This window comes from Aegilops tauschii, chromosome 7 (assembly GCF_002575655.3).
Source record: "Aegilops tauschii subsp. strangulata cultivar AL8/78 chromosome 7, Aet v6.0, whole genome shotgun sequence".
NCBI lineage: Eukaryota > Viridiplantae > Streptophyta > Magnoliopsida > Poales > Poaceae > Aegilops > Aegilops tauschii.
In genome coordinates, this window is record NC_053041.3 from 137,644,675 (window position 1) to 137,716,763 (window position 72,089).

At 46.8% G+C, this 72,089-nt stretch overlaps 1 protein-coding gene across 1 annotated transcript; it reads left to right on the forward strand.

Moving 5' to 3' along the window:
• Positions 1-36,491: 36,491 nt before the first annotated feature.
• Positions 36,492-43,824, forward strand: LOC109755000 (MADS-box transcription factor 55). Its single transcript, XM_020313885.4, has 8 exons — positions 36,492-37,040; positions 40,739-40,820; positions 41,388-41,449; positions 41,551-41,650; positions 41,737-41,778; positions 42,839-42,880; positions 43,014-43,168; positions 43,540-43,824. The coding sequence occupies exons 1-8, from the start codon at positions 36,859-36,861 to the stop codon at positions 43,553-43,555; spliced, it is 681 nt and encodes a 226-aa protein (XP_020169474.1). The 5' UTR covers positions 36,492-36,858; the 3' UTR covers positions 43,556-43,824.
• Positions 43,825-72,089: the final 28,265 nt, after the last annotated feature.

Consider the following 72,089-nt stretch of genomic DNA (forward strand, 5'->3'; position numbering starts at 1 on the left):
CACCCACACAGTAGCCTTCTCTTTATAATTGTACCACTAACTTTCTCTCGTGCATGCATGCACACACACTACCAGTCAGCATTATCCATCGCACGCATACAATCTTTTTCTTCAGGTCGGTCTCCCGTGAAGGCACACACCCACACACATCCCCCTCTCCATCATATCGGGCATTCTTTATCTCTCACGCGTGCATGCGCAACAATTGATGTTCCTCTATGTATGTGTGTATATAGCTAGGTCTTTCATAGTTTTCCACACAAACCGATCAATCGATATATCCAGTGAGGTCTCACCCTCTTTCCCACGTCCACATCGATCAATCTATACCTCTCTATATAGGATTAACATATATAGCTAATACACCCACATTAATTATATATCCAACGTCCCCCTCTCATCATCCATGCCTTCCGCTTCATCTCTCAGACGCGTGCACAATGGCGAAGACAGGGGCAGTAAGGGCCCTGCCCCCCTCCCCCCTAACATCACTATATATCGAGGCTAATATGAATGTGATCATTAGACAATTGCTGCTAAAAATGGTTTAAGTTCATGAATTGACCCTCCTCGTAAAGGATTAGCAATGCTTGGCCCCCTAGCTCATTTATTTTTCATGGCTCCGCCACTGCGCGCAACAGCGCACGTGTTCGCCCCCTCTCTCTAAATATCAATCTCACACTTGTGCATTCCTTCATAGTCTCCCTCCACTCGGCCCCTCACACCATCTTCTAGCCCCCCACCGGATTTTGCCACATGTACAATCTAGCAGACTCCATGGTTGAACTTAAGCATAATGCACAAACCTCAAAACAACAGTGGTTCTCTTTTGTTCTAGAATCTTCCGTATCATAACTGCCCAAACATTTTTTCTAGTTGAATTGCCATTATTTGTTTTTACTTTATGCTTTACAACGCACAATTCCATGAATCATAAAATAGATTAAGGGCTTCTTTGATTCAAAGGATTCTCAAAGGAATTTTGGAGATTCTAATCATTAGGAATTTTTCCTATCTTGGTTGTTTGATTTGTAGGATTGTAAACCATAGGAATTTTTCCATATGATTCATTTGCACTAGATTTAATAGGAAACATCACATCCACTCCAACCTCTTTGAAAGAATTCTGCATTTTTTCTATGCACAATCAAACACTCGTACAATCCTGTAGGATTCAAGACGACATTCCACTATAATCCCATGTTTTTCCTATTCCCGCGTTCTTAGCTTTTTTATAAAAACTAATTGATTTTGAATGATATGAACTATAAGAATTAAACGAAGGGCTACATCAGGCATATATGACTCAGAGCTTACATGCTATAGTGTGGTATTTATTCATAACTTGGTTGCAAAATTTGATGCGTGCAATGCACGTGTACCTTACTAGTACTTCGAGTATGTGCAAAACACGTAAATTAGAATACCAATGGCACGCTACACAGTGTCTCTCTTACAGTTCATGAAGCCACGTGGCACTGGAGGCGTTGTCGCGACCTCCTTGCGTGGATTGATCACAGTGACGTGCTGCTGGTTACAGAAGAATGTACTCGTCCTCCCTGAGCCATACTGGCGGTACATGCACGAAGCGAAGATGTGCATGCACGCCACGCACGCACTCATTCCCTCGCACGCACACGCGGGAACACGGGCGGACGCAATTTTGTACCAAGATCCACCCCATGTGATAATTTGACGCGTGTAAAGTCGTTCACTTCATTGATGGTCAATTAATACAACGCATGCAAATTGAGTGGACGTGAGGGCGGAAGAAAGACATTATTACTCCACTGCGCGCATGCGAGTAGTTAAATCGTGGGTTGCTAGTAGTACTTCCATTGGTCTCCTTCGTATTTTGTGCCAATTTTTGACAGTAACATAATATTTACGCATTTGAGCAGTGTAGTACTTGAAATTTATGTTCCGCTAAACTCATCGGGAGCCGTTTCGGGCCTCGAAACCAAAACCATCAATTAATCTTTACCTTGTTCCCATCACATTCGAAAGCCTTCTCACACCTACTAGTACGTACCAAACCTGAACGTGTTCCCACTATGCAGGTATTAGTACTAGTGCTATTACTTAGGTTATAAAAAGGGGAACTACCTAACTGTCGTGGAATAGTCACGGCAGATGTCCTCGAGCTAGGACTTAGTCGTGGAGCCATCGCAGCTAGGAAGCTTGAAGGGGTTAAACGGGACATGGAACACGAGGGTTATACTGGTTCAGCCCCTTACGGTGAAGGTAAAATCCTACGTCCAGTTGAGGTGGTATTGATTAGGGTTTCGATGACCAGGGAGCTTAACTGCTATGCTGGCTCTCGACGAGATCCTTCTCTTCTACTAAACCGCCGCCGGGTCGTCTCTTTATATAGAGAGGTTGACGCCCAGCGGCTATCAGAGTCCCGGCCGGCTCATAAGAGTGTCCGGCTCGGACTCTCAACTATTCTTGCCTTACACTACAAGTTCTACCATAATGGCGGTTGTAACTACGGGCCTTAAGCCATCTCCGGGTCTTAAGCCCATCCTTGGCCCGCCGACTTCAAGCTTGGCGCCGGGCTTCAGGCGATGACCATTATGAGTAACCCGGCCCCTCCGGGCGGGTGACTCTAAGGTTTATATCCTCAACATTAGGCCCCAGATTGATTTGAGCCGGCTCATGTCAATCTTCAATCCTTTCGATAGAAAATCTCCGGCTTACAATTGTGTGAAGGCCATAACCCGTCGTGACGTCATCTTCTGGATTCCGGGTAATCCGCCGTGACGTCATCTTCCATTAAGTCCATTTTTTACTCCACCATATCCGCAACGGATCTTATCTTTAACTGCCGTCCCGAAAATCAAGGCATTTTTATGGCGAGATAACCACGCCGTGGCCTCCTCGTTTCTCGCGCCCACTTATGAGCCTCGCCTTATAAATAGCCCGGCCCACCAGCCTCTGGTCACTCATCGCCTCCGTCTTCTTCCTCCTGTCGCCACTGCGTTGCCGCTCGAGCTCCACTGCCACCGCCGCCGCGGGTCTCCGAGTCTTCCCCGCCTCCGGCTGCTGCATCAACCTGACGTGACCAGAGAAACTGCGGCGACCTCCGCAACTTTCCAGCACCCGTAAGTCTTTGCTACCCCGTAGAACAGATCTGCATTAGGGTTCCTTCATGTTCTTCCCGTGTTCATCGCCGTTCATCACGAGCTCTCGGTAGATTTCATTTTTACCACCTTTCTTGATCTTTAGATTGTATAGAACTGTCGCGGTAGTTGTTTCACGCCCGTTTCCAATGTACATAGATCCCTTCTCATTGCACAAAGGCTCTGTTCGAACTTATGAACTTCTTCTGCGTCTGTTTTAGGTCTAGAAACTTTTCCTTTTTGTCGACCATTTCGATCGAAAATATTCACTGCGATCTGTGAAACTTGTTGTCACCACACTTAGTAAAAAACTGCATCTGCTGGACTATGGCGGCTTACATTTCCGGCTCAAAGAAGCCACGCGCCGTAAAATTTGCCGGCTCATTTATGATAAAGCTGTAGACAATTTGAATTACTCTTGCTACCCTAAGCGGTTTAGATAACCCAATGTACTTAACCATATGTCATTAGGCCCCTTCATAAGCCGCCATTTTAAACACTGAACTGTAAACTTCCTCTGGCTTATAATTGAACCGGACATTTCCTATTATCATAGGCTTCCGACTTTCACCATGCCTCCCAAAGCTCCCAAAGCACCCATCACATGCAACTGGCTGAGGTCCAACGTCACTGACGAAACCTTAGCGGACTTTGTGAAGACGGGTTACCTTCCCAAGAAGGATGTCATGTCTTACCGTGCCCCTGACCCGTCAGAGGAGAGACCGCAACCAAGGGAGGGTGAGGTAGTGATTTTTGCTGATCACATGAGCCGGGGCTTCGCACCGCCCGGCTCAAAGTTCTTTAGAGATGTGTTTAATTTCTTTGATCTGCGGCCACAAGACATAGGACACAATTCCGTGTCAAACATATGCAACTTCCAAGTATTCTGCGAAGTCTACCTTGGAGAGGAGCCCAGCCTTCTGCTCTTTAGAGAGCTATTCTATTTGAACCGCCCGAATGAGTGTGCCAACGGACCGAGCCTGGAACTTGGCGGAATCTCCATTCAACGCCAGAGAGATTGCCTTTTTCCTTACGCCGAGCCGCCAAGCCACCCAAAGGACTGGAATCAGACGTGGTTCTATTGCCAGGACACTTCGTCGGCTGACGAGAGCCCGCTGCCCGGCTTTCGTCCCTCGCGTCTGGAACCAACTCACCCTCTGTCAGACAAGTTATCTCAGGCGGAGTGCCAACCTCTGATCCCCACCATCAACAAAATCAAGGCTCTCCTGGGAAATGGCCTCAATGGCATTGATCTGGTCCGGGTCTGGATCTCGTGGCGGGTTATCCCCTTAAGCCGCCGCCCCGGCTTAATGTGTGATTACACAGGCCGGAAAGATGATCCCCTGCGACACAGCCGCAACGATCTTCCTGAAGACCTTGTTGAAGACGTGACCAAGGCCCTCTTGAACGAGAGCTTGGCAGACTGCGGGAGGACCGGCTTAAGCCCCTTCTGCAAGACCAACCCGGCCCCAGCGGTAAGCCGCTGATCTGAACATCTTATTTTCTCCTTTAGATATTTTTCATCTGAACTTTAAGAAATCTTCACTGTATTTTTTCAGGCTGATGATAAATTCTGGAAGGTCAAGTATGACCATGAGGCGGCCAAGAAGGCCAGGAAGGCTAAGAAAGCCGCCAGGAGAGCCACTCCCCGCAAGAAGGGAAGCAGGCCTACTGCTTCAGAGCTGCTGCAACTAAGCGACAGCTCCGAGTCAGAGGTAACCCCTGAACCTGTAAGCTCTTGTTGTATTTCTTATTTATTTCTGTCCACCTTATCAATACTGTTCATCAACAGGATGACACCGGAGCAAGTAACCCGGTGATTGAAGAGGTAATGACACTTTCCTCCGACTCGGAGCCCTTGCCAAGGCTGAAAGTCCGAAGAGTAACCCGGAAAGTAAGATTTTCACATCCTTTAGCTTATCAAGATCCTCAATTTCTTTTGAAGCAACAGATTCATGAGATCCGGCGGCACACCCGGACCAACAAGGATGCTGACCTCTCCTCTGGTTTACCTGAGGCGTCATGGAAGCGCCGGACCGAGGTTATCTCCAAGTTATATCCCTTTCATCCTTTGGCGGGTGTTATACGTCAGCCGCTCAATTCTTCTGATTCGAATTATCAGGAAACTTCACCCTCCTCTGGCGACTCTATGCAATCGAACCTGCCGGCTTTCAAGACCATACCCGGGTAATGATGATCATCTCTTGTTGTACTTATCTTTACTCATACCTTCGTACTAACTTTTTGTCCTTTCAGTGCTCAAGCAAAGCTCAGCAAAAGAGCAAAGAAGAATAAACCGGGCGAAGAGCCGGTTGTGACTGAGCCGGAGGTTTCAGCTCAAGAGCCGCCAGTTGCCTCTGCTCCTAAAGCCACTGCTCCAACCGATGAGCCAATCATAGAAACTTCTGCTAATCCGGAGACCTCCAGCCCGGCTCAGCCGGCCAATGACCCGGACGTGGTAATCACCCAGACGGAGTTTGTTGAGCCGGGGAGACCCACTGCGCTGGCCAAGTGCTCCGCCAAGGAAGAGTTGCTAGAGCGCCGCCGGGCCAAGCTGGACCTCACCAACTATGCTAACTTGAGCATCGGAGAGATCGTCTCCGGCTATGTCAGTCAGGTGCACAACAGCCGGGACTTGGAGATCGACATGGTGAATCAGATACAGCAGAAGTCTGAGGTACCACTCTATTGCTTACTGCATAGTTATCTTTACCATACTCTAGCCCCCAAGTCTACTACTTATGAGAGAATATGTTGTAGACTTATCTTCCGGCTTACTCTCATGAACCGGTAATTTTGTAGACAGAAACTTTCAACATGCATTAGCCCCCAAGTGCCAAGTGTCTTTGCTTGGAAAGTGCTTGGGACTTTAAAATTGTATGATAATTATTCATACTATAACCCGGAAATTGTACAGGCTGCTTGCAAGAAGTTCGAGGCTGATATCTCTGATCTGAAGAACCGCCTGAAGACTCAGGAAACTGAGACCCGGAAGGCCAACGCCAAATTTGAGTCCAGTATTGCTGCTCAAGAGAAGCTGAAGAAGAACTTTGAAGCTGAAAGGAAGACTTGGGCTGAAGAGAAGGCTACTCTGGTGAGCCGGGCTGAACAGGCGGAGAAGGCTCTGACGGAGAGAACCGCCGAACTCTCCGGCTTAAAGCGCCACGTGTCATAGATGGTCGCCGCAATCTTCGGTAAGTCATTCCACCGGCTTTCGTCAAGTTTATAATCTTTATGTCTCATAACTCCCATCATTGCCAGCGGCTTATCTTACTCTGTTAAACAGGCCCCAGAAGCGCCAACCTCAATCAGAACGTGCTGACCAAGCTGAAGGCCGTGTACACCCTGGTGGAGCAACTCTACACCGGGTCACTGCGCGCTTTGGCCGTGGTGGCCCTATCCAATGAGGTTCCGACTCACCTGGCGGAAGTTCTTTGCCGGCTTACCGTTCTTCCTCAGCGTGTCCAAGAGCTATGACGGGCCTCTGCAAGAGCCGGAGCCATAGCTGCTCTGAGCCGGGCCAAGGCTTTCCTTCCAGAGCTAGACCCGGCGGACATTGCACTTGGCTACCCCAGCTTGAAGGAAGACGACACTCCTTTCGACCAAAAGGACTTTGCTGCCTGTGTGAAGATCGTGCGCCCGGTGGCCACCCTGATTGGGAATGACACTGATCTGACAAAGTATCAGCCGGGCTACGATGCAGAGAATCAGAGGATCCCCACTCCGCGTTATGAAGCCATCAGCTTGGTCCCGCCGACTCGTAAGCACACCTTCGCCTCGAAAATTAACCCAGCCGGGTTAATTGACGAGGAAGCTCAGTTTGAAGCTTTGAGCGGCATTGACTGGAAATCGTCAACCTTCCAGGTCTTGGGAACAGCCGGAGAAGCGGAGAGGGATGAACTGGAAGCGTCGACCCGACAAGCATCTTGAATCTTTTACGCGGCTTGTTAAACAATGCTTCACCCTTTTGGACTCTGAGAGTCTTGTAATAGAGTAGGACCAACATTTTAACTTTGTCGTGCCATCGTGCACGTGTTGAATGCTTAACTCCATTGAAGTTGCTTCCCTATATTCTTCCAAGTCATAATTGATCTTTCATTTTCCTTAAGCTCAAATAGTTGTCCTTAACTATCCTGCATAGAAAAACAAATCACAAGTCTCTAGGCGGATTACCGCACTGAGAATCATAGTCTCATACATATAACCCGGAATGTGAATCTAAGTCATGAAAGACTGGTCCTCAATTATGTCCTTGATATAACCATAATAACACACTTACAGGCCTTCAAGTACACTTCCGGTTTATATAACCCGGATAATAAGGTTGATACCTCAACTCCGGTTGACCAGTCTTGATAATGCTGATTGCGTGCGACTAGCACTGTGAATCAAAGTAAGCCGGCGGAACAAGAACCGCCGTGTACACTGTTGATACAACCAGAAGAATTTGTTGTAAATCAGAGAATCAAAACTCAGGGGCTTCCGGTTCGAATACGACCAGAGACCCATCCCAAAGGGGTTAAGCTAAGATTCGGATGCGATCATATAGCCCCCAGTGGGTTTGGCGATGCCTGATCAAGAGGGTACCGACATCTATGTTCTCTTTGGTTCGAATACGACCCATGTTTGAACAGGAAGCCCCCAAATGACCTTAAGACTTGTTTAACGACGCTGATTCGAATACGATCCACGTCGGTTCCCAAAGGGGGTTGAGCTATGATTCAAATATGATCAAAGAAAACTCCCCAATGAGCTCGGCACTTTGCCAATCAAATGGGTATCGACAGCTATGTTCTCTTTGGTTCGAATACGACCTATGTTTGAACAGGAAGCCCCCAAGTGACTATATTGCGTACGGCTAGATTCGAATACGATCATAAGCCGGATCCACCTCCAAGTTACCATGTGATCTTGTAATGGAAACAACACCTTTACCTTTGGAGGAGAAAAAAGGACAGAGGTCCTGCTTTATTGCTTATCATAATATATACATGGCTTATAGAAATATGTACGTTATGAGAGCCGGTGGCTCAAGTGTAATAAGGCCGAAGCTGAGCTATGTTCCACGGCCGACGGGTCTCCTCCTCCGACTTGCGTGAATCTTTGTGCTCCCGAATGTCAATGAGGTAATATGACCCGTTGTGCAAGTTCTTGCTGACCACAAAGGGTCCTTCCCAAGGCGGGGATAACTTGTGCGCATCTGTTTGATCTTGGATGAGCCGGAGCACCAGATCACCTTCCTGGAAGACCCGGGACTTAACCCGGCGACTGTGATAACGGTGCAGGTCTTGTTGGTAAATTGCTGAGCGAGCTGCTGCCACGTCACGCTGTTCGTCCAACAAGTCAAGAGCATCTTGGCGCGCCCGTTCATTATCCGCCTCAACATAAGCCGCCACTCGAGGCGAGTCATGACGGATGTCACTGGGGAGGACTGCTTCCGCTCCATAGACCATGAAGAAAGGCGTGTAACCCGTAGACCTGTTAGGGGTAGTATTGATGCTCCATAACACGGAGGGTAACTCCTCCACCCAACAACCCGGCGTCCGTTGCAAAGGGACTAAAAGCCGGGCCTTGATGCCCTTCAGAATCTCCTGATTAGCTCTCTCAGCTTGACCATTGGATTGAGGATGAGCCACCGATGAAACATCAAGTCGAATATGCTCTCGTTGACAAAACTCCTCCATAGCACCATTAGATAGATTGGTGCCGTTGTCAGTTATAATGCTGTGTGGAAAACCAAAGCGAAATATCAACTTTTTCATGAACTGAACCGCCGTGGCTGCGTCACACTTACTAACTGGCTCTGCTTCAACCCACTTTGTGAACTTGTCAACTGCCACCAAAAGGTGAGTCTTCTTATCCTTGGACCTTTTAAAAGGCCCAACCATATCAAGCCCCCAGACCGCAAATGGCCAAGTGATTGGTATCATCCTCAGCTCCTGAGCCGGCACATGAGCCCGTCGTGAGAACCTTTGGCAACCATCACATTCACTGACCAAGTCCTCCGCATCAGCATGAGCCGTCAGCCAGTAAAAACCATGACGAAGAGCCTTGGCCACAAGGGATTTTGAGCCGGCATGATGGCCACAATCCCCTTCATGAATCTCACGCAAGATCTCTTGACCTTCCTCAGGGGAGACACAACGCTGGAACGCTCCCGTAACACTGCGGCGATGCAGCTCACCATTGATAACAACCATTGACTTAGACCGCCGGGTTATTTGTCTGGCCAAAGTTTCATCCTCAGGCAAATCTCCCCGGGTCATGTAAGCCAGATAGGGCACTGTCCAGTCCGGGATGATGTGGAGAGCCGCCACCAATTGTGCCTCCGGGTCAGGGACAGCCAAGTCTTCCTCTGTAGGCAACTTAACAGAAGGGTTATGCAAGACGTCCAGGAAAGTATTAGGCGGCACCGGTTTTCACTGAGAGCCCAGCCGGCTTAAAGCATCAGCCGCCTCGTTCTTCCTGCGATCGATGTGCTCTACTTGGTAACCCTGAAAGTGCCCAGCAATGGCATCAACTTCACGGCGATAAGCCGCCATGAGAGGGTCCTTGGAGTCCCACTTGCCTGATACTTGTTGAGCCACCAAGTCTGAGTCGCCGAAGCACCTTACCCGGCTCAAGCTCATCTCCTTAGCCATCCGAAGACCATGGAGCAAGGCCTCATACTCAGCCGCATTGTTAGTGCAAGGAAACATCAACCGTAGCACATAATGAAACTTGTCACCTTTAGGGGAAGCCAATACAACTCCAGCCCCCGAGCCCTCCAACTGCCTGGACCCATCGAAGTGAATAGTCCAATATGTATTATCCGTCTTTTCCTCGGGCACTTGTAGCTCTGTCCAATCGTTGATGAAATCCACTAAAGCTTGAGATTTAACAGCTGTGCGTGGTACGTATTTTAGACCATGAGGCCCGAGCTCTATAGCCCACTTAGCCACTCTTCCTGTAGCTTCTCTGTTTTGGATGATATCTCCAAGGGGAGCAGAACTAACCACAGTGATAGGGTGACCCTGGAAGTAATGCTTAAGCTTCCAGCTCGCCATGAACACACCATAAACAAGCTTCTGCCAATGTGGATACCGCAGTTTGGACTAGATGAGCACTTCACTGACGTAATAAACCGGCCGCTGAACCGGATGCTCCTTGCCCTCTTCCTTGCGCTCCACCACCACAGCCACACTGACGGCCCGTGTGTTAGCAGCTACATACAGCAATAAAGGCTCCTTGTCAACCGGAGCAGGAAGGACTGGGGGCTCTGCCAGCTATCTCTTCAAATCCTCAAAAGCAGTATTAGCAGCATCATTCCAGACAAAGTCATCAGTTTTCTTCATTAACTGGTACAATGGCATGGCCTTCTCACCCAAACGGCTTATAAACCGGCTTAAAGCAGCAATACGACCTGCCAGGCGCTGGACGTCGTTTATACAGGCCGGCTTAGCCAGAGAGGTGATTGCCTTGATCTTCTCCGGGTTAGCTTCAATGCCTCTGTTAGAAACCAAGAAACCCAAGAGCTTGCCTGCAGGAACGCCAAAAACACACTTGGCCGGGTTAAGCATCATCTTGTAGACCCGGAGATTATCAAAGGTTTCCCTCAGATCATCTATCAAAGTTTCCTTCTCCCTGGACTTAACCACAATATCATCTACATAGGCATGAACATTGCGCCCAATCTGGTTATGAAGACAGTTCTGTACGCAACGCTGATAAGTCGCCTGTGCACTCTTGAGTCCAAAAGGCATAGACACATAGCAGAAGGCTCCAAAGGGAGTGATGAACACCGTCTTCTCCTGGTCCTTAACTGCCATTTTAATCTGATGGTATCCAGAATAAGCATCCAGGAAACTTAAGCGCTCGCAACCCGCCGTAGCATCAATGATTTGATCAATATGGGGAAGGGCAAAAGGATCAGCCGGACATGCCTTGTTTAAGTCTGTGTAGTCCACACACATCCGCCAGGTGCCATTCTTCTTGAGCACGAGCACCGGGTTAGCTAACCACTCTGGGTGAAAGACTTCAACAATAAACCCGGCCGCCAAGAGCCGGGCCACCTCTTCACCAATGGCCTTCCCACTATGCAGGTATTAGTACTAGTGCTAGTACTTAGGTTATAAAAAGGGGAACTACCTAACCAAAAATTACTCTACCTTTCCTCCTCATAAGTGCTTCTTCTTCGTCCGTCGTTGCCATGGCCGGTGAGCAGAGCTCTAGGCCGAGAACTACTCGTAACAAGGGAGCGGCAACCAAGGCTGCGGAAAAAAAGAGGGCTCGCCGCCACGCAGAGACCTCGAAAGATCTCTCACGGGCAGGTGATGGCTCCCAGGAGCGCCCTAGCCGCGGAGGCGAACATGCCGAGCCGGCGGAGCTGGAGTCGTTATCCCTCGACGGCATGCCCGATCAGCTCAATAAGCAGAAGGAGTTCATCCAAGGCTTGATGGAGTTGTTGAAGGAGAGCCTCGGCGACATGCCCGCTGAGCTCAATCAGCAGGGGGAGTTGACCGCCGGCTTGGTGATGCTGCTGAAGAAGAGCATTGCCTCGGAGAAGAAGGCGACCGGCGAAATCCTACGACTTCAGGAGGACAAGGCAAAGCTCTGCCACGAGATCGACCTGTTGAAGGAGAAGAACGCCGGCTGAAAGAAGCTGCATGAGAATAGTAGTTCCTCGATGAAGATGCTGCAGGCCCTCGTCATGGAATAGAAGGAGGAGTTGGCGAAGCTCCGCATCGAGCACCCGGCTGCTGTCAAGGTACGTAATGCGGCCGTGGAACAGATGATGAAGGCTCACGTCGAGAAATCCCGTGTCATGGACAGAATGAAGAAGATGGCGGAGGAGACGCGCAAGGAGATGGAGGTCGTGGAGGCGATGAAGAAGCAGTTACGACTCCGCGGCGAATTAGATCATTTGGGGTGATAATCTTCCTTCTTCTTTTGCTCCTGTGTTTCATCTTTTGCTTCGGGTGTTTCGCCGCACGTGTCACGTTCTCTGCGAGGCATGAATAGAACAATGTTTTTTTAGGGAATGAATAGAACAATGCTAACAATGAGATGACTAGCAAATTAGATCATTTTTTATCGCCATATGGCACTGGGCTGCCGTGTTTCGTGCTCCTCCGTCGCAGTACTACTCCAGTGGAAAACTTGAGTATACCGCACGGTTCTTTGGTCCTCCTCGATCAGGTCGTCGGAGCATTTATACGAGCAGTCAAATCACAAGGCCCCGCCTTCTAGCAGTAATGAGCCGTCAAATCACAAAGGCCCTCGCCTCTTGTGAAACCGACCAAGCTAGACTGCCCCGCCCTCTAGCCTTTTAAAAAATGTATACTTTTGTACAGCAGTAGTATCGATGGATTGCGCCATGGAGCAAAACTTGAAATTAAAAAAAAGGTGGTACATATAGAGAGCGCTCGTCGCCAAATTATGCATATAGTACTATTAAAAAGGCTAGTCAAAATAATGGTGTCCAGCACAACCCACCCCTCAAATAAAACTAAGAGGGTGCTTGGATACGTTTTAGTCCCATGACTAAAAGTAGTGGGACTAAAACATGCTAGCCTCACCCATGCTTGGATCCAAATACTAAAAAGGCTAAAATCAAGTTAATGAGCATTTATTATCCTCCAAACCCTCCAATCCAGAACTCGCCTATGTTAAAGGAGAGGGGTTAAATGAGTAGAGAGAGAACTAATCCACATTTTAGTAGGGGTACCCCTGACTAAAAAAATTTAGTCTCAAGACTAGTTTTAGCCCCTCTTTAGTCAGGGGTGCTTGGAACTTTAGCCTCTTAAAGAGACTATTTTTAGTCAGACTAAAATAAGTCCCTTGGATCCAAGCACCCTCTAAGCATCCTGGAATTCTTTGACAAAACTAAGCACCCTGAAATTCTTTGACAACTAAACTGCTGGCTATATGATGTTGGCTATATATATTGTACGTATATAATGTGAAGAAACGAGTGGTAGTACTATACCAACTAAAAGATGAAATGTAAGAAATACTAGTATGTACGTACTGAAGAGTTAAAGTAACGAGAAGAAACATAACATAGTTCTGCTGGGGGCTCAGCACAACACACCCCTCAAATTAAATTAAGCACACCTGGAATTAAACTTTGCAACTATTCCGGTAGACACTGCATTATAACCACCATGAGCAACGACACTGCCACCTTACTCAGAGTCCTCGTCCACGTCCTCGACTTCGTCCTTGTCCCTCTTCCTCTTGGCCGATACTTCTTTGCTTGAACCGCACACTTGGCTTGAACCGCCATGGATTTGGGAGGAGGGTTAGGATTAGTGGAACTGCCATAATGTGAATGGACGGGACGACTAAGAGTGAACTGCCATAGTATTGAAGGACGTGCGGGGACGAGTAGGAGCGAACTGCCAGCGTGCGAACGGCAGGGTAGTGGCTTTCCATTCTCCCATGATACGGGCTTCCGAGAGCCCTTGGATCTGAGATCGAACGGTTGCATAGCGTGATTCTAGACCTATGGGTGAATATCCTATCCTGGAGGGTTATTCTGCAAATTTTCAGCAACTTAGCATGCGACCGTTTGATCTCAGGTCCAAGGGCTGCCAGCAGCCCGTATCATGGTCGCGCCTACCACGACCGTCGCGTCGCTCGCGCGGTCGCGCCCTTGGAGATTTAACATGGTGCGTTAGGCTATCTGATGTTGGCATGTCATACATAGTCATCACTTAGTCACTCATACTACAACAAGGTTGGCTATAAGGTTGGCTATAAGTGTAATTTTTTACTCCTCTCTATCTCTTTCTTCGTACTCCCTCCGTCCCATAATATAAGAACATTTTTTACACTAGTGTAGTGCCAAAACGTTCTTATATTATGGGACACAGGGATTACTAGTATTTATTGCATTTGCCAAGGAGTGACCTCTTCCAATGAAATGGTGTTGCTAAGTTTGCTTCATTTAATTAGCTATAGACTCAAAATTGTCTTTTCACCTAGGTACACGCGCTTAGCACCGTTTCTTCCTTGGGTCACCAAACTAGTCTCTCTCTCTTCTTGATTAACTTGCCACATCAGACTTTATGCCTATGTGGCAAGCTTCAGCACCTGTAGGAGCAAGTAAAAGTAAGTACAATAGTGCGCTTTACATGGCATTTTTGCATATGTGGAGGAAAGAGAGGCAAGTAAAAAGTGGAGAAGTGCGCTCTCATGCAAGAGCCAGCCTCTACTACATGGTGGAGCATTGGGAGAGGCACCTGTATGGAGGTGGTCAGGAATCGGGAGACTCACGCCGGTCATAGCGTCGCAGTTAAAATGATAATGGCAAGTCAAATCACGGGGCCCCACCTATCCAGCAGTAACTCGCTGTCAAATCACACATCCCTTCGTTTGCAGCAGCCTACTCCCTCGTCTTCTCGCATCTCTGTCGAACCGACTAGGCGGAACTGCCCCGCCTACCGCGCAGGAAAAGCCCCGCCCTCGACTTTTAAATAGTATACAGTATACTAATTTTGTATCCATGGATTGCGCCCGCGCCATGGAGCAAAGCGTCTAGAAAATGGCGGTATACATGTACGGAGTATACAGCACGCCCGCCGCGTTCGCGTCGCACCCTAGACGATCGGTCGGTCTGGCACGCTGCTCTCCGAATGGAACGCGCGTCATATTGCGTTTGCACACACATGTGGGACGGCAATTGAGAACCGACCATAGGCACACTCCCCGGCCCTGCAAGTCGGGTGACTTAATAGAAGAGGGAGACGAGCGATAGTACTAGAGAAGTGTTGTACTACGTTGGTGTCTGGACGATCCCTGCAAGACACGGAAGATCAGTTCGTCCATGCATGTGACCAGACTCCAGCAGACACGCCTGGATTGGCTATCGTCTACATATCATGCAGGCTGTGTGTACATGGCTGTAGTTGTTGTGAGAAATCTAAAAAAAGGTTTCTTGTCATCTCGCAAAATTAGGTGTCATGTGCTTCGGATCACTGCGAGGGTTAAACAGCGACAATTGAGTTGGGCTAGTCATTGGGGGCAAATGCACGAACAGTGACTACTCGGCTGCCATCTAGGTCAAGCCGGCTATGTTAATTAGGACATCTATCGACGGACCCCTTTTCTACGAGTTTATCTTTAATTTGAGCTTTGTTCCTCGTCTAGTTTGTCCGTCGGGATTCATGTTGTCTCCTTTGGGCGGTGAGGTTATGATTTCTTGTCATGTGGCATTTTTTCGTGTTATATGTTATAATCCGGCGCTTCAGATCAAAATGACGACAACTGCGCCTCCGGGCCACGTGCATGAAGACTTCTCGACAGTCATTGACGAGGTCAAGCCGGCTCCGGTAGACAAAAGAAAACTAGTACTACTCCACTATATAGGCAGGAGCCTCCGCGCTTGCTTGCTAGTGTTGCTCTCTTCACACTGTCTCGGCCTCTCCAGATCTAAACACGACAGCGGTGGCCACACACTCTCTTTCTCTGCTCTGCTCACCGCTGGTCACAGATCCAGTCGGATCCTCTCCGCCGGGGAAGGTGAGAATACAGTACGTGATCAAACTTTGACCCAAAATACGCAAAACAACAAAAAATACTTCCAAGACCAGCGCCGCTCTTCCGCTCTTCTCCTCTTAAACCACCGCCGCTCCTCTCCTGTTCCAATCTAAATGCAGCATCGCTCCTCTCCTCTTCCATTTCAAAACCACTGCCCCTCCTCTCCTGTTCCAGTCCAAAACCAGCGTCGCTCCTCTCCCGTTCTAATCCAAAACCAGCGCTGCTCCTCTCCTCTTCCATTCAAAAACCACCGCCGGCCAGTGAAGGTGCTGTGGAGAAGTAGATCGATGGAGGAGTACAACCGATACGTGAGGATCGCAGACGGCGACCCTGTGAAGCTAGCTAGGATGTTGGAGATACAGTCTTGGTTTGACAACAAGGACCAACTAGCGGCGACGGCGACATCCATGGCCAAATATCTGCAACAGAGCGAAAAGGCGGCGATACTCCCGGAGGGAGTCGCGCCGGAGTACATAAAGCTGCTCCTCTGGGCCATGGAGCAAACAGATTCACCGAATCCGATTGTGAGGGAGCGGTGGTGGGAGTATCGATCCCAGATGGAGCATCCACCAGAGATTCAAGGATCGAGCATCTACAGGGTACCGTTTGTGAGGGAGTCCTGCCAGAGCGAGCCGGTTGAGTCTTCGTCGACCGAACCCAACTGCAAGAGGAGAAAAGCAGTTGGCCCGACGACGCTTCCCCGCCATCGTCTCCCTCGCCGTTCACATCGTCTCACGGGGCGGCTGTCTGCCGCCGAGGAATAGGAGGGGGCTGCCCCCCCAGCCCAATAGTCGGGCAGGTTGTGAATTGTCAGGAGGCGCTTAGGGTTGTCAGTATTTGCAGGTTGTGAATTGTGTTTTGTGTTGTGTATTTTGAGAGTACTTTCAGATATTAATGTCTTTTGAATTTCAGATTTGCAGTATTGAGCATATGAAGTATTTTATGAATTCTAGAGATCTATTTTTAGCACTTAAAAAAATGTAGTTTCATAGGAGTATAAAAGTGCAAACAATGTGATTCTTAGAGAAGAAACTACAAGTTTCAGTTTCAGATAAGAAACTGCAAGTTCGGTTTCAGATAAGAAACTGCAACTTTCAGAGGCAGAGCATTTATATTAACACGGCCTTTTCAAACAGGGTTAACATCATGTTGGAAGTTTTATTCATGGTCAAAATGGAACTACCAGCCAGTTAACATCATGCTGATCAACATTCATGCATAGCACATCTTCATATGATGCACAGTCAAAATGCCCACACAATGTCGAGTGTGCGAAACACAGAGAAAACGAGGGACAAAGTTTTGGCAAGTGTTGGACGTGGTTTTGGGCTGCCCCGTCTAGGCCTGCTCCCTCCTCCCCGCGGCCGGCTCTGCTGCCGTGCAGGCCTCACCGCCCCACCGTACTCCCATCGCTGGCCTAGCCATCCCTCTACTCACCCACACCTGCTGTTATTCTCCAGCGACGGCAGACAAACCAGTAAACCCTTGTACAGTCGTACTCCCCTCCGCGTGGGAAGCAACTGCCGAGTCTTCCCTGCCTCCGTGTCGTTCCCTTCCTAGGCCTCGCCGTCGTCCACCGCCCTGGTGCTCTCGGCGCGGCCTGGTCAACATGGTCAACGACCGACATGCATCTGAAGTGGACTGTATGTGGAGAGGCCGACAGCTGGGTCCACGGCCGCACGCAAGGAAATGCCTCCTTATTACGCGCAAAATAATGATTCCTCCACCTGACAGCAGGGACCCACCGAAAGGGCCTCTGTATTTCGCGAAAAAACGTTACCACCACTGACAGCTCGGACCCGCCAGCTATATCTTCGCACGCAAGGAAGTGCCTCCTTATTACGCACACAAAAAATGAATACTCCCCCTGCTAGCTGGGACCCACCATGGTGGGAGGCTGACTTGTGGGCCTACAAAGTTGACTGGGACGGGGGCCTTTGTCAACTTTAGTCAATATGAACGATTCTAGCTCCAGTGACCGTACGATGTCCATCCAACGGCCGTAGTGCTTCTTCAACCTCTGGTCTTCTTGCTCCAGCCGCCCAAAGCAGCGCCGGTCGTGCTGCATGCTCCCGCCTCCCGTGGCCGGCTGTGTTGCCGCGGAGGCCTCACCGCCCCCTACTATTCCCACCGCTGGCCAGGCCCTGCGGCGACGGCAGCCTCACACCGCAGCCGAACCAGTGAACCCTCGTACTCCTCTCCGCACGGGCTTCCACTGCCGCGTCTTCCCCGGCTCCCCGCCGTCCCCTTCCTAGGCCTCGCCGTCGTCCACCGCCCTAGTGCTCTCGGCGCGGCGTGGTCAACGTGGTCAAGGAACGACTTCCATCGGACGTGGACTGTACGTGGAGAGGCTGACAGCTGGGTCCACGGCCGCAGCAAGGAAGTGCCTCCTTATTACGCGGAAAATAATGATTCCTCCACCTGACAGCTGGGACCCACCGGACGGGCCACTGTATTTCGCAAAAAAAATGTTTCCCCCTGACTGCGGGGACCCACCAGCTACATCTTCGCACGCAAGGAAGTGCGTCCGGGCAAAAAAACGATTCGCCCCCTGACTGCTGGGACCCACCAGCTACATCTTCGCAGGCAAGGAAGTGCCTGACAGTCGGGACCCACCTGGTCGAAGCGTATGTAGCGTTGTCATTCTAGTCGCGAACGTGTACGTACATATATACTGTGGATGTAGAGGCGTGCACGTGTCGTAGTAGAGGCACGTACGTTTCGTAGTAGAGGCGTGCACGTAGCATGTACACGTACGTACAGCGGCCAGGGTGCAAGAAAGAAAATACGGCCACGTATGTGTACATACGGGCGGGGTCTCGAACGCCTACTCGCGCATACGTACGGCCAGGGCTCGTGTACATGGCTGGGTCGGAACGGAGAAACAGCGTCATCGTCGTGTTCATGGGGAGGCAACGGAATGCGTCATGTTCATGGGGAGGCAACGGAATGCGTCATGTTCAACCGGAGGCAACGGAACGCGTGGGGGCCAACCGGCTGGGTCGGAACGGAATGCGTGGTCGTGTTCATCGGGAGGGCTTGGACGGAACAGGCGATGGAAATGAGGCCTGGCGTATTGCACAACGGAGGAAACGGACCTCCTACGTTCGAAACGGGGTCCTGTTGATCGGGAGGGGTGTGGCGTACCGCAAAATGGAGGAAACGGACCTCCTACAGTCGAAACGGGGGTCCTGTTGATCGGGAGGGGTGTGGCGTACCGCAAAACGGACGAAACGGACCTCCTACGGTCGAAACGGGGGTCCTGTTGATCGGGAGGGGTGTGGCATACCGCAAAACGGACGAAACGGACCTCCTACGGTCGAAACGGGGGTCCTGTTCATCGGGAGGGGTGTGGCGTACCGCAAAACGGGACTCCACGGGATACTGTTCATCTCCACCGTCGACCTCCTCCAGCCTCCACGGGCTACCGTCGACCTCCTCCAGCCTCCACGGGCTCCTGTTCATCCAGCCTCCACCGCGTGCTACTCCACCGGCTACTGTTCAACCACCCCTCCACGGGCACCCCTCCACCATCTACTGTTCATCCAGCCATCCACACCACGGGGTCCTGTTCAACCACCCCTCCACGGGCACCCCTCCACCGTCTACTGTTCATCCAGCCCTCCACCACACCACGGGGTCCTGTTCATCCCGAGGCAACGCCACCGCTCACTGTTCATCCAACCCCCCCCCCCCCCCCCGCAACGCTCACTGTTCATCCCAGAGGCAGCATCGATCGGCTTCAGTTAGCAGCAGTAGCGAAGGAATCGCTCGATCGGGTTCAGTTAACAGCCATCGATCGATCGCTCGGGTTCAGTAACACGTAGCCTGCAGTGCAATCGCTCGGGTTCAGTTAGAGCCCAACGCCTCGCTCGGGTTCAGTTAGAGCCAACGCCTCGCACACACGCGCGTACATGTACGAGCGAAACGCGCATCGCTCGGCCCCCGACCTCCCACCGTAACCGGGAACTCCCCGAAATTTTCCTCGCCCTCGCTTCTACCACGGTTTTTTCCGTCATGGACGGCCCAAAGAATGTCATGCAGCTGCGTCTCCGGCCCGCCCAGGACGAAAAGCCCATTTTTTGTCATGATTTTTTGTCATAGAATTAGGAGCCCACCACATCTATGATGATACCGGGTTTTGTCACAATTATCATCATAGAAGTGTCATATGTATGACAGAAAAAAATTCGTTCGGCCCAAAATGTCACAGATGTGTCTTTTTTCGTAGTGTTTGTCATTTGATTAACGGGATCACATCATTAGGAGAATGATGTGATTGACTTGACCCATTCCATTAGCTTAGCACTTGATCGTTTAGTATTCTGCTATTGCTTTCTTCATGACTTATACATGTTCCTATGACTATGAGATTATGCAACTCCCGTTTACCGGAGGAACACTTTGTGTGCTACCAAACGTCACAACGTAACTGGGTGATTATAAAGGAGCTCTACAGGTGTCTCCGAAGGTACTTGTTGGGTTGGCGTATTTCGAGATTAGGATTTGTCACTCCGATTGTCGGAGAGGTATCTCTGGGCCCACTCGGTAATACACATCACTATAAGCCTTAGAAGCATTGCAACTAATGAGTTAGTTGCGGGATGATGTATTACGGAACGAGTGAAGAGACTTGCCGGTAACGAGATTGAACTAGGTATTGAGATACCGACGATCGAATCTCGGGCAAGTAACATACCGATGACAAAGGGAACAACGTATGTTGTTATGCGGTTTGACCGATAAAGATCTTCATAGAATATGTAGGAGCCAATATGAGCATCCAGGTTCCGCTATTGGTTATTGACCGGAGACGTGTCTCGGTCATGTCTACATAGTTCTCGAACCCATAGGGTCCGCACGCTTAACGTTCGGTGACGATTTGTATTATGAGTTTATGTGTTTTGATGTACCGAAGGTAGTTCGAGTCCCGGATGAGATCGGGGACATGACGAGGAGTCTCGAAATAGTCAACACGTAAAGATCGATATATTGGACGACTATATTCGGACATCGGAAAGGTTCCGAGTGATTCGGGTATTTTTCGGAGTACCGGAGAGTTACGGGAATTCGCCGGGGAGTATATGGGCCTTATTGGGATTTAGGGGAAAGAGAGAGGGGAGGCTGCGCGCCCCCCCAATGCTTAGTCCGAATTCGACTAGGGGGAGGGGCGGCGCCCCCTCCTTCCTTCTCTTCTCTTTTCCCTTTCCTTCTCTCCTACTCCTACTACTTGGAAGGGCTCCTAGTTCTACTAGGAAAGGGGGAATCCTACTCCCAGTGGGAGTAGGACTCCCTTAGGGCACGCCATAGAGAGGGCCGGCCCTCCCCCTCCTCCACTCCTTTATATACGGGGAGGGGGGTACCCCTTGGAGACACAACAATTGATCATTGATCTCTTAGCCGTGTGCGGTGCCCCCCTCCACCATAATACACCTCAATCATATCGTAGCGGTGCTTAGGCGAAGCCCTGCGTCGGTAGCATCATCATTACCGTCATCACGCCGTCGTGCTGACGGAACTCTCCCTCGAAGCTCTGCTGGATCGGAGTTCGTGGGACGTCATCGAGCTGAACGTGTGCTGAACTCGGAGGTGCCGTGCGTTCGGTACTTGGATCGGTCGGATCGTGAAGACGTACGACTACATCATCCGCGTTGTTCTAACGCTTCCCCTTTCGGTCTATGATGGTACGTGGACAACAGTCTCCCCTCTCGTTGCTATGCATCACCATGATCTTGCGTGTGCGTAGGAAATTTTTGAAATTACTACGCTCCCCAACAGTGGCATCCGAGCCAGGTTTTATGCGTATATGTTATATGCGCGAGTTGAACACAAGTGAGTTGTGGGCGATACAAGTCATACTGCTTACCAGCATGTAATACTTTGGTTCGGCGGTACTGTTGAATGAAGCGGCCCGGACCGACATTACGCGTACGCTTACATGAAACTGGTTCTACCGACGTGCTTTGCACATAGGTGGTTGGCGGGTGTTAGTTTCTCCAACTTTAGTTGAACCGAGTGTGGCTACGCCCGATCCTTGAGAAGGTTAAAACAGCACTAACTTGACGAACTATCGTTGTGGTTTTGATGCGTAGGTAAGAACGGTTTTTGCTCAGCCCGTAGCAGCCACGTAAAACTTGCAACAACAAAGTAGAGGACATCTAACTTGTTTTTGCAGGGCATGTTGTGATGTGATATGGTCAAGGCATGATGCTATATTTTATTGTATGAGATGATCATGTTTTGTAACCGAGTTATCGGCAACTGGCAGGAGCCATATGGTTGTCGCTTTATTGTATGCAATGTAATCGCCCTGTAATTGCTTTACTTTATCACTAAGCGGTAGCGATAGTCGTAGAAGCAATAGTTGGCGAGACGACAACGATGCTACGATGGAGATCAAGGTGTCGCGCCGGTGACGATTGTGATCATGACGGTGCTTCAGAGATGGAGATCACAAGCACAAGATGATGATGGCCATATCATATCACTTATATTGATTGCATGTGATGTTTATCTTTTATGCATCTTATTTTGCTTAGATCGACGGTAGCATTATAAGATGATCTCTCACTAAATTTCAAGGTATAAGTTTTCTCCCTGAGTATGCACCGTTGCGAAAGTTCTTCGTGCTGAGACACCATGTGATGATCGGTTGTGATAGGCTCTACGTTCAAATACAAGGGGTGCAAAACAGTTGCACACGCGGAATACTCAGGTTAAACTTGACGATCCTAGCATATGCAGATCTGGCCTCGGAACACTGAGACCGAAAGGTCGAGCGTGAATCATATAGAAGATATGATCAACATAGTGATGTTCACCATCGAAAACTACTCCATCTCACGTGATGATCGGACATGGTTTAGTTGATATGGATCACGTGATCACTTAGATGATTAGAGGGATGTCTATCTAAGTGGGAGTTCTTAAGTAATATGATTAATTGAACTTTAATTTATCATGAACTTAGTCCTGGTAGTATTAGCATATCTATGTTGTAGATCAATAGCTCGCGATGTTGCTCCCCGTTTATTTTGATATGTTCCTAGAGAAAAACTATGCTGAAAGATGTTTAGTAGCAATGATGTGGACTTGGTCCGTGATCTGAGGATTATCCTCATTGCTGCACAGAATAATTATGTCCTTGATGCACCGCTAGGTGACGGACCTATTGCAGGAGCATATGCAGACGTTATGAACGTTTGGCAAAGCTCGGTATGATGACTACTTGATAGTTTAGTGCACCATGCTTTACGGCTAAGAATCGGGGCTTCAAAGACATTTTGAACGCCACGGAGCATATGAGATGTTCCAAGAGTTGAAATTAGTATTTCAGACTCATGCCCATGTCGAAAGGTATGAGGCCTTTGACAAGTACTTTAGCTAAAAGATGGAGGAGAATAGGTCAAGCAGTGAGCATGTGCTTAGATTGTCTGGGTACTACAATCGCTTGAATCAAGTGGGAGTTAATCTTCCAGATAAAATAGTGATTGACAGAATTCTCTAGTCACTGTCACCAAGTTAGTAGAACTTCGTGATGAACTATAATATGCAAGGGATAACAGAAACGATTCCCAAGCTCTTCGTGATGCTGAAACCGACGAAGGTAGAAATCAAGAAAAGCATCAAGTGTTGATGGTTGACAAGACCACTAGTTTCAAGAAAAGGGCAAAAGGGTAGAAGGGGAACTTCAAGAAGAACGGCAAGCAAGTTGCTGCTCAAGTGAAGAAGCCCAAGTCTGGACCTAAGCCTGAGACTAAGTGCTTCTATTGCATAGGGACTGGTCACTAGAAGCAGAACTACCCCAAGTATTTGGTGGATAAGAAGGATGGCAAAGTGAACAAAGGTATAATTGATATACATGTTATTGATGTGTACTTTACTAGTGTTTATAGCAACCCCTCAGTATTTGATACTAGTTCAGTTGCGAAAGAGTAGTAACTCGAAACGGGAGTTGCAGAATGAACAGAAACTAGTTAAGGGCGAGGAGACGATGTGTGTCGGAAGTAGTTCCAAGATTGATATGATCATCATCGCACACTCCCTATACTTTCGGGATTAGTGTTGAACCAAAATAAGTGTTATTTGGTGTTTGCGTTAAGCATGAATATGATTTGATCATGTTTATTGCAATACGGTTATTCATTTAAGTTAGAGAATAATTGTTGTTCTATTTACATGAATAAAACCTTCTATGGTCATACACCCAATGAAAATGGTTTGTTGGATCTCGATCGTAGTGATACACATATTCATAATATTGAAGCCAAAAGATGCAAAGTTAATAATGATAGTGCAACTTATTTGTGGCACTGCCGTTTAGCTCATATTGGTGTAAAGCGCATGAAGAAACTCCATAGTGATGGAATTTTGAAATCACTTGATTATGAATCACTTGATGCTTGTGAACCATGCCTTATGGGCAAGATGACTAAGACTCCGTTCTCCGGAACAATGGAGCGAGCAACTGACTTATTGGAAATAATACATACTGATGTATGCGATCCGATGAGTGTTGAGGCTCACGGTGGGTATCGTTATTTTCTGACCTTCACAGATGATTTGAGCAGATATGAGTATATCTACTTGATGAAACATAAGTCTGAAACATTTGAAAAGTTCAAAAGAATTTCAGAGTGAAGTGTAAAATCATCGTAACAAGAAAATAAAGTTTCTACGATTTGATCATGGAGACGAATATTTGGGTTACGAGTTTGGTCTTCATTTGAAACAATGTGAAATAGTTTCGCCACTCACGCCACCTGGAACACCACAGCGTAATGGTGTGTCCGAACGTCGTAATCGTACTTTAGTAGATATGGTGCGATCTATGATGTCTCTTACCGATTTACCACTATCGTTTTGGGGTTAGGCATTAGAGACAGCTGCATTCACGTTAAAAAGGGCACCATCTAAATACGTTGAGACGACACCGTATGAACTGTGGTTTAGCAAGAAACCTAAGCCGTCCTTTCTTAAAGTTTGGGGCTGCGATGCTTATGTGAAAAAGCTTCAACCAGATAAGCTCGAACCCAAGTCGGAGAAATGTGTCTTCATAGGATACCCAAAAGAAACAGTTGGGTACACCTTCTATCACAGATCCGAAGGCAAGACTTTTGTTGCTAAGAATGGATCCTTTCTAGAGAAGGAGTTTCTCTCGAAAGAAGTGAGTGGGAGGAAAGTAGAACTTGATGAGGTAACTGTACCTGCTCCCTTATTGGAAAGTAGTTCATCACAGAAACCAGTTCCTGTGACATCTAAACCAATTAGTGAGGAAGCTAATGATGATGATCATGAAACTTCAGATCAAGTTACTACCGAACCTCATATGTCAACCAGAATAACATCCGCATCAGAGTGGTATGGTAATCCTGTTCTGGAGGTCATGTTACTTGACCATGACGAACCTACGAACTATGAGGAAGCGATGCTGAGCCCAGATTCCGCAAAATGGTTTAAAACCATGAAATCTGAGATGGGATCCATGTATGAGAACAAAGTATGGACTTTGGTTGACTTGCCCGATGATCGGCAAGCCATTGAGAATAAATGGATCTACAAGAGGAAGACGGACGCTGATAGTAGTGTTACTATCTAGAAAGCTCAAATTGTCGCAAAATGTTTTCGACAATTTCAAGGTGTTGACTACGATGAGATTTTCTCACTCGTATCAATGCTTAAAAGTCTGTCCGAATCATGTTAGCAGTTGCCGCATTTTATGAAATCTAGCAAATGGATGTCAAAACTGCATTCCTTAATGGATTTCTTAAAGAAGAGTTGTATATGATACAAGCAAAAGGTTTTGTCGATCCTAAAGGTGCTAACAAAATGTGCAAGCTCCAGCGATCCATCTATGGACTGGTGCAAGTATCTCGGAGTTGGAATATACGCTTTGATGATTTGATCAAAGCATATAGTTTTATACAGACTTGCGGTGAAGCCTGTATTTACAAGAAAGTGAGTGGGAGCACTACAGCATTTCTGATAAATATATGTGAATGACATATTGTTGATCGGAAATAATGTAGAATTTTCCCGAAAACATAAAGGAGTATTTGAAAGGAGTTTTTAAAATAAAGACCTCAGTGAAGCTGCTTACATATTGAGCATAAAGATCTATAGAGATAGATCAAGACGCTTGATAATTTTTTTTCAATGAGTACATACCTTGACAAAATTTTGAAATAGTTCAAAATGGAACAGTCAAAGAAAGAGTTCTTGTCTGTGTTACAAGGTGTGAAATTGAGTAAGACTCAAAGACCGACCATGGCAGAAGATAGAAAGAAAATGAAAGTCATTCCCTGTGCCCCAGCCATAGGTTCTATAAAGTATGTCATGTTGTGTACCAGATCTATTGTATACCCTACACTGAGTTTAGCAAGGGAGTACAATAGTGATCTAGGAGTAGATCACTGGACAGCGGTCAAAATTATCCTTAGTGGAATAAGGATATGTTTCTCAATTATGGAGGTGACAAAAGGTTTGTCGTAAAGGGTTACGTCAATACATGTTTTGACACTGATCCAGATGACTCTAAGTCTCAATCTGGATACATATTGAAAGTGGGAGCAATTAGCTAGAGTAGCTCCGTATAGAGCATTGTTAACATAGAACTTTGCAAAATACATACGGATCTGAATGTGGCAGACCCGTAGACTAAACTTCTCTCACAAGCAAAACATGATCACACCTTAGTACTCTTTGGGTGTTAATCACATAGTGATGTGAACTAGATTATTGACTCTAGTAAACCCTTTGGGTGTTGGTCACATGACGATGTGAACTATGGGTGTTAATCACATGGTGATGTGAACTATTGGTGTTAAATCACATGGCGATGAGAACTAGATTATTGACTCTAGTGCAAGTGGGAGACTAAAGGAAATATGCCCTACAGGCAATAATAAAGTTATTATTTATTTCCTTATATCATGATAAATGTTTATTATTCATGCTAGAATTGTATTAACCGGAAACATAATACTTGTGTGAATACATAGACAAACACAGTGTCACTAGTATGCCTCTACTTGACTAGCTCGTTGATCAAAGATGGTTATGTTTCCTGGCCAGAGACATGGGTTGTCATTTGATTAACGGGATCACATCATTAGGAGAATGATGTGATTGACTTGACCCATTCCGTTAGCTTAGCACTTGATCGTCTAGTATTCTGCTATTTCTTTCTTCATGACTTATACATGTTCCTATGACTATGAGATTATGCAACTCCCGTTTACCGGAGGAACACTTTGTGTGCTACCAAACGTCACAACGTAACTGGGTGATTATAAAGGAGCTCTACAGGTGTCTCCGAAGGTACTTGTTGGGTTGGCGTATTTCGAGATTAGGATTTGTCACTCCGATTGTCGGAGAGGTATCTCTGGGCCCACTCGGTAATACACATCACTATAAGCCTTGCAAGCATTGCAACTAATGAGTTAGTTGCGGGATGATGTATTACTGAACGAGTGAAGAGACTTGCCGGTAACGAGATTGAACTAGGTATTGAGATACCGATGATCGAATCTCGGGCAAGTAACATACAGATGACAAAGGGAACAACGTATGTTGTTATGCGGTTTGACCAATAAAGATCTTCATAGAATATGTAGCCAATATGAGCATCCAGGTTCCGCTATTGGTTATTGACCGGAGACGTGTCTCGGTCATGTCTACATAGTTCTCGAACCCATAGGGTCCGCATGCTTAACGTTCGGTGACGATTTGTATTATGAGTTTATGTGTTTTGATGTACTGAAGGTAGTTCGAGTCCCAAATGAGATCGGGGACATGACGAGGAGTCTCGAAATGGTCGAGATGTAAAGATCGATATATTGGACGACTATATTCAGACATCGGAAAGGTTCCGAGTGATTCGGGTATTTTTCGGAGTACCGGAGAGTTACGGGAATTCGCCGGGGAGTATATTGGCCTTATTGGGCTTTAGGGGAAAGAGAGAGGGGAGGCTGCGCCCCCCCCCCCCCAATGCTTAGTCCGAATTCGACTAGGGGGAGGGGCGGCGCCCCCTCCTTCCTTTTCTTCTCTTTTCCCTTTCCTTCTCTCCTACTCCTACTACTTGGAAGGGCTCCTAGTTCTACTAGGAAAGGGGGAATCCTACTCCCGGTGGGAGTAGGACTCCCTTAGGGCGCGCCATAGAGAGGGCCGGCCCTCCCCCTCCTCCACTCCTTTATATACGGGGAGGGGGGTACCCCTTGGAGACACAACAATTGATCATTGATCTCTTAGCCGTGTGCAGTGCCCCCCTCAACCATAATCCACCTAGATCATATCGTAGCGGTGCTTAGGCGAAGCCCTGCGTCAGTAGCATCATCATCACCGTCATCACGTCGTCGTGCTGACGGAACTCTCCCTCGAAGCTCTGCTGGATCGGAGTTCGTGGGATGTCATCGAGCTGAACGTGTGCTGAACTCGGAGGTGCCGTGCGTTCGGTACTTGGATTGGTCGGATCGTGAAGACGTACGACTACATCATCCGCGTTGTTCTAACGCTTCCGCTTTCGGTCTACGATGGTACGTGGACAACACTCTCCCCTCTCGTTGCTATGCATCACCATGATCTTGCGTGTGCGTAGGAAAATTTTGAAATTACTACGTTCCCCAAGACAAAAAAGGGTCTGTTTAATCATTCATAAGGCTGAGCCATACACGCCGAACCATTATAGGGTACAACCTTGAGAGATACAGAGAGTATGTGAAAAAAAAGAGGAGAAGTTGGATACAACTTTAAAAAGTGGGAGCTGTTTCCCATGCTTTCCCTGCCGCACGTCTACGCCTTCGTGCTGTTCAACAGCTAGTCCTTGTCTAAACCAAGGTTGGTGTCGGTACTAAAACCGGGCGATCTCGGGTAGGGGGTACCGAGCTGTGGATCTCGGATCGATGGTGAACAATAGAGGAGAGACATGATGTTTTACTCAGGTCCAGGCCCTCTTGAAGAGGTAAAACCCTGTGTCTTGCTCTTGTTATATTGATGATGGTGTATCGAGTACAGAGTTGATCTACCACGAGATCCTTGTGTATGATTCTAATGATCTGGAATATCCCCTATCGACTAGCCCGGCCTCGACTTATATAATGTATCGGAGGCCTAGGATAACAAGAGTCCTAGTAGGCTACGTCGGTGGAGAGGAGTCCTTATCTTGATCACCAAGTCTTGTGGAACCTTCCTCGTATATGTCATGGGCTGCCTGAAGTGGCCCATTAGTGAACTGCCATGGGGGTCCTCGGCCCGACCCACCTGTTCGGGAGATAACGTGGTGAGTACCCCCTAGTCCAGGACACCGTCAGTTGGTGAATACTACCGACTACTCCGCCTAGCTATGCTGGACGCATTCAAGAAGCGGGGCCCCTGACAAGGCTGATGCTGTAGTGGGACAGTTTGACGCTATCGAGATGTACTTCCTGGTTGGCCTTAATTATGCCGAAGAGATCACCAGGCTTTGGGTGCGTACGGATGATCCGAGACAACACACATCTTATGAATTTATGCTCCCCAATTCTCCAAGGAATTTTAAGTGCGAAGTTCTGTACTCTAGGTACGTAGTCTGTTCGCAGATGGCAAAAGATGGGTAGCGCGTATCCCTATTTAGGGTAACGCGAGTTTTGTTAGGGGCCGAAGTGATAGTGTGGACGCGTTTTGAAGATCCTGGAAGACTCGGCCGAGCTATATGTCAGGCCGCTTCCTCGGCCGCCTGGGAATCAGCTGCGAAGGCCGCTGTTTGCTCCTATGTACGGAGGGAGCGTTCCGTGTTACCATTGATGGTGATGACACCGTGAGGCCCCGGTATCTTGAGCTTTAGGTATGCATAGTGTGGCACCATGTTGAAGCGGGTGAATGCAGTATGACCTAGCAACGCATGGTAACCACTGCGGAAGGGGACTATATCAAAGATTGAGTCCTCAATTCGAAAGTTATAGGGCGAGCTGAAGACAACCTCCAGTGTTATGGTGCCAGTGCATTGGGCCTCCACGGCGGGTATGAAACCCTTGAATGTGGTGGTGCTGGGTTTGATCCGTGACGAATCGATGCCCATTTTTCTGACCGTATCGGCATATATCAGATTCAAACTTCTTCCGCCACCCATAAGGACACGGGTTGAATGGAGTCCATCGATGATGGGGTCTAGGACCAGGGCTGCCGACCCACCATGACGGATGCTGGTCGGATGGTCGTTTTTGTCAAACGTCATCGAGCAAGCCAACCACGGGTTATATTTTGGGGCTACGGGCTCTAAGGCGTAGACGTCCCGAAGTGCACGGTTCCGCTCCTTCTTAGGGATGTGTGTGACGTAAATCATGTTCACGTCCTTGACATCGAAGGGAAATTGCTTTTGGCCGCCGTTGTTAGGCCTGCGATTCATCCTCATTGTCGCTCCGAGATTGGCCCTTGCTTATCTCCTCGGATACTGCTTTGCCGGCCTGCCTGAACACCCAACAATTTTGATTGGTGTGGTTGGCGGGTTTTTCCAAGGTGCCTGAAGTCTGGCACGGCCTGTCAAGTATTCTATCCAAAGCGCTAGGGCCGTCCTTGTTCCCTTTAAAGGGCCTCTTCTTGGGTCTGGCCCATGAGCCACTGAACCCTGCATTGACTGCTAGGTCCTCGGCATCGTTGCCACTATTCTTGTTCCGCACTTGTTTCTGTTGCGCATGGACTTACCATTCCCGTCATGTGTTTCTGAGGTGCCGGAATCGCTCCTGTGAGAGCTACGGGCCAGACAACTATCCTCACCCGCACAAAAGCGGGTCATTAGTGAGGTAAGGGCCACCATGGTCCTTGGCTTATCCTACCCGAGGTGTCGGGCGAGCCATTCATCCCAGATGCTATGCTTGAATGCTGCAATTGCCTCAGCGTCAGGGCAATCCATGATCTGGTACTTTTTAGTTATGAACTTGTGCCAGAATTTCTGAGCTGAACGTAGGTGCCCTGGAAGTTGGCTCTAAAGGCCTCCTCGATCTCCTCCAAGCTTCCAATAGAATTTCTAGGGAGGATGTGAAGCCAATGCCTTTCTGAGCCTTTGAGTTTGAGCGGTAGGGACTTTAATGGCGTGGAGGTCATCATGTCGAGCCATATGAATGTGGCGAAGAAAATCCTCCATCCAGACAGTCGGGTCGGTCGTTTCGTCATATTGATCGATGTTGATGGGTTTAAACCCTTCTGGGAACTGGTGCTCCATGTCCTCGTCTGTGAAAATACTGGGTGGTGCAGGCCCTCGATATCGAGCCGTTTCTTGTCAGGCGTTGGCCTCCATCCTGCCCGTGTCTGCTCCCGAGCTCTTTCGTGCCTGTCTAACCAGGCATCATAGCCCTCCTAACCAGCCGGCACACGATCCCGTGATCCGTAATCTTGTCCCGCAAATCGAAGGGCTCAGGATATTCGATGGCAGTCTTGCCGTTAGGGCGGGTTTTTGCAGGGAGTTCTTTTATGTGTCCCTGCTAGCCGGTCTCGCCCCGTAGGGGGTCGGTCTGCGTGACCATGCGTGAGAAACTCATTATCCGCTGCCTCGTCATCGAAGTCGGGCAGCAGCCGCCATTTCGGGAAAGATTTGACGGCTGCACCTCCGTCCTCTAGGTCCGCTACGGCCACAAGGATTTTTATCCATTTGTCATTGAGCGTGTTTTCGTGAGTGTACAGCTCCTACTGTTTTTTCTTCATGCTACACGCGGTTGCAATTAGCCGATGCTGGGACCTTGCTTGCTCGGATGGGTTTATGGGCACCACGAAGTCTTTGGGTCCGAGGCTAACATCGTCTTCAGACTCGGGCCCATGAGCACCGTCTTGCGTTTATTCTTCTTCTCTAAAATCATATATATTTCAAAATAAATCTCCGTAAAATTTTATCGCATGTGTACTTTGTTTGATATGGACATTCTGCGAAACAAAAAACATGCAACAAAGAAGAACTAACACGGGGCACTGGATCAATATGTTAGTCCCAAAAATAATATAAATTATTACCAAAAGTACATGAAATTTGTAGAATATTGACATGAAACAATAAAAAATTATAGATACGACGGAGACGTATCAATAAGGTACAAAGTACAAATGATCTACCTTGAGATTGTATGAGTGAGTTCTAACCTCTAAGCCTTGAACGTGTGACTTTACAGACTAAACCCCTCGGCTTATATAGGCACCGGGGGTATCTAGGATTTACATATGGTCGGTTAAAATCTAGGGATAAACATGTCGATCATTCAAATACGCCTTAAAGTCTTTGCCAAGTCTTTGAAAGATTCCATCATGAGTACGCTGAGGGCTCAGGCACACGTGGCCCATTCTTTAGTTGTGGACAGGTCCTCGGGCCGGCCCATGATCGGTGCCGGCATGGTGCGCACCCCTAATCCAAGACACCGTCAGCGGGGAACACCAATAAACAAAGGCAAGAATTTAACCAAGAAAATCATGGACTTTACAATAGATGCCTTACCATCACCCAAAGTCGTATCATTCCTCAAATGTAAGACTCCAAAAGAACAATTAGGCATGCAAATTTGGAACCTCTAGGGTACCCTCTGAACCTACTTAGTGCAACCAAATGAACTAAAATTTCAAAAACAGTGTGAATTCTGAAAAGTTAGTTCATTTAATTGAACTAAAGAGGATCCAAGGGTACCTTAAAGGTTCCAAAGTTGCATCCTTAAGAGCAATAACAATTTGGATAATTATTTTTTCCAAGAATTAGAAGTAGAGTGCGGTGTTTGGCAGGCTTTGTCGTTGATTTCACTCGACCTGATCAGAATTAATGTGGATGAGACCTTTGTTGTTAATTTTGGCATGGGGCAGCCTTGGAGTGGTGGTTCGGGTTCCAGGGAAGAGTTCTCCATTCAGCTTGGGATTTTCTTCCTAGTTGTCTCGACGTGGAGTAGCCTAAAATGCCGGCATGTTCGGCAAGCTTATATATTGTTATTCCTTTGCAGACTATCTTCTTTATGTTTAATCTGCTCTTGAGCAATGGTTTTGACATGCCAAGTTCGATCCATCTGAAGAAGGAGGCTCAAGGAGTGGTGAATTTGTTGCCCAGTTTCAAGTTGGATAAAATTAAGTAATCTGCTGTCGAGCGATTTTTTTGACAGGACAACTTTGATCCATTTGAAGGAGGTTCGGGCAGTGTGATGAATTTGCTGCCCCGTTCCAAGATGTAGAAAATTAAGTAACCTACTCTCCAGGTTTTTGATAAGCTAGCTTTGATCCATCCGAATAAGGAGCCTCAGGGAGTGGTGAATTTGTTGACTAGTTTCAGGATGGAGATAGTTAAGTGACCTGCTCTCGAGCGATGGTTTTGACAGGAGCTTTGATCCATCTGAAGAAGGAGACTCTTGGAGTGGTGAATTTTTTGCCGAGTTTCAAGATGGATAAAATTAAGTAACCTGCTCTCTTGCGATAGTTTCGACATGAACTTTGATCCACCTGAAGGAGGCTCAAGGAGTGGTGAATTTTGTTCCCGGTTCCAAATTGGAACACCAAGATAGATCCAAATGGGGTCGCACACCATATTGCAAAAGTTGCCTTCCATTTAAATCTAATGTGATTGTAAAAACTTACTTTGAGTTAATATATGGTGGTTTTAGAAGAAAAAAAATTATAGGCACTCCTAGCAGAGAAAAATGTCAAGCTACAAAATCCTCATTTGACAGAGAAGGTATATGAAGACCCAGAGACTGCATGTGCATCAAGATGATAAAAAATGATGCTTGACTACTTCTTCATCTCATTTCCTTGTATCGGGAACAAATAATTCAGAAACCCATTTCAGCCTTAATCTATTCCTTTTATCTGTAATTTTGAGGATTGAATTCCCATTGGTAACAAGTTGTCCCTCCAAACATTTACTACATTTTATCCAATTTACAACCTCAAGGTAACTCCTCCTTAAGCAAGAATAAGTGAGTGCCTTTTACTTTCCCTCACGCAAAGGTGGCTAGGGAAAAATTCTCCTCCGCTCCAAGATCCACCGGCTACCCCATGGATTCTACTTCCCTGTGCCTGCCGCTTCAGCGATTGGTGGCTCCGAGGGGAATCCTGGTGCCTCAGCTCCAGCTAGTAGCTTATGTTAGGGATTTTAGCCTTCGTAGGGCATCGCTCGTATGGATGGCGGCGCTTCATCTTTGAGTTGATCTTTTGGACTTCGATTGTGTTTAAGTTTATTCGTCAGGACAAAGTCAACGAAGCTCTAGCATGAATTCCTGCTATCTCCTTTGGACGGCGATGTTAGGATTTCTCGCTGTGCGTGCACAATGACAAGATCTGGTATCAGGCACTTTACATCAATTCAAGGGTTCGATAGGGATGACCATGACTCCAGGGCGTTGGTCCTTACAGGCACGTGCATGAAGATTTCCCCGTCATCGATAATGTTATGCTGGCTCCGGTATAAGAGCAATGGCAGCGACACGTCGGTGGCTCATTCTGGTGGTGGTGATAATCGTTTGATGGTTTAGAGACCTTGATGTAATTTGTACTACGTTTGAGGTGCTTTAGGGCATCTCCATTGCATAGACGCTTATGTATGCTCTTCAGTATAAAAAATGAAAAATATAGTCTAGCGTTTGTATAAGAGCCTGGGCCACCAACGCTCAAAAGCTCTGGGGTGCTAATCATCCCACGTCAAATCAGCTATTGGTGCACTGGAGCGCCCGCTGCCAACTCTGGCAGCGCTGGCTGGAAGGCGCCAGGAAATATTCTCCGGATTAGCAAAACAGCCATGATTTAGATCCTTGCGCTTAGAGCATCGACAATCAGACCCCTCAAATCCGTCTCAAACGTCCAGGTAGGCCGTCCGGTCACTACCCAGTCACAATTTTTTGATCTAGGCGGGCGCCTCAAACAACCCTCAAACGCTCAGGCTGACCGACACCTCCCATATCCAGTCCAAATATAGGGCGGATATGGGGCACCCAGGCGCGCCGGTCACGCCCGCCACGTCGGACTGATGAAGGGGTCCCAGCCGGAAACGCCTTCAAACCCGGCGGTCCGAAACCCGTCTCCTCCGTCGGACCGGTGGCGCCGCATGGCGCAGCTCCGGTGGGCCGCGTAGTGCATTGTCCGGCTATTTAAGTCGACTGGCGGCACCGAAACCCTACCATCTATCCACATTTTCCTCTTCCTGTCCGCCGTCGCCGCCACTTTCCACTCCCGTCCGCCTAGTAGCCATGCCCCCACGCCGCTGGGTGAGGAGCGAGCCCTTTCTGACGCCGGAGCGCTGCTCGAGCTCCTTGAGCAGATCCGGGCTAGGCGGGAAGCCCGGATCGCCGCGGGGATACCTCCGGATGAAGTGGATCCGGAGGAGTAGGTGGTGGAGGAGGAGGAGGATGAGCCGAAGGAGGAGGATGTGGGGACACTGACGACGAAGATCTGCAAGCGGAGCAGCAGGCCAACCTTGATTCCCTCCGGTCGAAGTCGGTTGCGGTGGCAAGACGCCGTCGTCGGCAGGAGATGGAGGCGCAAGAAGCCGCGGAGGAGGCGGAGATGTTCTCCTACATGGATGAGGTCGAGCAGGAGGAGGATGAGCCGGAGCCCGGCACCGTCGTCGTGGACATCTCCGACGACGAAGAGTAGCTAGGGTAGTACGTACGATTACTTTTGCATGCTTTGTATGGATCTTGGGGATGAAATATGAGAGAGGCGAATGCAAAGTGGCTAATTTGAGGCATGCTCGGTCAGTGTTCTGGATTTGCAATGTCGTAGATGCTCTTAGCACCGCATTGTCCATGCCCTTATGCTTCCGATGAACTTTCATAATAGATTTAGATATTTCGCAAAAATGAAACTTTTAAAGTAGATCCAACCCATGCATAATACCTGACCAAGAAACAGACGTGTTAAGCAGGAAATCAGTGCCAAGAAGATGCTCATCAGGATATAGTATAGTACTAATTTGCCTTGAGCAACCACTCTTTTACGCGAGAAATTCCAGCCCCACCAATCGCTTTCACAAAAAAATACTCGTTTTCATAGAAAAGCATATAATGCCTAGCACGCAAAGACGATATCTAACCGAGTTGACAAGAGAAAGAAAGAAAATTCGCTAGAGAAGCTTCAGCTGACAAGGCGGCCCTCCCTCCGTCTTTCGACTGTAGGGCACAGCTGTCAATGAGAGTGCGTGAAAAGCTCTGCCATACTGTTTACCCACAGTCCACACACGCCATGGCTAGGGCTCTAGGCCAATGAGCATGAGAAAACACCGCACCCCTCGCGGCAAGAGGCGACGCACGCCACGACCCCCCGCACAGAGAGCCCCTGCACCCACGGATCCATCGGTCACCCCTCCTGTTCCCTCCACGACGCGTCCCACTCCACCACGTCCCATCAATCGGCACCATCGCACAGGCAAAAGATTAGCAGTAAGATTAATTAATCAGCCTGACCCGACGCCTCAACCAGCCGATTAATCAAGCTAACCACCCGCAACTGTTCACGGCCATTATGGTAGTAACCCGATCGAGCTGACCCGACCGACAGGACCAAACTGACGTGCAAAAAAAGCAAGAGAAAGCACCCGAATTGGAGGAGTACCAGCGCTGGCTGGGGGTGCGGACCCTGCCACATGCACGGCGATCCCGCGCCGGAACAGGGAATCTACCCCGGCGGCCGCCGCACGCGCGCGGGCCTGCCACGGCCAGTACTGTTCCGACCCGCTCCTCCGCCACCCTTCCTTTCCTAATCGGGACCGCCTTCAATTCCCTCCCACACCCGTCGTCGTCGTAGCTGCCGGGGGAGGAAAAGGACCGGCCGTGCCGACTTGCCGTGCGGCGGATATTTTCCGGGCCTGGATCATCAGTATACTAAAATAATATAAAACAACGACCGGCGCGGTGCGGCGCGGCCAGGTGGAGCGTGCGGGGGCACGGGCCCGATCGCCCCCCCGATTTGTTTAACCGCCAGCTTACTGTTCGGGCTCCCCCCGCCGGCCAATGGGAGCGCACCGTACGCCGCGGCCCCGGGGGAGGCGAGCGGGCGAGCGAGCGAGACCTCTCCCTCACCTTTCCCGTCGCTCCCCCTCCTCCTCCTCCCATTGGCGGGTCGCCGTTTATATACTAGGCGCACACACACGGGCGCGGCAGAGGGTAAAAATCTAGCCAGCCGGTGCTCCTTCGTTTGTTTGTTTGTTCGTTTGTGCGGCTGAGCAGGAGGAGGGAGGAGGAGGACGGCGGCGCCGGAGCGGTCGAGAGCGGTTCAGGCAGGGCGGATCGAGATGGCGCGGGAGAGGCGGGCGATACGGCGGATAGAGAGCGCGGCGGCGCGGCAGGTGACCTTCTCCAAGCGGAGGCGCGGGCTGTTCAAGAAGGCCGAGGAGCTCGCCGTGCTCTGCGACGCCGACGTCGCGCTCGTCGTCTTCTCCTCCACCGGCAAGCTCTCCCAGTTCGCCAGCTCCAGGCACGTACCCTCGCCTCTCTTTCCTCCCCGTCCTGTCACCTCCATCTCCCATCTCACACACGCATACACATGTGTTCTTCTACCTTCTCCATTCTCTCTTTTTTCTACTAGATCTGTCCGTTCTTCTCGTGTCCCCGACTCGATGCGGATTCCGGATCCTCGCTGCACTGGCTAGATAGGGTTTCCCGCACCGCCGCCTACCAGCCCGTCCAAACGCCATGATTTCCTCCTCCGCTTCTAGGTTTCGGATTCCGTTAGGATATCATCACATGGTGCATGCTACGAAGAGCCACCATTTCTACCTGTGGCTGAAGATCCTCAAGTCCTCCGTCCTTTGCGCCGATCCGGCCGGGTTCGATTCCGGAGAAATGGGGAATTTTTTCACTGTAGTTCCAGAACAGTACCAGATCGATCTCCACCTCTTTTGCTCGATCCGTTCGCGTGTCCTATGCGGGGGAACACGCTAGTGTCCTCCGGTCACTCTGTTCTTTCGCCTTCTTTTAGTAAAATACTATAAGCCGAAAGCCTATCCGTGGCTCTCCGGAATCTGGATCGGCGCGTGGGGTGGCAGCAAAAGGCGTCTCTGCAGCTCGTGCACGCCCGTACGTACCTGTGATTTCATGTGGCGGCGGCATGCCGTATGCATACACCATACCTGCGTGCAAAGAGCTTCCCTCCCTCTGGTGGGCTGAGCTCTCGTGCTCTGTGCAGCCGTGGATAGACTGATAGAGTAGTACGTACTCCTCCACTAGCAGTAGGATAAGAGTAGTAGTTTTTCTTAGGCTACTGCCTACTATACTAGGTTGTTGCTATTGGTTACGTTTATGGGATTTGGGCGCTTACCACTATTGTCTGTTCCGATACTACCAGAGAAAAATAACATTTCAAGTACTACCAGCATCGTGGCTCTGCTGCATGTGTTGCGTAATCATAACCCAGGGAAATGATTGTTATATCAGTTCCCTTGTGTACCGGCAGGTTGTCCTAATTTTTTTCTTGATAATTTCCTCTTGGTACGCGAAAACAGGTTAATTATATAATATAATCGTATGTACTTTCTGTAAGCTTGTACAATGCAAGATGCCTCGAGAGATGCTTGTGAAAATGATCTGATATTACTTAAGCACCCGTTCTTATTTGTATAACACGGACGCTAGGCACCTCTATATATATGGAAAGCAATGGTGATTAAGCAAAAACCAGTTTATTTTTACAAGCACCTTGCATTGTACATGGTTTTAGGGAACGGTTTGTGCAATTCTTTTGCGACATTCATGTTGGAGCCGAATGCACTGTTGGGATTTGTTTGAGTGAGAGGTGATATTTGCCACTTGGCATGGTTTTGCCGAGGAAAAGGGGGAGTTGCATTTAACATTTAAGTATACAAGCAGTGATGGAAGTGCTTATGGAACCGTATGCTATTCCTTTGCCAAACTTTGACATGTCAATGGTGATTTCTAATAGTCTACCATAACTAGTCGAAGAAGAAAGGCATACACATTTTCTTATAATAATTTTTCGTTAATTGCGTCATCCTCTTATAATATTTGATTGATGTCCGGCAGTTTTGTCGCTTGGTGCTGTCTGCACGATTGCACTAATGAAACTGGGAGGCTGTGCTCTCCTGTTATGCATAAAAGTCTGCTATGCAATGTATTATCCAATATGAATTTGAGAAGATCTCTGTACCAAACAAACCCTAACCGAATCATGTATGCATAGAACAATTAAGTTCTTTGAGTTTGTTGTGGCTGTACCATGCACCTTAAGGACATGCTTGGAAGAGGAATATTTCTTGGTTAAAGTGTTGGTATTTAGTTTAAATTTGACTTAATACAAAAATTATACCAAGAAGTATTATTCTATAAAAGTGCTCCTAATAGATATAATCAGAAATTTGTTTACATACCATCTTTTTGATGACATTACTTTCTCAGAAGTAACTCTGGCTTCTTCTTTTTTGCGGGGAAAAAGTAACTGTGCTAACATATATAAAGGGACATCTATGTCCGGCCATGTATTTCACTTTAAATACAGGCATTCACATCTCTAGCTTTAAGCATACTAGATGCTATTGCATCCATTTTATGCATGGTACCCAGCAATGCGCAGCCTCCAATTATTTTATTATTGTTCTTGGCTTGAGAATACAAATTCATGTTTCAGATCGAACCATTCAAACTCCATCCATTTGTACAAGATGTTACACAGTTCCAAATAGCTTGAACATAACCCTTTTTAAGAAGATAAACTAATAATTAAGTATCATGGATACTTTTTAGATCATACTATAAAATGACCTTTGGAATGTTGGACACCCCTAGCTTCAAAAGAGGATAGGAATTCAGTGCTTTATACTCCCTTCGTTTCTAAATATAAGTCTTTGAAGAGATTCTACTATGGACCACATACGGAGCAAAATGAGTGAATCTATACTCTAAAATGCATCTAGATTCATCCATATGTGGTCATAATGAAATCTCTACAAAGACTTATATTTAGGAATGGAGGGAGTATATACTATAAATAAATTGGTAACTCTTTAAAATCCTCATTTCTATGCATGTGATACGAGATAGATTATATATGATATATATACGAGAGAAACACGAGTTTATCAGTTCTGAACAAGTGAATAATATCTTAATTATTTCAGTTGGGTACTTCTAGACAATTCACTACTATATATGTGTGTGTGATTTGCAGGTTATTCCTCTTATGTACTCCCTCCTTCCCAAAATATAATGCGCCGATTGACTTTTCTGGTCTTCGTTACACAACTTTGACTATGATTTTCATGTATTATATGTCTGCAAAATTAGTATACAGACATATGAAATAAAATTGTTTTGAAAGATAAATACGACGATACCATTTATACATGTTTAATCCATGTACTTTGGTATATATTAGCAGTCAAAGTCGTGCATCAAAGACCGTGCAAAGTCAATCATGCCTTATATTTTGGGAAGGAGGGAGTACCTTGAATACATGATACTGTATAAAGTTAATATGATATGCCCCTGATCTCTGTTTTTGAGTCGCCGACTAATCGCCGATTAGTCGCCGACTAATCGCCAAGTCGTCGTGGCATGGCTGGCTCGCGCAGGCGACTTGACTCAGGGAGCTAGTCGCGCGACTCGCGTGGCTCGCCGGTGACTTGGGGCGATTAGTCGCACGACTCGCTGGCTCGCTGGCTCGCGTGGCTTGCTGCTGTTGTATATGTGATCATGTGGGGACTGGGGAAGGAGGAGGACCGAAGGAAAGAGAGCGCAGGGTGGGCCATATATGTGCTCTGCTTAGATATAGTATATGAAAGAGAGCGCAGGGTGGGCTCTATATGTGCTCTGCTTAGATGTAGTATATTTTCTCTGTTGTATATGTGCTCTTCTGCTGCTGTATATCTATGTGCTCTGCTGCTCTATGTACTGTTGTGCCATGGCGACTTGGGGCGACTAATCAAGCCAAGTCGCTGACTCAAGCCAGCAAGCCACTAGCCGCAGCCTCGGCGACTTGGCTTGACTCGGCGACTCAAAAACCTTGCCCCTGATCAATTAATACTACATTATATGCTGGTGTACCTTCAAACACTTTTGTACAGAAGCTTGCTTGCATTACTATTTTTTATATACATTATTAATTTCCTGATAAACTGTATATTTGTGTAAATTCTGATGTGATTTTGGTTTGGTGAACAGTATGAACGAGATCATTGACAAGTATAGTACTCATTCAAAGAACCTGGGGAAATCTGATCAGCAGCCGGCTATTGACTTAAATGTATGTATAGCAAATTTTTTGTAAAAAAGAGAGCAAAAAGTTATGTAATTAACTAGGAATTATTAAATGGAAAGATTTGTGTGGAGAACCTAGTGACCCCACATACATTTACATTTTCTTTTTTAAGAGTAATATGAACTCTATATACTTCTTTCCATAGTTGCCTAATTAAAAACGTCCTTTGCCAATCATTTGTAAATGTTAAATGATACTAATAAAAAAATCTTGCACTGGCACCTAATTTCTTGGAGCACACTAAAAGGAGAGATAATGTGCATGGATGGAATAGTGAAGTATATACCTGCCTTGGGTCCTATTTTCTGGCCCACTAGCCAGTTCCTAGCCTGGAACTGTATTCTTTTTCGAAATGTTCTTGTTTCATTTCATTATTGTTTTGAAACATTTTGTCAAATAAAACATTTTCATTACTTATTATTATTACCGTGGTCCTCCAATTTAACATTGCACACATCTCATAAGAATTACACATTTATTTTCTTTTTTACATGCATATTTATACTGTTCCTAACGAAAATGATAACAGTTACAGATGTATTATCTTTTCAGTTAGAGCACTGCAAGTATGACAGTTTGAATGAACAACTCGCAGAAGCAAGTCTTCGACTTAGGTTACGTTCTGTTCCCATCCTGGATTTGTGTGATTTACTAGAAGTTGTTAACTACAAAGCGGCTGAAATATTAACGGTTAATGCCATGCTCTATATTATAGACACATGAGAGGTGAGGAACTTGACGGACTGAGTGTCGGTGAGTTGCAGCAGATGGAAAAGAATCTCGAAACAGGATTGCAGAGGGTGCTTTGTACAAAGGTAGGGTGACATCTCTTTCTCCTTCAGCTTGGTTTTGATTGTGCAGGCATTATGCCAATTGTTTCACACGATATATGTGTCTGCAGGACCGGCAATTCATGCAACAAATCAGTGACCTCCAACAAAAGGTGAGGAATGATCTCTATTGTTTCTTTAGGCTTTTGGCAGCAGATTGCGCAGTTCCTTTTTTGGATCATGTATGTCAGGCAAATTATCAAACTAGTGGCTTGTGTGAATTATAATTTAATAGATCTAAACGCTCTTATATTTCTTTACAGAGGGAGTATTAGATATACATGTATGTAACGGAGTCGAATGGGTTTTATGGCAATTACCTGAATTTTTGCAGCCATGTAGGAAATTAATTGTTTGAATTGGTTCAAAAAAATTTGTTTGAAAATGTTGCATGCTAAGAACCTTAATTTATAGTGAATAATATTGTGTATTACATATGTTGCTGATTGCTGAACTCTCAAGTAACCTTAATTTATATGGACTATTGCTAATAGAGCCCATTAGTAGGGAAATTCAATTGTTAATTCCAATTCTCATAGATTCATAGGGAATGCCCTTGCAGTACGCACAGACATGTGCAAGTAGTAGATATGTGCATGTCATGTGCAACAAGTCAATACCTAAAATTGGCACAGTACATGTTAAACAAGAGGCAAATTGACAAGTGGACTCTTTTTTCTTTCCCATATTGATAATGTGAAGAGAGGTTGGGGTAGACCGAACTTGACATGGGAGGAGTTCATAAAGAGAGATCTGAAGGACTGGAGTATCACCAAAGAACTAGCCATGGACAGGGGCATGTGGAAGCTTACTATCCATGTTCGAGAACTATGAGTTGGTTGCGAGATCTTGTGGGTTTCACCTCTAGCCTACCCCAACTTGTTTGGGACTAAAGGCTTTGTTGTTGTTGTTGTTGTTGTATATTGAATGGAATGTTATCAGCAATATATCCCTTTATGTGTGGTTTTAAAATTTTATTATTTATTTAAGTGGAAGAAATTATTCTTTTACCACCAGCACAGTCAATGGAGTTGCTCCCTGATTGCATTATTTTTTTATGAACTATTCAGCAACACAAAATTGACTATATTAAGTTTATTGGTTTTGAGAACATTTTTGGTGTACTTCTACAAGGTGAACATTTGATAATGTAATTTCTCTTTTTCCTTGTAGGGAACGCAGCTGGCAGAGGAAAATATGCGCTTGAAAAACCAAGTAATAAGATTTTAGATGCATTCGTAGTCCTGCACTTAATCGATCTTTATAAGAAGTGCAGCTTGAACAAAGTCCAATAAAAGTTGGGGTGGCAGAGCACACATTTACATCATGTTCGTGTGCTTGGATGTAGATGCATGAGGTGCCAACTGTTAGCACGGTGGCCGTTGCCGAAGCTGAAAATGTTGTCCCTGAAGATGCTCATTCATCTGACTCTGTGATGACGGCAGTATATTCGGGAAGCTCGCAGGACAATGATGACGGTTCTGATATATCCCTGAAACTAGCGTGAGTTTCGTCCAGAATCCCTTGCTCATCATCTTTATCCTGATCATATGCTAGTCCCAAAATTCCTTCGTAGAATCCGCCACATAAGAAAAAATATAATAATATATAATAGTTATTCTCTCTGTCCCAAATTGTATATTTTGTACTCCCCCGTACTATACTTTTGGGCGGAGGGAGTACTATTTTGTACTATTATGGGACGGAGGGAGTAGTTAGCTCTGATAATTGGAGATGAGTCTGACAACTCTAATTTCAATGTGTGTTTGTCGTTTTTTTTGTGAGGGAATCAATGTGTGTGTGTCACCTGACTGAGTTACCAACAGTTTGTATCATCAATTCTGAAATGTGGCAGATTCCTCTTCACTCAACAGGTTACCTTGGAAGTAAGGACCGTGGGGAGACCACCTTGAGTTGCCTTGGTAGAGAGAAGATGTGAAATGCTATGGAGAATCACTCGAAGATAGGCTGACTGGAATGATCCCATAGTAGAAGCCAGATCAGTTTAACCTGATCGAGTTGTCGTTTTATGTCTCCATTTGCATGGCGCGGTTGTCCACCTTTGTGCCTGGGTATTCAGTCACTGAACTTGTAGCGTATCATCTTGTCTTGCTCTGTAGCGACATGTATCATTGGTGCAAACTATATATGTGCCTGCTGCGGCTATGTGTACTTATTTTATGGTGAAGCGTATGGGCGCCGTTCTTTGCTGCTGATGAATAAGCGTGTTAGTGAATTTGCAATTCGCTGATACAGGGCAAAAAAGCTTAAAAATATATTTAGAAAAATGTGGCGTCGCCCAGGAATGAACCGGAGACCTTCAGTGTGTTAGACTGATGTGATAGCCAGCTACACCACGACACGGTAATTATTTTTGTTATGGTAATGCTTTATTTATATATTTTAGTAGATGATAGTGTCAATCCGTGATGAACACATGATCTACTTATCGAGCTATTTTTTACAGTTTTGTGCCTTATGAAAGGAGAAATTGGAGGCTACCAAAATCCGAGATTTCATAGGTGCAGATCTTCGGTTCAGATTAGAATTCGCTCAAAGAATCAAGTGGCGAGAGTGAGTAGAAGTTTTTTTTTGAGACACTCTCGCTAAGCTTTTATTCAACCTTCATAATGTTTACAGGTAAAAATTAAAGCTGTCCAGGTTGACCTAACCAAATAAGGTGACCAAACCCGAGAGTTAAAGAATGCCTAACGAGATTGTGAGCCTCGAAATTCGAGCTCCTAAACTCATGAACGATATTACAATCAGCAAAACCTGTAGATCAATCTATGATCACGATAGCTCCATACTTCGCCGCGGAATTTTGCTTGATGTCGTTCACCACCGTCTTGCAGTCACTTGCAATGTGAATTTGCTGGACATACAGGTCCTCTGCAAGTGCTTGTCCTTCACGGACAGCCAGAGCTTCCAGGGTAGTTGCCTAGTTGGGTCTGTAACAAATCTGAATATAACCGATGATGCTTCCAGAAACACTTCCCTTTCGTTTCTGCACACCACTGCTGCAGCACCAAAGGCACCCTCTTGTGATACAACCTCATCCACGTTCATTTTTACTAGACCGCCCGGTGGAGGTATCCACGCAGCATTACGAACACTAGCAGCCCCGGATCCCACTGGTGCTTGTTTAGCAATAATCTGAAGGTCCTTTAGGAAAAAATTGATGAAAGAATTTGTAGCAAATGGACTCTCGAAGATCTCCTCATGGATAGCTTTCCTTCCGGCTTGCCAAATTGCCCGTAAAGTCACTGTCATATGAGTGAATTCATCATGCGCCAATTTTTAATGCATTGAAAACAGCCAACACTTTGGATTCATTGATGTAGAAGACTAGGTTTAGGCCGTGCAACACAATTGCACTGATTGGTGCAGTGAGCACGTATATATAATGTACAGGATGGGGCCACAACCTTAACTATATAGGGAAAACTAGGAGGTGGGCCATAGACACAATATACATGCACAATATATTCAACACCCTTCGCAGTCGAAGCGTCGCCAGAGACACAGAGACTGGAACGAAACTCCTCGAAGGTGGAAGTAGGCAGTCCCTTAGTCATCACATCAGCGAACTGTTGTGCGGTCGGAACATGGAGAACCCGAATGCATCCAAGGGCTACCTATTCGCGCACAAAGTGAATGTCCAGCTCGATGTGCTTTGTCCGGCGATGATGAACGGGGTTGGCGGAAAGATACACTGCAGAGACGTTGTCACAGTAGACAACCATGGCCCGTGAGACGTCGTGATGCAACTCCTGGAGTAGCTGTCGTAGCCAGGTGCACTCGGCAACTGCGTTAGCCACTGCTCGGTACTCAGCCTCCGCGCTGGAGCGCGAACCTGTGGGTTGTCGCTTGGACGACCACGAGACGATGAAGAGACCGAGATAGACGCAGTAGCTAGAAGTGGAGCGTCGTGTGTCAGGGCAGCCATCCCAATCAGCATCAGAATAGGCCACCATATCCAGAGAGGTGGACGCCGTGAGAGTGAGTCCAAGGGACATCGTGCCACGGATGTATCGGAGAATCCGTTTCACGAGTGTCCAATGTGAGTCACGAGGGGTGTGCATATGGAGACAGACCTGCTGGACAGCATACTGCAGATCTGGGCGGGTGAGTGTCAGATACTGGAGAGCACCAACGATGGACCGGTAGAATGGAGCATCCGACGCGAGCGAGCCCTCGAGAGCAGTAAGCTTGGCCTCCGTGTCAACAGGAGTAGCGACAGGATGACAATTGAGCATGCCGACACACTCAAGTAGCTCATGCGCATACTTCTGCTGATGAAGAAAGAAGCCGTCGGGTCGCCGAACGACCTCAATGCCAAGGAGATAATGGAGAGCGCCCAAATCCTTGATGGCAAACTCGTCACGCAGCCGGAGAGTGATCTGCTGGATGAGGTCTATAGAGGAGGCCGTCAGGATGATGTCGTCGACGTAGAGCAGCAAGTAAGCAGTCGTGTAGCCGTGGTGATAGACAAACAATGAGGCATCCGAGTGGGTGACGTAGAAGCCCAGTATCTGAAGAAAACCGGTGATGCGCTGGTACCATGCGCGAGGTGCTTGCTTGAGGCCATAGAGAGACCGGGACAACAAGCACACATGGCCAGGATGAGAGGCGTCGACGAAACCAGTGGGTTGCTCACAGTAAACCTGCTCCTCAAGGTGTCCATGAAGAAAGGCGTTGGAGACATCCATCTGATGAACATGACAACCACGAGAGACCGCCAGCTGAAGGACGGTGCAGATCGTGCCCGGTTTGACAACCGGTGCAAACGTCTCTGTGAAGTTAACTCCAGCACGCTGCCGAAAACCACGAACCACCCAGCGAGCCTTATAACGCTCAAGTGTGCCATCCGAGCGGGTCTTATGACGAAAAACCCACTTGCCGCTGATGACGTTGGCGCGAGGAGGCCAGTGAACCAGTGTCCAGGTATGGTTCCGCTGAAGAGCGTTGAACTCTTCCTGCATCGCAGCGAGCCAGTGAGGATCACGTAGGGCTGCTCTGGCGGACGCAGGAATCGGTGACGGTTCGATGGTGGAGGCAGTGAGGAGATACTCATCGCTGGAATACCGCAAGCTCGGGCGGTGGACGCCGGCCCTGGCCCGAGTGAGAGGGCGAGACGGCAACTCCGGGACCGCGGCGGGCGTAGGTGGTGATGATGAGCCGACCGCGTCCGAAGCCGAGGCCGAGGTGGGGTCCGAGGGGGCGGCCCCTCCTGAGGGGGAGGGCGTGCCCGAGGTGGAGCCCGAGGGGGACTCCGTGCCCGAGGCGGCCGGCGAAGGGGCCGACGACGGAGAAGCGACCAGCGATGGGGCGGCGCCCGAGGCGGCCGATGGCGAGGCAGCTGATGAAGATGCCGGCGACGAGGCGGCCGGCGAGGTGGGCGACGTCGAAGCGCCGGATGGAGTCGGCGAGGGCGTCGTGGGGGCGCGAGGACCGCCGAAGCCCGGAGGCGGTCCAAGAACCGAGCGGGGTCGTCCACTAGACGGGGTCGCCGGCGGCGACGGGAGGTACCTACTAAAACGGAAACACCTTCTCATCAAAGTAAATGTGTCGGGAGGTGAATACACGATGTGAGACGGGATCGTAGCAGCGGTATCCTTTAGTGTTAGTTGGGTAGCCGAGGAAGATGCAAGCGACGGAGCGAGGTGCAAGCTTATGAGGCGCGGTTGCGGCGATGCTAGGATAGCAGAGACATCCGAAGATGCGAAGCTCATCATAAGAGGGTGGCGCACCGAAGAGAAGATGATGGGTTGCAAAGTTCCCGCGAGTACGACATGGGCGGATGTTAATGAGGAGTGATGCGGTGGCGAGAGCATCAGGCCAAAAGCGCGAAGGCACATTGGTGTTAAAGAGAAGCGTACGAACGCAGTCATTAAGAGTGCGAAGAAAGCGCTCAGCGCGACCGTTTTGTTGTGAAGTGTACGGGCATGTGAGATGAAAAGTCGTGCCATGTGTGGTGAGGAGAGTGCGAACAACTAAGTTGTCGAACTCCTTCCCGTTATCTGTTTGGAATGCAAGGATGGGACGACCAAACTGCGTGAAAACATAGGAGTAAAATGCAGCAAGAGTGGAGATAACATCGGACTTACACCACAACGGGAAGGTCCACACATAGTGCAAAAAATCATCAAGAATGACAAGATAATAAAGATAGCCCATATTACTCGCAACTGGAGAGGTCCATACATCACTATGAAGTAACTCAAACGGGTACGATGGAACATGAGAAGAAGCCCTAAACGGAAGACGAGCATGTTTGCCGAGGCGACAAGCATGACAAGAGTGATCGTCGGTCTTATTACACGTGAATGAAAAACTCCGAAGTATATGACGACGGGTGGCGAGGTTGGGATGACCCAAGCGAGCATGCCAAAGATCCATGCCAGTGGCGAGGGCAACAGGGGCGGCGGAGGTGGTGGAGGCGGTGGAGTGGACCGGGTAGAGCCCGTCGGGGCTGTCACATCAGTGGAGTACCATCCGGGTACGAGCGTCCTTAATAGAAAAATCACACTCGTCAAACTCAACGGTAACAGGGTTTTCATGTGTAAAAGAACAAACAGAGATAAGATTTTTAATAAGATCAGGAGAAACTAAGATGTTAGATAATGACAATGGAGTAGATGTAGACGGAAAAGATGCATATCCTATGTGAGTAATGGGAAGTGAGGAACCGTCATCGACGGTGATGCGAGTGGAAGTGTGGACGGGATAAGAGGTGTGGAGGTTACCGGGATGAGCGGCCATATGCGCGGTAGCTCCGGTGTCCATATACCAGTCGCCGCCGCCGGTGTAGTTGGACGGAGAGGGAGCAGAGTGCAGGGACGCCAAGAGTGTCGGGTCCCAAGGCGCAGGTGGGAGCGCGGGGACCGACGACTGGCTCTACAAAAAAACCACTTCCGTGATGATACGTGTTTGTCACAGTAGGTCACGTTTTCTGTCATGCATGTACATCCATGACGATTTTAGGACAGAATCAAGATAGTCATACCTGTGCTATCGTAGAAGTGTTCCATGACAATACCAAAATTATCATCACGGAAGTGGTTTTTGTGTGTCATGGAAGTGCTTTCGTCAAAGCTAACCGACACGTGGCATCCACCGTAACGGTCGCCGTTAAGCTATCGGGTTTCGGTTTGGATCCGATAACCCGTTAACAGCCCGGACCAATGGGGTTTTTCCACGTGTAAAATTCTCAATGGCCAGAGGAACCACGTGTCGGCTCAGCGTTGGGACAGTTGTCATCCACTCATTGGACGGGAGGCGCCTATGATACGTCGACACGTGGCATGGACCAACAGAGGCCCATTCAGGTGAAAAGGCCGGCCCATTTGACTTGTTCAAAAGGTAGCGAGACGGCCCACGAAAAGCCTGTTAACGGCCTATTCGCATATAGCCCATTTACAGCCCGCTACCTCACGGCGTGTTATGGCCTATCCGAATTGGGCCCAGTAGCGTCATCTGGGCCATCCAATATGATTCCAGCCCATTGTAACTTCCGGCCCATGTATGGCCCATGACGTCTTTCGGCCCATACGAGGCCCTTTGTAACTCTTGGCCCATTAAAGGCCCGTGGTGAAACTGGCCCATAATGAACAGTGTAACGCTTTACACCCATTAACGGCCCGTTATTCCGTTGGGCCGTTTCCAGCCCATGTTATTCGAGCATTTGGTTACTTATGGCCCGTTACTGGCCTGTTATGCTTGTGGGCCAAATTCAGCCCGTGGTTACAGTCGGCCCGTTTGTGGCCCATTAACCCATTGAGCTGTTTTCATAGCGCATCAAATACGGCCCATTACGACCCATGATGCCTGTCGATAGAATTAAGGCTGTTATACATTTCGGCCTATTGACGGCCCGTTATGGTCGGGCCATAAACACACGATTTCCACTCTAGCCCGTTTACAACCCATTTTGCGGAACGTTATTGGTCCACGAATAATACGGCACGTATAAGGCCCATTGATTATACGGCCCGTATGAGGCCCATTGATTATGACCTGTCGAGGGCCCATGGATCCTACGGCCCGTAGGAGGCCCATGGTCACTACAGCAGGTAGCAGGACCATGGTTACAACGGTCCGTATGTTGCCCATGGTTATTGTGGCCTAGTTATAAAAAATAGGTTATTGTGGCCACTAGAAAAATGCGAAAAAATAACTGTAGTGATTACAAGCAAACAATTAAACAAGACAATAAGGAAATAAATAAGCAAGCAACTAACGCTAGGCTATTACGGCTATTACACATATTACATCCACTGGGCATCGAAGTTCGCCACCAGTGCAAATATAGGGAACAAAGCAACATATCACATACACTAGTTGTCAGAGTTGGCGACCAGTGCAAATAAACGCCGCTTCAAAACAAGTCCAGAATTGAAACCACTTCAGTAGAGCTCAAGAAACAATATCCTGGGTACCCAGCATGCTGGCAAGAAGCTTAGCAAGCTTATTAACTTTCTCTTGTTTGACGCTGAAATCCTCCAGGGCTTGCTGTTACACCAGAAAGTATGCATCTGAATTCTGCAGGGACTTCCTCAGTCCTTCGGCTTCATGTTGCAGCACATCTGATCGATGTCTTTCAACTTGAAGCTGAGACTCAAGAAGATGAACTGATTCAGGCAACGAGTTCGTAGAGCTTGTGCCAGCAGTAGTGGCCAGTAACTCGAACACTACATCATGACAAGACTTTGGGTTGTCTCACTGTCGTCAAGATAGTTTTTATCAGCTTTCTTGGAGACCAACAGGGATATCTCACTATCTAGAACCTTATCTGCATTACTTCCTTTACCATTGCATAACGGGGTACTCCTCTCCAATATTTTGTCCGCATTCTAAAAAAGAAACAAGTAGACACATCACAGGTTTACCATGTTGTATATGAAACTCATTTTGGTAAATCAGTTCAGTAGTAAAGCGGACAGGATAACAACATGAAACAAACATATATCTATGTACCATGGTCACTGTATGGTCTATATCATTCTAGTTTTTGTTGCCAAATCAAGATAGAGACACAGTTCAAATAATATATGTTTAAGACAAAACAACATAGACAGAATATAAGTGTGGGAAACTACACAACAATAACAACACTTGTAATGTGCATGACATGAGAACATAACTTTTTATTCAATTGAAACTGAAATCAACATAGAGCAAGTTACAATAGCAAACCAATTAAAGAAACAGGTTTAAAACATACCTGTTGCGCCATTGGAGTTTCCATTCCATCCTTCAAATTTGAAAATAGTTGGTATGAGTAAATATAGTGATGCAAGAGCAAAGAAGTATGAACCATAGCTACAGAATCTGACCTGAGAACAACTCTTCTTCTACTTTAAGCGTTGAGTTGGGGTTCGGAGTGGTGGTCCTCGTGCTTTGGGCACTGCAGTTGCCTTACTAACTGCTCGTGTTTGGGTGCTCTGTGGTGGAGACAGTGCTGTGTCAATTGGAACTGGGTTACTATCTGCTGGGGTTGGGGTTAGAAGGGGTGTAGCTGGTTCTCTGTCCAACTGGGTAGGGGTACAATCTGTGAGAGTCTGGGTTATGTGTGGTGGGGCTGGTTCTTGGGCAAGTACAACCATGGTTCTATCTACATCGACTGTGGTAGCACTATCTTTTCTGAAGACCGCGTTGTTACTCCCTTAGATACTACCATCACCCCCTCCTATTCAAATGGCTGATAAACAAGAAAAGTAATTGAATGTACAAACATTGTATGATAGACAGGTGCAATGGATAGTGGGGAATAAAAGAGGGCATGAAATAATTCACATTTATGTTGTCTAACAAAACAGGATAGCATGACACAATTTCACATATATGATGGCCAACTAAACAGGATAGCATGACACAATTTCACATATATGGTGGCTAACTAAACAAGATACACTAGTACGTGTCGGTGCTATACAAACGGTTTTTAACCCCTTTCCGCAACGACATTTGGAACCGTCGCCTAGTGAGTGACGGCGATAGGGGGGGGTCCTTCCCACACGATCCAGAAACCATCGGGGATATGCCTTCCAGGCACACACGCTCGGCAAAATGAGGTCGTGTGACCGTCGAGCGCTCAAATATGGAAATACGTACAGTAGAGGTAAAAAAAATACAATTATACAGGCAAAATTGTTTTCGGTGGCAAGTACATCCCACACAGTCAATCCCCGCTAAACGTTTCCGTTCGCATGTACACCCCACACAGTAGCTCCAAGGAAAATATTTCCGTTCACAGGTACATCACACACAATTTTTCCCGTTAAATCATTTGTGATAGCGTTGTCATTGCACAAGATATTAACAATTTTATCATTTGCGTCATTGAATGCATCACACACGGTCCGTAGAAGAAACTGTGTGGCAAAGGCTGTCCATCACACACAGTTTTTATGTAGTAAACGTTTGCGCAAGGTGGCCTAACGCAAACAGTTTTCAAGAGAAAGTCGTGTGTGATTGTTCATTGATCCAACATGGTTTATTCCTAGAAACTATGTGCGTTGCCTGAGGTCATTGCCCACGGTATTTTTTCAATAACCGTTTGGAATAGCAAAACCCAATTAGTAGGCTAATTCACCATTAGCAGGCTAATTGCCCTATTATTAATAATCCATTTATTAATCTAATTGACATTCATATTAAGCACATAATATATTTCATTTCCATATTAAGGAAGCAGAATTTCATAATTGAAATACATCAGAGTACAGCATGATATAGCTTCAACACTCAGCTACCCCATTACACAACTGCACCAGCACCAAGTTTCACATGCAACATGTAGAACCTTTCGAAATTAGCATCATAGACGGTATATAGACAGATGCATCTCATCTGGAAACCTGCTGAAGCGGAAGGCGAATATTGAGCCTTCATTCATGTTGAAGGTCTTTGCAACTTTAGGCCAGTGCCTGTGGATGATTGACCGTCCGTCCTTCATCCTCTTCAGGAACACTTCAATATTGAACCGTGGGTGTTGTATGAAAACTTTCCTCGCCTCCTGACCATAGAGGTGGTTTGAGAGGTAATCATCAGTGAACTGCTTTGGAAAGGCCTGAAAACAAGGATGTGGATAAATATCTTCTCTATATTGGAAATGGGGCAAAGGAATAAAAAAAGCCAAGGTATAATAGTTAGTACCATCTTGTAGTGAACTGATGTCTTCTTCATTGTGCAGACAAAGATCTTGTTGTTTTTTGTTGCTAATTTCTTTATGCTAACAATCTTTCCGAGTTTCTTGATTTGATTAATATTCATGGACAACTCATTTCCCCATATGCAAAAAGGGTCGAACAGTGGGTCAAAACCTCTGATAGCAGGACCTACATGTGCAAGACCAAATTGTTAAAAACCTAAATATTAGAATGGTTCATGTAATTGCACAATAATGTGCTATTCGACAACGGACCATGCACGTGCTAACCTTGATTGTAAACCTCAGTGCTTCCCATTGTTTCCCTGCAACACATATAAGGTAGTTAGTCATTAGGTTAAGTAAGGGTTCACATGCTATCAGTAAAATATGTTGATGAAAAATAAGCACATTGCAGATTCATCAGATTAATTCAAGCCACATGGAAAACCTATTTATCCAAACCAAGCATGATTAAGAACTAGGAAATATAGCATTTGTATATGTTTCTCATGTATTAAGTGCAGGCAAATTTGATTTATTCCTCACATGCACAACAATACAAAATTCTACCCACGACAATTGGACATCGCATTGCAGAATTGAACCAAGCAGTTAACTAAACACCACAACAAATGAACCAAACATTAAATGAGCACCAAATTGCACAATATAACATACTTCTAATAGAAGATCAGACAGTTATCAACCAAGCATGCTTAACAACTTGGAAATATAACAATTGTATTTGTTTCTCATGTATTTACTACAACCAAATTCAATTTATTCCTCACATGGTATACAATAACAGAATGCATCCACAACTATTGAACCTCGCATTGCATAATTGAACCAAACAGTTAACTAAACATCACAACACAAATGAACCAAACGTGAACTGAGCACCACATTGCACAATGTATAACCAAACCAAGCATGCTTGACAACTTGGAAATATAGCAATTTTATTTGTTTCTCATGTATTTTGTAAAGATAAATTCGATTTATTTCTCACATGGAAGACAATACAAAATTGCAGCCTGAAGAATTGAACATCACATTTTTAGAATTGAACCAAACAGTTAACTGAAGACGACAAATAATTAACAAAACAGTTAATAAGTGGGCACCACACTGCATGACATATAGAACATATACACTAGAGCAGCAGATTGCATGATAAAATTAGATAGCACAATTCACTAGAATTTATGAAGGAAAGGCAGGAGCAGCACACGTAACGGGTAAACCGAGCATGCTTAACCGGCGTAGCTAGCAAATGGCAAGGTGCTCCTCTAAGATCTGGGGGTCGGCACGAATGGCAGCTAGCGCGACCTCATCCGCGCGTGCGGCCGTGATTGACTTCTCCGCTGCCAAATGCTCCTTGAGATCCTGGCTATACTCCGTGCACCATGGCTTAGGGCGGCGCTTATTTGGTGGAGGGGTCGGTGATTTGGGTGGAAGGTGTCGCGCTCGTGCCGGCGGTCGGGGCATGTGGGATGTGGAAAAGGAGGAGGAGGATGGGGGTCGGGTGTGGATTACCTGCCTGGATAGACGAGGCCAAGCAGCAGAAGGAGGGGCGTCGGCGAGGAGGCGGTGCTGCAAGCAAGGAGTGAAGGTTTCAACTTGGAAAGGAAGGCGGAAACAGGGGAAATGTGGCTTTTGGTAAGGGGGAGGGGGCGGGGAGGTAGATATTTCCGCGGAAGCCAAAAATTTGGAATCGCTTCAGTGAAAAAACTGGCGCGCAAAGTGTCATCAGACATGGTCCCTTATTCAGAACTGTGTATGATATGTGAACATCACAAACGATTCAGATAGCTTAACCCGTGTGTGATGAGTTTGAACGTCAAAAATTTTGGTTCGAATTTCCATGGTTACAGTGGTCATCCACGTCATTGCATAATTTGGGTACACAAAGGAGACTACAACACACCCACACTTCTTAATCGAGCAAGTTCAGCAATTAAACAGAGCTAGCTGACCTAAAAATTACTCTAAAAAATTAAAGACCGGCACTCTTAATTAAACAAAACAAAGAGTACCAGTACTATGGCTGTTGCTCGTCGATCTCCGCCGCCGCCTCCATGTCCAGCTCGCGCCCGATGGTCTCCTGGGGAAGGGGCTCCATGGCATCCATCACACCATACTCGGCAAGCATCTCGCCATTCGCGTCCGCCATCTCTTTGGAAAAGGCCACCACGAGCTGGGCGTGGGCGGCCGCGATCTGGGCTTGGACGGGCTCCGTCATCGCAAGGTATGCGGCGGAGGAACGGACGGCTGCTCGAACACTCTCGGAGATTGCCAACTCTTCGGCCGTGGGTTGCCGACCGTTGTCAGAGAAGCTTCGTTCGATTTCTGCGGTGATCGCCACGAGCTGGGCGCGGGAGGCCTCGACATGGTCGTGGGCGGCCTCCATCAGGACTAAGGCCGTCGCTGCAGAACGGGCAACTGCTGTGCCGCTCTCGCCAGTTGCTATGCCCGAGGCAGATGTTGCTGCCGCCACCTGAGAAGCAACAACGGCCGTTTGGGCTGCCTTGGCCGCCTGGTCGCATATTGCGGCCGCGCTCATGCACCTTGTTAGCATCTCACACGGTCGGTGATAATAAACTGTGTGTGATCTACTTGATTTTTCATCTTGATTTGAATTACATAATGGGGTCACAGCGGCAATGGACGGTGTTTGAATTGCTTGACCTTTTATCTGCAGTGAACATGCAACTATATGTGTGTCGTAAAAGAATTGGAATTATTCAGGGTTCATTTGAACATTTTACGCATTAAATTGGTTTTCTAGCCATTTCAGGTGCACAATTCAAAATTAAACTACATGCACATGCTCCGGTGCACCAACATGGGTTGTAAAATCATATATGTGTCCATGGGTTTATGCTTATGTCCCATGCAAGAAATGGGATGAAATTCGAACACTACGGCACCGTGGCTCTCCGGCAAATGTTGACATACTTGCTTTTGTAATTCTAGTAAATCCAAAATTCGTCCAAAATTCATGAAACTTGGCATGCTATCATGGAGCGGCATCAACATGCCGTGGTAAAATTTTTGTTCAATTTGGGGGAGGTTTGGGTATAAGCTTCTCATAAACCAGATCTTCTCACAACAAGTGTGATGGTTTCGGTAGGGGATGTTTCAACTTTCTGGACGAAACGATATCCGTTGCCTCTTCTCGATTTCAAATTTTTTCGTAGTGTCAACATAGAACAATAGGAGTGTTGTGTTAATTTTTGGGATTTTTTGGGGTTCGCTTGGACATTTTTATACATTAACTGAGTTTTCAATGCATTCATGTGCATAATTCAAATTTGAACTACATGCACATGCTCTAATGCATATAAATTAGTTGAAAATTCAAATTTGTGTCCTTGGTTGCCTGCTTAGGTCCCATGCAAGAAATGGGAATGAATGTCAAACACCCTGCCACCGTCACTCGGCCGCAAACATTGAGATACCCGGTTTTTAAATTCTAGTAAATCCAAAGCTCGTCTGAAATTCATGAAACTTGGCATGCTGTCATGGAGCGGCATCAACATGCCGTGGTAAATTTTTTGTCCCATTTGGGCCAAGTTTGGGGATATGCTTCTCAAAAACCACAGCTTCTCACAACAAGCCTGATGGTTTCGGTAGGGAACGTTTCACCTTTCTGGACGAAACGATATCCATTGCCTCTTCTGGATTTCAATTTTTTTCCTAGTATCAACATATAACAACTGGAGTGTTGTGTCAATTTTTGGGATTTTTCGGGATTCGTTTGGACATTTTTATGCATTAATTGAGTTTTCAATGCATTTATGTGCATAATTCAAATTTGAACTACATGCACATGCTCTGATGCATATAAATTGGTTGAAAATTCAAATCTGTGTCCTTGGTTGCATGCTTAGGTCCTATGCAAGAAATCGGAATGAATGTCAAACACCCCGCCACCGTCACTTGGCCGCAAACATTGATATACCTGGTTTTTAAATTCTATTAAATCCAAAACTCGTGTGAAATTCATGAAACTTGGCATGCTATCATGGAGCGGCATCAACATGCCGTGGTAAATTTTTTGTCCCATTTGGGGCAGGTTTGGGTACATGCTTCTCACAAACCAGAGCTTCTCACAACAAGCATGATGGTTTCAATAGGGAACGTCCCACATTTGGGGATGAAACGATATCCATTGCCTCTTATTGCTTTCAAAAATTTTCCCGTGTCAACATAGAACAACAGGAGTGTTGTGTCAATTTTCGTGATTATTCGGGGTTCGTTTGGACATTTTTATGCATTAACTGAATTTTCAATGCATGCATGTGCATAATTTAAATTTGAACTACATGCACATGCTCTAATGCATATAAATTGGTTGAAAATTCAAATATGTGTTCTTGGTTGCATGATTAGGCCCCATGCAAGAAATGAGAATGAATGTCAAGCACCCTGCCACCGTCACTCGGCCGCAAACATTGAGATACCTGGTTTTTAAATTCTAGTAAATTCAAAACTCGTTTGAAATTCATGAAACTTGGCATGCTATCATGGAGCGGCATCAACCTGCCGTGGTAAATTTTTTGTCCTATTTGGGGAAGGTTTGGGTATATGCTTCTCACAAACCAGAGCTTCTCACAACAAGCATGATGGTTTCGGTAGGGACGTCCCACCTTTGGGGACGAAACGATATCCATTGCCTCTTATTGCTTTCAAAATTTTTGTTGTGTCAACATAGAACAACAGGAGTGTTCTATCAATTTTTGTGATTTTTTGGGGTTCGTGTGGACATTTTTATGCATTAACTGAGTTTTCAATGCATTTATGTGCATAATTCAAATTTGAACTACATGCACATGCTCCAGTGCATATAAATTGGTTGAAAAATCAAATCTGTGTCCTTGGGTGCATGCTTAGGTCCCATGCAAGAAATGGGAATGAATTTCAAACACCAGGGCACCGTTGATTGCCGGCCAAACATTGAGATACCTGGTTTTTAAATTCTAGTAAATCGAAAACTTGTCTGAAATTTATGAAACTTGGCATGCTATCATGGAGCGGCATCAACATGCCGTGGTAATTTTTTTGTCCCATTTGGGGTAAGTTTGGGTATATGCTTCTCACAAACCAGAGCTTCTCACAACAAGCATGATAGTTTCGGTAGGGAACGTCCCACCTTTGGGGACGAAACGATATCCATTTCCTATTATTGCTTTCAAAAAATTTCTCGTGTCAACATAGAACAACAGGAGTGTTGTGTCAATTGTTTTGATTTTTCGGGGTTCGTTTGGACATTTTTATGCATTAACTGAGTTTTCAATGCATTTATGTGCATAATTCGAATTTGAACTACATGCACATGCTCCAGTGCATATAAATTGGTTGTAAAATCAAATCTGTGTCCTTGGGTGCATGCTTAGGTCCCATGCAAGAAATGGGAATGAATTTCAAACACCAGTGCATAGTTGATTGCCGGCAAAACATTGAGATACATCATTTTTAAATTCTAGTAAATCCAAAACTCGTGTGAAATTGATGAAACTTGGCATGCTATCATGGAATGGCACCCGACATGCTGTGGTATTTTTTGTGTCCATTTTGAGAGAAGGCGCACTCGAATAATGACAACCAAGAAAGGTATTTTGAAAAAATAGCTGCCACTTTAATATCTCAAGCGATTATATAATTTAAACCATGTGCATTCTATTAACCATTCATGTGATGCCACGTGTCTTGGTTTTAATGGCTGTAGGAGGTGCCGTGCGGACAGCTGCTTGACCTTGACTGAACGGGAGGCGTGCGAGCGCAGTCCGGTGCGCAGGCTGACCGAGAGGCATGCAAGCTGTCCTCGAATGCGCAGGCTCACCAGGAAGTGTGCGAGCTGTACGCTGCACAGGCTCACTGGGAAGCGAGCCCTTTGACTTCCATCGCCACCCGCCTTCCTCTCCGTGCGCGCGCCCCCTCTCAAAAGCATGGGACGCCGTCGTCAAACGCTACCTCGCAGCCGCCGGTCGATCCCGGGACGACATGATGTATTATTTACAAGTGAAGAACATTCTGTGCTGCATTGAAGACTTCAACAACGGCATCCCAGAGGACGACAACGACAATGACAGCACGGCACGTTGCCTCCGCCGCCGCCACGACCACCACCTCCCGCCTTCGGGCCGCGGTGGCGGAGCGGGTGATTGCCACAGTGGCCGGCAGTGGGGTGGCAGCCACGACGGCCACCTCCCGCCTTCGGGCCGCAGCGGCGGAGCGGGCGATGGCCCTGGCTTTCGACGATGGTGTGGTGGCAACGACGGCCGGCAAAAGCTGCCGACGGGCAGCGGCGGCGGAGCGTGTGGTGGGTGTTCCGCGCACACCCAAGAGGGACACCACGCGTACTACACTATGCTAGGGACTGCTCCGCCGCCGCAGTGTAGCCTCCCAGCTGGAGCTATCCTCTGATGACGGCGGAGTAGCTGAGCAACGACGATGGACCGATGCCATTGGCGATTGGGGGAGAAGCAGACGAGATAAGCTACAGGGAGGGAGGGGAAAATGCGACGCAGGACTCGCCGACTGTGAGGGTTTTTATAGCAGGCTGGTAAGCATTGGGATTTTGGGGGATTTCACTGAGTCAGGCGGGAAGCTTGCACGGGAACCTGCGAGGTTGCGTGGGAACGGGCTCACCGACGATTCATTGGCGCCATCGTTTGGCCAAAAGAACGCCCCCGCACGCTGCGCAAGCTTGCGCTGTAAGCCGTCTGCGACAGCGGGGTGACAAGACGTGCCAGAGGAGGACGAAAGGCCACGTACACATACGATTAATAAAAATACGTTTGTGATTTAATTACCTACTATACCCCCGTCCTGGTTTATAAGCATGGTTTAACTAATAAAATACGAATGCATGTCGCCAAAGATTATATAGATGGATTCGTATTTGAACATAGTTTCCAATTATATAATTTTTATAACATGCATTAACATTTTGTTGGTTAAATTTGAGGGCAAAGTATGACACAGAATACAAAGGGGACTATAGACTAGACGAAGGTCGTAGCACACGGCCGCTCTCTATGCAGCGACGCAACTGTCGGCCGGCTTGTAGGCGACCATTTCCTGTGTGTTCAACTGCTCTATGCGTGTGGTTGCTTGCGGTTCAGGCGGCCGCGGCGAGCTCTGCTCGCGTCCCGCCGCACGCGCTCTGCTCTCACGTCCCTCCGGGTGCTTTGTCCTCGTCCCTCCATGCGCGTTGCCAGTGTTTGGGGCCGGCGCACGATCACACACGTTAGTGTGCATGCGGTTGCGCCGGGCGTGGCGCGACAATGCGGTTACCCGCTGCAAAAACTGCCATGCGGACGCGCAGAGAATCCAGGCCGCCCGGCCCCCATTTATTCCTGCGGCCATTTACCTTATATCTCTCGCGTCACACGACACAATAAGCACACCCATGAGAACACATACAGAGAGGACATCCAGCGGTTCCAATGGCGCTCCCCGTGGTTCCAATGGCATTCCCAGCGGCTGATGATGACAACGGCGGGCAGTTGACCACGCATCACGTAGTTGACACCCACGTGAGGGGGAGGGCACTCTCGGTGGTGTACACAAACGATCCGGTCTCGATGGAGAGGTCCATCCAAACTATGGAGCAGTTCCTTGCCGAGGACAAGTACCAAGTGGTCGGCTTCGACCTCGAGTACACCATCAGTCGTGCCGGGCACGATCAGAAGGTTGTCGTCGCCCAGTTGTGCGTGCGACATGACGTCCTCGTCTACCACTACCACCTTGCCACAAGGCCTTGCGAGCGTTTCTCCAGGTTTATCAATAGCTCCGACTACAGTTTTGCTACTGTGGACACCACAAACGATCTAAAAGCGCTCAAGGTTTCGGACTTGAAATGCCCGAATCTTGTCAACATCCAGCACCACTACATGGTGTGGGGCAGCGACAAAAACAAACCGAACTCCCTGGTTGACCTCGCCTCAGCCATCATCGATCCCTACTACATGAAGATGAAGAATGAGAGCAATAAGGACAAGAACGCCTGGCACAGTGTGTGGCATGAGAGACTGGATGAACAACATGTCAAGTACGTGGCCATGGACGCATACACAAGCTATGAGATGTACAGGAGGATCGTTGACACGAGGAAGTGTCTTCTTCCTACCCCAGACGAGGGATCGAGCGCCAGAGCAATGGCGGGAGCGTCACAAGAAGTAGATGACTAGACAATCGTTTCTCCTACTTTAGAATGCATGCAATTGTTTATTGAGGTGTGTGTGAAAGATCTGTATAGTCACTTATGTAATTGGATGTTTGTTTCAGTTATATATATATAATTATACACACACACACACGTTATTCTACTGTAGACAGAGCAAATCACACGGCTTATTAGCAGCGATCGTCTCTGTTATTATTGGTCTTCGCAAACATTTCTGATTACGGACCTGCTTGCCGCGTATCACACACATCTTGTTCAGTTGAACCGTTTCCATTGTGTTGCCTAATCACACATAGTTCATCCTAGTGAACCATATGCTGTATATCGCACACGCCTTCATCTGGCTGCCCGTTTCGTTTGTTCCTCCTCATCCCAAACAGTTAATTGAACTGAACCGTATGCCCTGGATCGCACACGCAACTAAAATCTGAACCGTGTTTGATGCATCCGTCATCGCAAACGTTTCACACCTTTTTTGACGGTTTTTTACACCACCGTTTTTGATTATGGCATTGCACACAGTTTCGTCGAAGGGTCTCTGATCGTAGTGTCGCGTTTGGACCATCCTGCAGTAGTGATAGAAAGACATGGCATGACATAACTATATGATGTGTTTATTAAATAGGTTGGCATGCCATAATTCACCAACATGCCGCTATGGATACATGATAGCATGATATAATTCATGGAAAGAATGGCATAATTCAAAATATGACGACTGTAAACACTAAACATGATGAGATGATTTAACTATATGATGTCTTTATTAAATGGGTTGGCAGGCCATAATTCAGATAGATGCTGTCTATGTAAACATGATGGCATGATATAATTCAAATATATGATTTATATACTAAGCAAGTAAGTAGATGGCAATCGCATATATGATGTAAAAACTAAGCAATGCAAGACACCATATGCATGATATGAGTAATATAACCCTGCCAAGCTTGTGCATAGACCTCAGGGGGGAAATAGGACTGGTCATCTGTCTCTGAATCCTCCTCTGAGGAGCTATTTGTAACCAGCAAGATGTGTGCTTAGGTAGCATTGTCTGCTCTGAAGACCTTGTTTTCACTCCAGATACTTCCATCACCGCTTCAAATGGCTGATGCACAGGAAGAGTAGTTCAATATACAAACGTTGTCGACAAATGGAATACGTAATACACAGATAGCATGATATAATTCAAATATATGATGGTTGGCTAAATAGCATGGCATTGCATAACTCACATATATAATGCCTTGGAACAAGATAGCATTGCATAATTCACATATATAATGTCTTGCAACAAGATGGCATTGCATAATTCACATATATGGTAATTAGACACTAAACAGGTGGCATTCACAGAAAGCATGTCTAAACTAAGAAAATGACATAGCAATGCAAGACACCATACGCACGATATGAGCAACATAACCCTGCCAAGTTAGAGCATACACCTCAGGGGGGGGATAGGACTGGTCATCTGTCTCTGAATCCTCCTTCGAGGAGCTATCCGTAACCAGCGCGATATGCGCTTCGTTAGATAGCATAGTCTGCTCTGAAGACCTTGTTTTCAATATAGATTTTTCCATCACCGTGTCAAATGGCTTATGGACACGAAGAGTAGTTGAATGTACAAACATTGTTGACAAATGTAATACGTAATGAAAAAAAGGATGGCATGATATAATTCACATATAATATGACTGGCTAAGTAGGATGACATTGCAAAATTCACATATATGATGCCTGGCTAAACAAGATGGCGTTGCATAATTCACATATACGATAAAGAAACTAAACAGATGGCATTCACACAAAGCATGTCTGAACAACGCAGATGACATATTTGATGTATAAAGTAAGCAATGCAAGGCACCATATGCATGATATGACCAACATCAGCATGCCAAGTTAGAGCGAAGACCTCAGGGGGTAAATAGGAGTGGTCTGCTCCTTCTGAATTCCCCTCAGAACAGTTATCTTCCTCTTGATTACAATCTGAAATGGGTGGAGGGGGGCTGCCTTTGCGCCCACCATGAAGCAACATCTTTATGAAATTTTATTGCCATGCAAGGCTCGTCTCTTTTGCTCTACATGTTCAGTTCCATTGTGTACAATAACTGACATGCATAGGAATAAAACATAGTGAGATTACGTAAGGAGTGCTTGCAGAAATCCAGACTGATGGTAGCAACCTGTGGATAGACCCAAAACCAATGATAGCAGGTAGATAATGGCTTCAGTTAAAAAATACAGATAATGGCTTCTTTACTGTTTGTTTCCCACCCAACATGAAACTCATAGTAGATACCAGAGATTAACCAGATAGTAGACAAATACTATTGATTGCGGCCCCGATATGTATCTCACAACCATTTAAGAACTCAAGTTTGAGCATTAGTTTGGAGCTGACTCAGAGTCTAATCGGTGAACAGGACGATAAAGTAGTATGTAATATTAAGCGATGCATAACGTAAGCAGACACGAAAGAGTGCGACCTCTCTTGCAAACCCGTGTAGTCCTCGAGGTCATCTGCTCAGTTGATGATGGTAATGCAGTTGTCGTCGCTGCCGGTGGCAGGGAAGAAGATCTGAGGCGGGGAAAGACAGTCTGGAGGGCGGATCCCTGCTGTGGTGGACCCCTCTATCATTGGAGCAGCTGAGCTGGGGTGGACGACGGCGCAGTAGGAGCGGGACAAACCACACAAGGTTTTCTTTGACAACTATCTGTAAGAGAAGTAATTCTGTAAGGGCTCGTTTGAATTGGAGGATTCTAACAACGCAGGGATAGGAAATACACAGTAATAGGATATGAATGCATGTGCAAAACAGAGAATTTAAAATCACAGGATTTCTATCAATCTGGGTGTTTGATTCACAGGAATTGGAAGGTCACATGAATGCAAAGAAGAATGGTCAAATTAAATCAAACCACAAGAAAATGTACAGTTATAATGCTATTATGCTACTATCACTTAGTCTTGTTCTTCATGAATAGGAATTTCAAAACGATGGCCAAGTGGATACTAAAATTCCTACGGTTTTTCTTTGAAAGAGACACTAAAGGAACAAATCCTACAGTTTTCCTTTGCTCCATTCCTTTGAACCAAATGCATTAATAGTAGTAGCATAGGAAACTTTCCAATTCCTATGTTTTTCCTTCACTTTTCCTTTCAACCACTGGCAATTCTAGTAGGCAGGCTTGAACAGGAAAACCCCACAAGGCTTGAACCCAGGCCACTGCCCTACTAACTCAACTCCCAGGCCCATCTACACATGCACAACTCAAACACGCAGAAATAAATAATGATGGTGTCGGCGTTCTGGGAATGGGGGTACCCAGACTTGCCTGCCTCCGGCCCACGACATGGCTCCAACCACGACTTGGTACGGCCCACCAACAGCATCAACAACTCAAGACCCTCGCGAAGGGCCAAGCCTCGCGAGGCGGATGACACCAGGACCTCTAGGAGGAGCGGCTTCCTCAGGCTGGCTCCTGAGGAGCGGAGATCTCTATGCAAGCTTCACCTCGCAAGGCCCGAATGACGTGAGCCATGACGACCAAGGCCAGGCAGGCGCCAGCGGGCGCAGGACTGCAAGTTCCTCTTTGGTGCTAAGGGGGCAAGTGCAGGCGCGGAGTCCCGAGGAATCAGCCAAAGGTTTCCATTCTCGTGCAACAAGACCAAGACCGCTAGGACGACAGGACGTAGGTCATCACCGAGCCCACCACGGCTTCAAGACCAGAGGCTTTTGCAGGCGAAGACTACTTTTGTCAGGATAACTTGTACTAGTTGTCTCCCTTCGAATTTGGCCGTTGTGGGATCCCTTCCTGCCTTCATTTGGGGAGAGGACCAAGGCCACTATAAATAGGGCTTAGCAACCACCGTAGAGAAGAGGCCGGACCGGATCCATTCCATCCTCACCAGCTCACCAGCTCACAAAGCACAAGAACACACCTCCTCCTGGGGTTGTTCTCCGACTGTACTAGTTCATCACCAGCCCCTCAAGGCCAATCCACCACAAAGCAGGAGTAGGGTTTTACACCGCAAGGTGGCCCGAACCAGGGTAAACTGCCGTGTCCCCTTTCCTTCGAGTTCGTCGACCTAGGCCATGAGATTGGCGAGTAGGCAGACTCGGGAGGTTGAGTTCTTCGCACACACCCCAGAGTTCAAACCTCTCAAGGGTCTACGGAGCCCGGAATCCGACATTTGGCATGCCAGGTAGGGGTGCGTCAGAGCCTCTCTTCCTTCAGTCGATTCGCCACCGTTTTGCCGTTCCCATGGCTGACGCTTGTCAAGCTCGTACCGAGCGCCGGGCCGCCCTCGCCGCCCGTGCCGCTCAGACGGCACCGGCGGGCGACGACTGCCCTCGCCGTCGCCCGTTGCCGATGGCAAACGCCGCCACCTGCCCTGTGGGCCATGAGCAGGAAGCATCGTCGCTGCATCCTTCTATGCGGCAGGACGGCCGCACCGCCACCCCGTCGCTGACTCTAGCTGCTTCTTCTTCCCATGCTCGTCGAGGTCCGGCGAACGCGTAGGCTGCGTTGCACATGAAACGCGAGCTCCTGTGCTACCGTCCCATCGACTACCTCTACGAGGACTGGCTAGACCGCATCGCCGAGCTCGTCAGTGCTGCCGGAGAGTCTCCTGCACCATCTCGCTCGATGCCTCACCTGAAGGAAATATGCCCTAGAGGCAATAATAAAGTATTATATATTTCCTTATATCATGATAAATGTTTATTATTCATGCTAGAATTGTATTAACCGGAAACATAATACATGTGTGAATACATAGACAAACAGAGTGTCACTAGTATGCCTCTACTTGACTAGCTCGTTAATCAAAGATGGTTATGTTTCCTAGCCATAGACATGAGTTGTCATTTGATTAACGAGATCACCACATAAGGAGAATGACGTGATTGACTTGACCCATTCCGTTAGCTTAGCACCCGATCGTTTAGTATGTTGCTATTGCTTTCTTCATGACTTATACATGTACCTATGACTATGAGATTATGCAACTCCCGTTTATCGGAGGAACACTTTATGTGCTACCAAACGTCACAACGTAACTGGGTGATTATAAAGGTGCTCTCCAGGTGTCTCCAAAGGTACTTGTTGGGTTGGCGTATTTCGAGATTAGGATTTGTCACTCCGATTGTCGGAGAGGTATCTTTGGGCCCACTCGGTAATGCACATCACTATAAGCCTTGCAAGCATTATACTAATGAGTTAGTTGCGGGATGATGTATTATGGAACGAGTAAAGAGACTTGCCGGTAACGAGATTGAACTAGGTATCGAGATACCGACGATCGAATCTCGGGCAGGTAACATACCGATGACAAAGGGAACAACGTATGTTGTTATGCGGTCTGACCGAGAAAGATCTTCGTAGAATATGTGGGAGCCAATATGGGCATCCAGGTCCCGCTATTGGTTATTGACCGGAGAGGTGTCTCGGTCATGTCTACATAGTTCTCGAACCCAAAGGGTCTGCACGCTTAAAGTTACGATGACAGTTATATTATGAGTTTATATGTTTTGATGTACCGAAGGTTTTTCGGAGTCCCGGATGTGATCACGGACATGACGAGGAGTCTCGAAATGGTCGAGACATAAAGATTGATATATTGGACGACTATATTCAGACACCAGAAGTGTTCCGGAGAAGTTTCGGATTAAACCGGAGTGCCGGAGGGTTACCGGAACCCCCGGGGAAGTATTGGGCCTTGGTGGGCCTTGAGGGGAGAGAGAGGGCAGCAGCCAGGAGGTGGCGCGCCCCCTCCCAAGGGGAGTGCTAGTTGGACTAGGAGAGGGGGGCGCAGCCCCCTTTCCCTCTCCCTCTCCCTCTCTTTCCTTCCCCCCTTCTTTCCTAGTAGGACTAGGAAAGGGGAGTCCTACTCCTACTAGGAGGAGGACTCCCCCTCTCTCCTTGGCGCGCCTAGGGCAGCTGGCCTCCCCCTTTCTCCTTTATATACGGGGGAAGGGGGGCACCTAAGGACACACTTGATATACGATATTTTAGCCGTGTGCGGTGCCCCCCCTCCACCATATTACACCTCGATAATACCGTTGCGGAGCTTAGGCGAAGCCCTGCGTCGGTGGAACATCATCATCGTCACCATGCCGTCATGCTGACGAAACTCTCCCTCAACACTCGGCTGGATCGGAGTTCGAGGGACGTCATCGAGCTGAACGTGTGTAGAACTTGGAGGTGCCGTACGTTCGGTACTTGATCGGTCGGATCGTGAAGACGTACGACTACATCAACCGTGTTGTAATAACGCTTCCGCTGTCGGTCTACGAGGGTACGTGGACAACACTCTCCCCTCTCGTTGCTATGCATCACCATGATCTTGCGTGTGCGTAGGAATTTTTTTGAAATTACTACGTTCTCCAATAGTGGCATCCTAGCCAGGTTTTATGCGTTGATGCTATGCACGAGTAGAACACAAGTGAGTTGTGGGCGATATAAGTCATACTGCTTACCAGCATGTCATACTTTGGTTCGGCAGTATTGTGAGATGAAGCGGCCCGGACCGACATTACGCGTACGCTTACGCGAGACTGGTTTCACCGTTGCGAGCACTCGTTGCTTAAAGGTGACTGGCGGGTGTCTGTCTCTCTCACTTTAGTTGAACCGAGTGTGGCTACGCCCGGTCCTTGCGAAGGTTAAAACAGCACCAACTTGACAAACTATCGTTTTGGTTTTGATGCGTAGGTAAGAACGGTTCTTGCTAAGCCCGTAGCAGCCACGTAAAACTTGCAACAACAAAGTAGAGGACGTCTAACTTGTTTTTGCAGGGCATGTTGCGATGTGATATGGTCAAGGCATGATGTGATATAATTTGTTGTATGAGATGATCATGTTTTGTAACCGAGTTATCGGCAACTGGCAGGAGCCATATGGTTGTCGCTTTATTGTATGAGATGCAATCGCCATGTAATAGTTTTACTTTATCACTAAGCGGTAGCGATAGTCGTAAAAGCAAGTAGTTGGCGAGACGACAACGATGCTACGATGGAGATCAAGGTGTCACGCCGGTGACGATGGTGATCATGACGGTGCTTCGGAGATGGAGATCACGGGCACGATGCTTCGGAGATGGAGATCACGGGCACGGTGCTTCGGAGATGGAGATCACAAGCACAAGATGATGATGGCCATATCATATCACTTATATTGATTGCATGTGATGTTAATCCTTTATGCATCTTATCTTGCTTTGTTTGACGGTAGCATTATAAGATGATCTCTCACTAAAATTTCAAGATAAAAGTGTTCTCCCTGAGTATGCACCGTTGCGAAAGTTCTTCGTGCTGAGACACCACGTGATGATCGGGTGTGATAGGCTCTACGTTCAAATACAACGGGTGCAAAACAGTTGCACACGCAGAATACTCAGGTTAAACTTGACGAGCCTAGCATATGCAGATATGGCCTCGGAACACAGAGACCGAAAGGTCGAGCGTGAATCATATAGTAGATATGATCAACATAGTGATGTTCACCATTGAAACTACTCCATCTCACGTGATGATCAGACATGGTTTAGTTGATTTGGATCACGTAATCACTTAGATGATTAGAGGGATATCTAGCTAAGTGGGAGTTCTTAAGTAATATGATTAATTGAACTTAAATTTATCATGAACTCAGTCCTGATAGTATTTTTGCAAATTATGTTGTAGATCAATAGCTCGCGTTGTTGCTTCCCTATGTTTATTTTGATATGTTCCTAGAGAAAATTATGTTGAAAGATGTTAGTAGCAAAGATGCGGATTGGATCCGTGATCTGAGGATTATCCTCATTGCTGCACAGAAGAATTATGTCCTTGATGCACCGCTAGGTGACAGACCTATTGCAGGAGCAGATGCAGACGTTATGAATGTTTGGCTAGCTCAAAATGATGACTACTTGATAGTTTAGTGCACCATGCTTAACAGCTTAGAATTGGGACCTCAAAGACGTTTTGAACGTCATGGAACATATAAGATGTTCCAGGAGTTGAAGTTAATATTTCAAGCAAATACCCGAGTTGAGAGATATGAAGTCTCCAACAGGTTCTATAGCTAAAAGATGGAGGAGAATCGCTCAACTAGTGAGCATGTGCTCAGATTGTCTGGGTACTACAATCGCTTGAATCAAGTGGGAGTTAATCTTCCAGATAAAATAGTGATTGACAGAATTCTCTAGTCACCATCACCAAGTTAGTAGAACTTCGTGATGAACTATAGTATGCAAGGGATGACGAAAGTAGTTCCCGAGCTCTTCGTGATGCTGAAATCGACGAAGGTGGAAATCAAGAAAAACATCAAGTGTTGATAGTTGACGAGACCACTAGTTTCAAGAAAAGGGCAAAGGGAAGAAGGGGAACTTCAAGAAGAACGGCAAGCAAGTTGCTGCTCAAGTGAAGAAGCCTAAGTCTGGTCCTAAGCCTGAGACTAAGTGCTTCTACTGCAAAGGGACTGTTCACTGGAAGCAGAACTACCCCAAGTATTTGGTGGATAAGAAGGATGGCAAAGTGAACAAACGTATATTGGATATACATGTTATTGATGTGTACTTACTAGTGTTTATAGCAACCCCTCAGTACTTGATACTGGTTCAGTTGCTAAAGAGTAGTAACTCGAAACGGGAGTTGCAGAATAAACGGAGACTAGTAAAAGGGGAGGTGACAATGTGTGTTGGAAGTAGTTCCAAGATTGATATGATCATCATCACACACTCCCTATACTTTCGGGATTAGTGTTGAAACTAAATAAGTATTATTTGGTGTTTGCGTTGAGCATGAATATGATTTGATCATGTTTATTGCAATACAGTTATTCATTTAAGTTAGAGAACAATTGTTGTTCTGTTTACATGAATAAAAACCTTCTATGGTCATACACACCAACGAAAATGGTTTGTTGGATCTCGATCGTAGTGATACACATATTAATAATAATGAAGCCAAAAGATGCAAAGTTAATAATGATAGTGCAACTTATTTGTGGCACTGCCGTTTAGGTCATATTGGTGTAAAGCGCATCAAGAAACTCCATACTGATGAGATTTTGGAATCACTTGATGCTTGCGAACCATGCCTCATGGGCAAGATGACTAAAACGCCGTTCTCCGGAACCATGGAGAGAGCAACAGATTTATTGGAAATCATACATACAGATGTATGTGGTCCGATGAATATTGAGGCTCGTGGCGGATATCGTTATTTTCTCACCTTCACAGATGATTTGAGCAGATATGGGTATATCTACTTAATGAAACATAAGTCTGAAACATTTGAAAAATTCAAAGAATTTCAGAGTGAAGTTGAAAATCATCGTAACAAGAAAATAAAATTTCTACGATCTGATCGTGGAGGAGAATATTTGAGTTATGAGTTTGGTCTTCATTTAAAACAATGCAGAATAGTTTCGCAACTCACGCCACCCGGAACACCACAGCGTAATGGTGTGTCCGAACGTCGTAATCGTACTTTACTAGATATGGGGCGATATATGATGTCTCTTACCGATCTACCACTATCGTTTTGGGGTTATGCATTAGAGACAGCTGCATTCACGTTCAATAGGGCACCATCAAAATCCGTTAAGACGACGCCTTATGAACTGTGGTTTAGCAAGAAACCAAAGTTGTCGTTTCTTAAAGTTTGGGGTTGCGATGCTTATGTGAAAAAGTTTCATCCTGATAAGCTCAAACTCAAATCGGAGAAATGCGTCTTCATAGGATACCCAAAGGAGACAGTTGGGTACACCTTCTATCACAGATCCGAAGGCAAGACATTCGTTGCTAAGAATGGATCCTTTGTAGAGAAGGAGTTTCTCTCGAAAGATGTGAGTGGGAGGAAAGTAGAACTTGATGAGGTAACTATACCTGCTCCCTTATTGGAAAGTAGATCATCGCAGAAATCAGTTTCTGCGACACCTACACCAAATAGTGAGGAAGTTAATGATAATGATCATGAAACTTCAAATCAAGTTGTTACTGAACCTCGTAGGTCAACTAGATCAAGATCCGCACCAGAGTGGTACGGCAATCCTGTTCTGGAGGTCATGTTACTAAACCATGATGAACCTACAAACTATGAAGAAGCGATGGTGAGCCCAGATTCCGTAAAATGGCTTGAAGCCATGAAATCTGAGATGAGATCCATGTATGAGAACAAAGTGTGGACTTTGGTTGACTTGCCCGATGATCGGCAAGCAATTGAGAATAAATGGATCGTCAAGAGGAAGACGGACGCTGATAGTAGTGTTACTATCTACAAAGCTAGAATTGTCACAAAAAGGTTTTCGACAAGTTCAAGGTGTTGACTACGATGAGAGTTTCTCACTCGTATCTATGCTTAAGTCTGTCTGAATCATGTTAGCAATTGCCGCATTTTATGAAATATGGCAAATGGATAAACAAAACTGCATTCCTTAATGGATTTATTAAAGAAGAGTTGTATATGATGCAACCAGGAGGTTTTGTCAATCCTAAAAGTGCTAACAAAATATGCAAGCTCCACGATCCATCTATGGACTGGTGCAAGCATCTCAGAGTTGGAATATACACTTTGATAAGTTGATCAAAGGATATAGTTTTATACAGACTTGCGGTGAAGCCTGTATTTACAAGAAAGTGAGTGGGAGCACTACAACATTTCTGGTAAGTATATGTGAATGACATATTGTTGATCGGAAATAATGTAGAATTATTCTGCAAAGCATAAAGGAGTGTTTGAAAGGAGTTTTTCAAAGAAAGACCTCGGTGAAGCTGCTTACAGATTGAGCATCAAGATCTATAGAGATAGATCAAGACGCTTGATAAGTTTTTTTCAATGAGTACATACCTTAACAAGATTTTGAAGTAGTTCAAAATAGAACAGTCAAAGAAAGAGTTCTTGCCTGTGTTACAAGGTGTGAAATTGAGTAAGACTCAAAGCCCGACCACGGCAGAAGATAGAAAGAGAATGAAAGTCATTCCCTATGCCTTGGCCATAGGTTCTATAAAGTATGCCATGCTGTGTACCAGATCTATTGTATACCTTACACTGATTTTGGCAAGGGAGTACAATAGTGAT

Excerpts from the sequence above, each read along its gene's own strand:
- LOC109755000 (XM_020313885.4), top strand. The coding sequence starts at position 36,859 with ATGGCGCGGGAGAGGCGGGCGATACGGCGGATAGAGAGCGCGGCGGCG. Across the intron at positions 40,821-41,387 it reads AGCCGGCTATTGACTTAAAT|TTAGAGCACTGCAAGTATGA; the intron begins GTATGTATAGCA and ends TTATCTTTTCAG. Across the intron at positions 41,450-41,550 it reads GAAGCAAGTCTTCGACTTAG|ACACATGAGAGGTGAGGAAC; the intron begins GTTACGTTCTGT and ends TCTATATTATAG.